General features: G+C 42.8%; 2 protein-coding genes across 3 annotated transcripts; one reads left to right on the top strand and one right to left on the bottom strand.

Annotated features, from left to right (window-relative positions):
- Positions 1-9,360: 9,360 nt before the first annotated feature.
- LOC308322055 (calcineurin B homologous protein 1-like) lies at positions 9,361-9,951 on the top strand (the record flags this gene model as incomplete). Its single annotated transcript, XM_080773244.1, has 1 exon — positions 9,361-9,951. One exon carries the CDS (start codon positions 9,361-9,363, stop codon positions 9,949-9,951), a length of 591 nt encoding a protein of 196 aa, XP_080629370.1.
- A 35,126-nt stretch (positions 9,952-45,077) lies between these two features.
- On the bottom strand, positions 45,078-50,550 carry rhogd (ras homolog gene family, member Gd). 2 transcript variants are annotated; one of them, XM_080774784.1, is made up of 3 exons: positions 50,496-50,550; positions 49,760-49,823; positions 45,078-48,624 (listed from the first exon to the last, which is right to left on the bottom strand). In XM_080774784.1, exon 3 carries the CDS (start codon positions 48,593-48,595, stop codon positions 48,020-48,022), a length of 576 nt encoding a protein of 191 aa, XP_080630910.1. In that variant the 5' UTR covers positions 48,596-48,624; positions 49,760-49,823; positions 50,496-50,550; the 3' UTR covers positions 45,078-48,019. The 2 variants fall into 2 exon arrangements, with proteins under 2 accessions (XP_080630910.1, XP_080630909.1); XM_080774783.1 differs by lacking the exon at positions 49,760-49,823 and having other exon boundaries at positions 50,496-50,549.
- Positions 50,551-60,948: the final 10,398 nt, after the last annotated feature.

A 60,948-nucleotide genomic window follows, 5' to 3' on the forward strand; every position in this document is an offset into this window, starting at 1 on the left:
TGTGCTGTGCTGCTGCCCTGGTTTGTGAACAATGCAAGTGTTTCACGTGTGATGCATGTGAGGCAGATTTCAATGTCACGGCTTAATTCCCTGCACTCCCGTGCAGGAGGAGTATATGAATGTGCATGTGGAGACACCCACGCACCCACATGCCCTAAAGCTGATCCACAAACTCACAACTTGTACAGTAGATCGGTGACATGAATCAAGCAGAACTAGTCTAACCCATACATGGGCAACTGGCGGCCCCACCTTCACTTAAAGCAACCTGCAGGTTAATATCCAAATACTGATATATTATTGATTTCAGCTGTTCCAATTCCAAACATGCAAACATGTCATGAGCCGCTTTAATTACTTCAGTCTATTATTAGTAGCTTAATGACTATAGCATTAATATTTTATTGTCTTGGTTATGTCCAATGTATTTGTATTTAGGTTCATAAAGTTAACATAAGTAAACTAAACGCATTTGAAATGAAATAAAACGTTTACTTTTCAGGATTCCAATTAAAAGAATTGCAAATAATTATTCAGGATTCTAATTCAAATATAGAAAAAATTGCATATCTACAAGCTCAAAACGCATCACACTGAGATGCATGTTGGTCTTGTATCGGCTATTTTTGTGTGACATAGAATGACGAAGTAGGGCATTGATTTACGAAAAAAGTAAATATATCTTATCTATAAGTCTCTCTCTACTATACGTGCATGAGCCCTCTTAACTATATAATACAAGTACACACATAAGTGTACACACACACACACACACACACACACCTAATGAGTCCCTATAATAAAGCACTATACAGTAAGTGTAAGGGAGCTGTGCGTCGCAGTAGCATTTGGGTCAGAACGACCCTGTGTTCGTTTAGAGCAACGCGGATAATGAGCCGGAGGCTGTCGAGATGAAGCTGTGAATGGCTCAGACAGATCTCACTGTGAACTAGAACGTCCCCGCTGCTCTCAGACAGGTTCAGTGTGACCTGTTAACAGTCCCCACTGCTTTGGCAGGTCCATTCATTAAAACGGATAGTTGGTGTCAAAGTCTTTTCGCCACTTTTCAGTCTCTAACGAGAGGATGATGTCTGTAATGGACCCATTTGGTTCACACAGGATTTGACTGTGTGGCCATGCACCGCTTATTAGGAATTTAATAATAATAATGATTTCACTCAATTGGTTCAGTGTGGACAAAGCCTCCATTTAAATATGAACAAAGCTCCTCTTCGTACGAGGAACTCGATTACGTGGAACAGCAAAAGATGCCCGCCTTGCGATCCTCAACTTTATTTTCTCCAAGAAGTCATTTAATCTAATGACAAGTCTTGTAGCTTGTTTTTTTTAATGTGATCGTTTGTTTCAATTTGACAGACTCTCTGACAGTCTCTCTGATTGCTAGCTTTAATTGTCCGTGGGAGTGAACAGATGCACTGCCAGAGAAAGGGAAAATATAAACTCCTTTCTTTAAAGCTGCAATCTGTAATTTTTATGACCCACCCCGTTTCTCTGTTGTAAAATGGTGCATTTATATATAGCGCTTTTATCCAAAATGACTCTTCAAATATCTTGGAGCAATCGTGTCCGATGAAGGATCCAAGCGGGAAGTCCTTGCCAGAATTGCGCAAACAACTGCTGCCCTGGCAAAACTCAAGCCCAGATGGAAAGACAAAAACATCAGTCTGGCATCAAAGGTGAGACTACTGCGATCACTTGTCATGTCAATCCTTCTTTATGCTTGTGAAACTTGGACCCTTAAGTTACAGCTGAGCTTCAGAGGAGAATACAGAGCACCGACTCCGGATAAGCGGTTGAAGATGGATTGATGGATGGTGTAGGCTACACAATGTTTGTGTATAGGTTGCTCTCATCGATTGGGTGAATGGCCCTTCCACACTGAACGAGACAACACCACCACTACACTCTTGACTGCTGTGCCACAGATTGGTGTCTAGGCTACATAACAATAGAGGACAATTACTGAAAACATTTTGTTTTTTTCGCCTTCAAAGCAAACAGTATATTTCCATGGCGGTGTGGGATTTGACACCCTGTGAATAAGTTACTACATCTCTCCGAATGTGAGAAACTTAATTCAATATTTGCTTTTATTTAATTTTTTTATAATTTTTATCCCACGATTTTGTAACCCATTTTTCACCCCTGTGTCAATTATCTAATGTGATCCTGGGCTCTACACACCCTCCGCCAACCTAGTCCCCATATATGGGGGACATGGGGAGAGCAGGACTTGAACTCATGCTTCCTTCATGCCCGAGTGTCCAAGTTGCTCCTTTACACCTGACAGGGGGGAGTTTCCGTGGTTGGATGTAGCGCGTGGAAGGAACACGTTATTCCAACCAGTTCCTTTCCCCTCCATCAGGCTGGCCAGGGGGAGGCAGTTTAGAGACCAGGATTACTGCATGTTTTTTGTGAGGGTACCTACCCTAGTGGACACGGGGAGAACATGCAAACTCCACACAGAAAGGCCCTCTCGCCAACCCCGCCTCGGGCATGGGCACTGATGATGTTGATATATTATTACAATGAGTGTTATTGTTTAGAGTAGAAAGGAGTGCTTTGTAGCTCTTCAAGAGCAAATCAATGTCTCTTTTTAGAGACATTGACGTAAGCCATGATGTCACAAGTTTTGCGGATCCACCGTTTTGCCTGTTTATATGGAGACCATAGGAAACGACGTTCTAAAAGATTTCCACTCTGGGAGGTGGTTTCACTTCGTTGCGTTTTCACCTCCTGTGAACACGGTTCTCGTCTAAATGACAGCAGCAAACGATACTTTATTTTGCCGTTTTCTCTGAACACCATCCTTGTGTAAATAGCACCTAAGTCTACAGGGTTTAAGTTGTCAATGTGTCAAACGTATTGTCCTATGGGTTTAGTACTGTATTTATTGCTGTATTTTATTGCCTACTGTGCACTTTTCCTCTTCTTGTCTGCCCGGTGCTGCAGTAACACCCTCAGGGGAATTAATAAAATGGTCTCCTTACTCTCCTTCCTATTATATGCAGCACAGCAAACGATGCAGACCACTGTAAACACCTAATGGAGGGATAGAAGCGGCGGTGGACAGAAGTACTCAAGTAAAAGTATCAATACTAGAATGTAGAACTACTCTGTTACAAGACAAAGTCTGGAATTCCAAATGTAGGACTACTTGAGAAAAAGTCAAAAAGTGTTGGCATATAAATGTACTTTAAGTACCAAGAGCGAAATAAGTCATTGTGCAGAAGTTTTCAAATGTATAAAAATCTTTTGAAAATAGCAGATTTACAAGCTCACAATGCAACTTCAGTGATGCTTGCTGACTGCATCACTGTCGTGCCAATAATCACGGTAAAGCACACACCCTCTTGTGTATTATTGCTTAAATTCACCATGAACACAGCTGTATTTTTGAGTGGTGCAACCACTCCTACAACCAGCAATGTCCGTGTCTACTTATGTGTCATGTCTACCTATGTGGCCATGAGCACGAGTATATGACTATTCAGCAAATGTATACAAGCTCACAACGCGTGATCTTGCGACGTGCTGTGAACTTTTGCGTGACACTGTAAAAAAAACTAAAAGAAAAAAAAGTTGAAATATGGACATAAATGCGGGTTCTGCTCGACAGCAACGACGTTAACACGCTTTGTGTGTGGCCAGGTTCCTGTCCGGCACACAGTCTTGGAGTGAACCGGTATTGAACACCAGATGTAAGGAAAGCAGCTGACAAGGCATAGTGCTGTAATGAGCTGCAAAGCGGAATCCTTTGTATGGATTTATCCACAGGTGGTGATGACTTGAGCGGAGCATCAGTGTTGGCAGGGATTTAAACAGAGACCGATGTGACTGGAGCGTCAGTGTTGGCAGGGTGCTACTTGACCGGGGCATGAGGTTTGGCAGGGATGTTACAGAGACTGACAAGTGCTTGGACAACAAACCGTGGCTAATGCTGCGTTCACACGGTCAGATGCAAAGATACAAAGATTCACATGTGGAAGAAAGTTCAACTTCTTTGTATCCTTTGAAGCTTCAGTTATTTGAAAATAGCAGATGCAAGTAACAAAACACAAGCCACACACAGCCACACTACGTGATCATTACAGTGAGCATGTGACAGTTTCCCCACAGGACCAATAGAGGAGTTACTGTTCTCACATTGTGTCACTGTGGTCAAACAGGCTTCCTCCTGCAGCATGCTACCGTATTATTATTTAGATTCCCATTAGATGGCACTGAAGCTGCATGGGCTCTCTGAGCACAGTCAGAGTGACTTGGAAATCTGGTTGCATCATACACACTACTTAATCTTAAACATGCACACACTACAAGATTTTTAAGTTAAAGGTGCATCACATACTACAGGATCTAATGTTGCCCGATAACCTTAATTTGTTGCAGTCATGGAGTTTACAGATTTACCATAGAGATGCTGTAGAGATAGAGACACAGTAGCGCATCGACATGTTTAGATCCCATATTCTGCGTAGTTGTTTAGATGCCATATTCTGAGAGGACATTGAGCCCTCATTGGCTGGCCTTTTACCAATTCGACCAATCAGAAGAGGGGGCAGGGCTAAGTCTGTATGATAATCAGTTCAATACTTACATAATAAAAGAAAAACATGATCTTGTAGATCTGCTATTTTCACTTCCCGTTTCCACTTTCACGCCATTTTACGAAACCTCACAATTTGGATAACTTTTCATCGTTAAGGTTTTTGTGAGCTGAGGGAGTTTTATTTGGAACTGACCATCCTGCTAGGAGGAGTTTGTTAAAGTGCGACCCGGGAAAATAGCATAAATTGTGTAAAAACGCCACAATAAAATAAAAATAAACGTCCTGGTTGGTTCATGCCGCCGAGATACTTTTTTAAAACTAAATAGTACAGCACAAAAAAAAGCCTATACAATTGATCTCTCAACAGAACAGCAAATAACACAAACATGGGAAAGACATCATGAAACATCTGGAAATGCCTGTGCAAATACTAGTGTTTTGAGTTTATTCTTAAAAATGTCCACAAAGACAGTTACCTGGGGAAGCCATATTGAAGAGGTGGATTTTGAAGGTTTGGAGGGTGGGGAGGGCATTCCACAGCGTTGGGGCTGCAAAAGCTCTATCGCCGGCCAGGTACGGTACTTGGTCCTGGCCTGGGGATCTCAAAGAGGTTCTCGTCAGACCTGAGGGGACGAGAGGGGACATGACATTTGAGGAGGTCAAAGAGGTACAGTAGGCCTCGTGGGTTGCGAGTAGTAATTTGAATTGTATTCTTTGTTTGAGCCAGTGAAGGTTGTGGAGGCTGTAGAAATGTGGTCTCTGGAATAGTGAATTGAATTTGGTGAGCAGGCGGGCAGCTCAGTTCTGGACATATTGAAGTTTATTGAGGACTTTGGAGGTGGTGCCATGGAGGATACTGTTGCAATAGTCCAGCCGGGATGTGATGAAAGAATGGATGGATTTGTTGAATAGAGAGGCTGTAACACCTATTGTATAAAATGCTAAGAGCATTTTTTGCTTATACTGCTTATACTGCTTTAGCACACACTTCAACATGAGCAAGCATTTGAGCATTTGTGCACATGCAAACAGAAACCATCATCATGCCATAGAAATTCTAATCAAATATCACCATTATGTCTAACATTTGCCTCGATTACAATTAATGAACGATTATTAAAAAATCTTTTTGTACGGCGATTATAAAAATGTTATTGTCTCAACACCCTCAAGCAAGATTAAGTGGACAATTGGTGTCATCTGGCATTGCTGTAAAATACAATATCCTTCTACTGCACCGGTGCCATGTGTGACTCCAGTGTTGCCCAGATCTACTGCACGCTCACACACACACACACACACACACACACACACACACACACACACACACACACACACACACACACACACACACACACACACACACACACACACACACACACACACACACACACACACACACACACAGTACCAATGGCACGCAAGCACATTATCGTATCCGTCAAAGTGACCTTGATCCTACGGATGGATTCCGGAGCCATTTGAAAAGGCTTATGGATCGGTAGAACTCTTCTCTATATCACTTCTCCAGTAGCTTCAGTTGGTTTAAAAGGAAACACGGATAATTGGATTTCCAAAGAGGGTTGGCCAAATAAAAATCTACCCTATATGCACCGAATCAATAACAAAAAAAACAAAAAATCTTCTTACTCTTGAATTGTGCTACGAGTGCGACATGTAAAAAAAAAAGCAATTAACACACTGCCGGGATTGATTTGGTCCACTTGAGCTTATCTTGTGATGGCATGGCTTGAGCATTTACATACCGGCTGGGGACAGCCAAAGTATTTTTCTTCTTTGAACACCTGACAACATATCCCAGGATTAGCAGTGAGTTTATATTCATTAGGTAATTACCGTGAATGGTGCAGGCTGAGCAAATTAGAGTGATTCATCCCAATGGCCTTCCTGACTTCAGCGTTTGTGTGCCATGTTGGATCGATACACAAGTTTCAACATTCACATTTTAGCAGCCCATAGTTGTCTCACAAGTTGGAAGTGTGTCAAAATTCCACAAAAACACAACCAAAACGGGTGTGTGATGGCAAACTTTTTTGAGAGACATATTTGACAGTTGAAAGTTTCCCAAATGAAAAAGGCAGTATATATGCACATATGCCTGGAGTCAGAATGGGATCATGAACTTTAAAACTTTAAGAGACACGGTGAACAAAACTTGAGGTTGAATGTAGTGAGGTCAAGTACGGGTCGGGTGGGATGAAGTCGGATGTGGCATGGTGCGGACGAGGTTGCATCAATGGCTCTCTGTCTTGGAGTTTGGACCAGTAGCCCCAGAGAAATAATGATCTTATGCTCCAGTGAGCTGTGCTGGCACACATCTGTTCAGTGTTCACCTCCCCTTCCCCATGTTCTTGTCCCTTTCCTCTGCGCACGCTGACATATACAAACATGTGACACTGGCCTGCATGCGCGTGTCGGGAAACTGAATCAACATTTCACCCTACTACTATCTCCTGGCAACACCTGCCAACTCTCGTGAATGAAGGACTTAGCGTTCTGGGACGTTTTGGACAGGCAACACAGAGGTTCAGCAGCACTCGACAGGAAAGATGTCAAAGGGACAGGAAGGTGTTGGTCCTTCCTGTCCAATGCTTTGACACACACAGTCAGGAGGAGGGCGATAGATATAAAAACCTAACCTACTGTAGATACCTCAATTACCTCATTTTCCGCTGCACTTCATTGGACCTGTAAAAAAGGGGAGCTCATGGAATATACTTCCACAGTATAGTGCCACGATTTTTTTCCACCCTAAAACATGATCATCAGGTATTAATATATTATAATATAAGGAGGAAGAACTTGTTCCAAAATGTGTACAGTATTTGTTAAAATCATGCTTTTATGTGGCCAATGGACACGCCTACCAATTCATTAAGTATGCCTGGTTTGCCTGGTGGGTGGTGATCCGCCTGAACTGAAGCACAGCTGTAGTTGTATGATAAAGGCAGAGGGGTTAGGGGAGGGGCTGATAGTGTGATGTCACTATATTACTGTTTATTTCATTGGCCCCGTTTGACTGTCAAGGGTTCAGCCTCTAGGAAGAAACCCTAAATACAAAGTTAATACACCATTGCACATAAAAACGACTCCAGGGTGTCTAATGAAGTACTTTCACCTTAAAGACACATGAAAAACTGGAAAAATAAAAAATATTGTGGCACTCCATCTTTAAAGTGGCATCCGGGGACCCCCTGGGCCAAGGGGTCCCCAGCTAAATTAGTCAATATAGTATAAAAATCAGTTCAACCACTTTAAAACCTATACACCAAAAACAGAGGATCAACAAGCTCACGCGTGTCGCATGTGAGGAAAGTTGGGAATCAATTTAAAACAAATTGTCTCAAGTGCTCTAAACAAACATATAAATGTCCATAGACTTGGCTGCCATATCAGGTAATTTATTTTCAATAGCCATGCATGATTGGAGGGGCTAGCGCAACTCCAAAACTAAATTAAAGATCTACACTGGTTAGCTTCAACAATCCTGTTTGATCCAGAACTCACGTAGGCAGAAGCCTGCAGGGAAAGGGCAGCAGCAGTGCACTCTGGAAAGGGAGCAGACAGCTGGGAACTGAACTGTTACTCCTAAACTTCCTCCTGCTGTCATAACATTGGTCCAGGCAGGGCTCCCATTGTACATGTGATTGAAAAAGTACACTTTTGTACACTTTTTTTTTTTGCTTTATGTTTTCAAGTGGAGATCGACAGGAAAGAGGGAGAGACATGCAGCAAAGGTCGTCAACAACGGGACTCGAACACGCAACACACTGTCAGGGCCTGGACCACTTGGCCAGCAGGCGCCCCAGTACTCACATTTTTTACTTAAGTAAAAGTATCAATACTGTAATGTAGAAGTACTCTGTTACAAGTAAATGTCTGCTGTTCAAAATTTGCTTGACTAAAAGTACAAAAGTATTATCAAAATGTAATTAAAGTACTCAAAATGCAAAATGTCCCAATTCAATTTTGAAAATAGATCTAAATATTTATACATATGACAAATAAACCTGAACCAACTATTTTCAAATGGTCGAAATGTAGAGCTGAATGGTTATATATAAATAAGTAACTAAAGTTTTCAAATAAATATTATAATAGTGTAAAAGCACAATATTTGCCTCTGAGATGTAATGGAGTAGAAGTAAAAGTAATGGGAATTGGAAATACTCAAGTAAAGTACAAATACCACAACATATACAGTACTTCAGTAACTATACTTAGTTACTATACCCGTTGTCAGAGTAGGTAGAGAATATGTCCCCAACTCCAAATTTGGATAGGATTGATGTCCCCGACTCCATATTTGGATAAGATTGATGACATCATATTGACGACATCGTGATACACCTAGAAAGATACTAGCTAGCAGTTTCTAGATGACACAAACACTCAGGTTTTTAAAACAACGAGGGGAGCAGTGCCTGTCTGCGGAAAGCAAGACACGAAACATCTGGTTGGATTAATTTCCAGCAAGGCCTTCGAAACAGCAGCTAGTGATCACCTATATCTGTACGCTGGGAAACATCACACAAAAGAGCGGTAGCTTTTCAGCTCGGGTTGGGCTAGTTCGGACACCCGTTAGCCTTCATTTATACCTATGCAATGTCGTGCACCAAAAACGGCAGTTTTTCGTTGGGATGTAATATATTCTGTGCTTAACACTCAACTACGGCATAAGTCGGGCCTTAGCCAGCTGGAGGGATTTATTTCTTCTCGATTGTGAAAGACACTTCCACTTATCTGGTTATATATATATAGTCTTCACCATGGGTTCTCAAGCATCTACGTTACTCAGAGAAGAGGAAATTGAAGAAATCAAGGAGGAGACAGGCTTTTCTCACAGTCAGATCACTCGCCTGTACAGTCGCTTCACCAGCCTGGATAAATGTCAAAATGGAACCCTCAGTCAAGAAGACCTCCAAAGGATACCAGAGTTGGCCATCAACCCCCTGGGGGACCGAATAATCAGTGCCTTCTTCGCTGAGGGAGAGGACCAGGTGAACTTCAGGGGGTTCACGCGGACCCTGGCTCACTTCAGGCCAATAGAGGACAACAACGAGAGGAGCAACGACCCCACTGCCGGTGAGCCCATCAACAGCAGAACCAACAAGCTGCTCTTCTCCTTCCGCCTGTATGACATGGACAGAGATGGCCGGATCTCTCGCGACGAGCTCTTACAGGTCTTGCGCATGATGGTCGGCGCCAACATTTTGGACGAGCAGCTTGGCAGCATCGCCGACCGAACCATCCAGGAAGCCAACTGGAACGGCGACAATTCAATTTCCTTTGATGATTTCGTCAAGTTGTTGGAGGACTTCGACGTCGAGCAGAAAATGAGCATCCGGTTCCTGCACTGAGGAATGGGCTCTATGCACACAGAATAACTCTTCCCACTTCCAGGCCCCTTCCCTACTTCCTTCACAGGTGTTACCAATGATACTAATTAAGACTCTGTTCCACTTAGTGTAAAGTGGTTCTCAAACTATTTCATTTCAAGGACCCCCATAACCTAGAGATTATACAAATGGAACCCAAAGGACCCTTACGGTCCATTTGGTTCAATTTTACACTCTCAGTTACACACCCATACAGGGCCATTTGGAACCCACTTTAGGACACTTTGAGACCCACTGACTGGTGTAGCAGTGTTTCTAGTGAGCCAACTCTTTTTGACCAGAATGGAGAGCCTTCATTAGTTAATCGGTAACACCTGTGAAGGAAGTAGGGAAAGGGCCCAAGTTCTTTCCAAATTGGCTCCTGTGCATACTGCATAGAGCCTATTGTCCACTCTGGATGAATGGTGCTTTTCCACACAGTTAGATAACAAGACCCAAACCTGCCTCAACACTACAATATATTATGTCACACCAAATGGAGTGCACACATCTTATCAGAACGGGGGTCTGGCCTAATGCAGTGGTTTTCCACCAGTGGTCCTTGGGGGGTTCCATGTGGTCCCCAGCTAATTGATGGAGAAGTGGTAACCAAATTTAACTCTTACGCTCTATTGAGTTAAATTATTGTTAAACCTCTGCAATATTTAGAATGTAGAACGTTATTTTGATCAACGTTGGCCTGTTATCTCTCCTAATTGTACCAAAGTCAATACAGCATGGAATTGTGGACAAAATCTTATCCGACGACAACAAACTGTTCTTTAGTTTTGGGTCTGAGGCTACGTGGATTCACTGACTCCACGTTATGAGTCTGGCCAAAGCCAGGCTACCGAACCCTTTATATGAAAAAGGTTGGAAACCACTGGCCTAATTGCTTTGTATTGCATTGCTCCACTGCCTTAAGTTGTGGCATTTCATTATGCTTTATTTTTACACTGTGGCTCTAAGAGGTACGTAGCTGTCTGAAAGAGGGTCTCTGTCTGTTTGTCAGTCTGTTGTCTGTGTGTCTCTAGGCGTTAGATCTCAGTCATTCTTGTTAAATATGTTGTATACTTCTTTTTTTCCAGAGTAGACTTTGATTTCAACGCGTTACTTTTAGTGTTATATTGCTTTATCTTTTACTTATCCAAGTTTTTCCTAATGAAGTTCTTTTTTTCCCCGCTCCCCTGGCCCCCATGTAAAGCGTCTTTGTGTAGGCCTACTACTTAGAAAAGTGTGATACATTTCAGATATGTATTATGATTATTACTATAGCGGTGCACGTTGTGATGTCAGAACAGGCCAGATCCATATATGGAGATATACAGTAGGGGTGATCAGGTCCAGAGACTGGGCAGAGTCTTTTGTGCTGGTTCTGAACAACCGAAAATGCAAAAGTACCCATTCCACTGTTCCACCCATCTGTATGTGTCCCTTTTATGCCCATGTATGGAGATTTCTGTATGTGTCTCTCTGTGTCCCTATAGGACTATATATGTAGTTCTGTGTCAGGCATGCCCAAATATGGAGTGGTGTGATGTCAGAACAGGCCAGCTTATGGAGTTCCGATATATTGTTTATATTGTTCCTTCTCTTCAGCTCCATATATGGACCATGGGCAGGGGCCTTTTTGGGGCAGTTATGCCCGGTTCAGCGAACCAAAACTCTCTAGGGCTTATACCAAGCTTGCCCGCCCCTCTAAGACCAGAAAGCACGCTGGCTCCGCCAGGCTACTGCAAGTGTGATTGCCTCTTAGAGGGGGGTTTATATAAGTGGAGATGCTGATGTCATGTGTCATACATCATAATAATGGAATAATGGGGAAATCCCATGGACCCCGTGGGCATGCGTGTGTGCGTGTGTGCATGGTGCACAGGGTGGGAGTGATTAAGTTATGCAATTATGCATTAATGAGACCAGGATAGGAAACCTTGCTGAGCTGGTTCATTTTACGGCATCATCAGATATTAAAATAACCGTGATTGGATCCAGTTCTAACCGGATTTGAATTGTTCTAGATTTTAATATGAAAATATTTATCCATGAGACACCGAGCAAAGCTATGGAGCAACTTCAGGATGTACTCAATGTAACCTCTTCAGAATAATGCAGATGCAGGTGTAAAATGTTTTCAAATCTAAATTTAATTAAACAATGACTTGCATAATTAGAGCAGTGATGGATGTGTTCCATGCTTGCTACCCATTTCCTCCTCGAATTTAATTCAACTGGACTGTAATGTAGTTGCTGTCAGTGTTGGAAAAAGTACTCACATTTTTTACTTAAGTAAAAGTATCAATTCTGTTATGTAGAAATACACCATTACAAGTAAATGGCCCCTGAAATTATATTTTATATTTTACAGAGTATCAAAGTCCTGACTACACTCCCTCTAAGCCCCCGAAAGGTGCTTTATAAATACAATTCACTTACTTACTCTCTCTCACCCCCGTTATACACATGTGTTTCTATATAACGATACCATGCTCGCCCTATGGGCTGTTCCCAAAGGGGAGCTGGTGGGTGTGCACTGTGCGATGATACTGGCGTCTGGCGCCACACTGAAACGGCTCTTTTTCTGTGAGTGGATTACCGTCTCCCCGCTTATGGTGGCTGCGTTCGCATCACCAGGTTTAGCATACAGAACATGGACACCAGACCTTTTTGTAATCCAAACGTCAGTGGCAGAAAGTAACCAAGTATTACAAAAATCACATTGGTGTGAAGTGAGGGCCACCTTTATGCATGCGCATATACTGTATGTGCATGCATAAAGTGAGCGAGAAAGAGCGTAGTGACAAGATTCGGGGATAACTGCCTGCTATCACCGCCATGTCGTTTGTTAATCTCAAGATACAGTCCTATATGCTTCTTGTCGAGCAAGCAACTAACTTGGGCTGTATACACTATCTTCCATCTCTCTCCTATCTCTATTGAGCAAGTACTGTAACTACTTGGAATGCGTCTGTACACCATCTTCCATTTCTCTACTATCTTTCACATCTCTGTTTAGCAATGGTACTCATGCTTCCTTCAGACGTCAGAGTTACTCATTTCCAGCTGAGGCTAGTAATGACCTGCTTTGGCTGTAGTCTGATGTCTTTGTGGGCACGGTGGTGGCCCTTTGTCTTTATAGTCTGATGTATTTGTGGGCACGGTGGTGGCCCTTTGTCTTTATAGTCTGATGTCTTTGTGGGCACGGTGGTGGCCCTTTGTCTTTACCTGCTATGGCTGTAGTCTGATGTCTTTGTGGGCACGGTGGTGGCCCTTTGTCTTTACCTGCTATGGCTGTAGTCTGATGTCTTTGTGGGCACAGTGGTGGCCCTTTGTATTTACCTGTATGGCTGTAGTCTGATGTATTTGTGGGCACGGTGGTGGCCCTTTGTCTTTACCTGCTATGGCTGTAGTTTGATGTATTTGTGGGCACGGTGGTAGCCCTTTGTCTTCCGGTGGCTGTCCGGGTCTGTCTGTCAGACCGGCTCGCAGAAAGGATAAATGTCCTGCAATATGAATACAATTGATATGTTTAATTTAGATGGTAACTGGTGGCCTGCTTTATCATATTACTGACACCGCACTTCCTTATTTATTAGTTACTTATTAGCCAACTGTATTGTACTTTAACTGTAGTTACCGTAGTCACAACAAACAACATGGCGACCGGAACTAGTTAATTTTAGGAAAGTCTCCGCCCAATTCTTGTCTTCTATACTAGCAAACTAAGTACATCAACACGAATAGCAGTTTGTGCAGACTCCAGTGTCAGATTTACAGTGCAACACCACCCACCCCAATGAGCTACGACTGACACCGACTCCACCCAGTGTAGCTGTAGCTATACACCTGCAAGTGACAGCATATGCTGTACAGTATATGCACACATTGACATTACGTCCACACACACACACACACACACACCTGAGAGACAAGCATTTAATGTATAGGAGCCCTATGCACACACAAACACTTATACAACATGGCATTGGTGGAAGAAGTATACTCATATTATTTTAGTAAAAGTAGCAATACCACAATGTAGAAATACTCTGTTAAAAGTAAAAAATACTGTATTACATTTTTGACTTGAGTAAATGTGCAAATTCAAGATGTGTCCAACTTTAGCGAAAACAGCCGATCTATAAGCTCACAGCTGTCGCGAGCTTATAGATCAGCTGTTTTCAAAACAAATAGGGCTTAAGTGTGTTAATGTGTGTTTTTAATCAAAATCTAGTAGCCAACTCAGGGCTCTCAACCTGGGGTTCGCGACCCCTCAGGGGGGGGGGGGTCGCCAAATTATTTTGGGGGGTCCCCAGATTATATTAAAAAAAAGAACAAAATGCAACTGAATGGCTGGAAAATGGAAATTAAGAGTATTGAAAATGGAAATGCTTGGGCAAAGTAAAGTAAAAGAAATACCTCAAAATTGTATTTACTGTAAGTGCAGTACTTAAAGGTCCTTTCTGTGTAGAGTGTGCATGTTCTGCCCCGTGTCCCCTAGGGTCGGTATACCCTCACAAAAAAACATGTATTAATTCTGGTCTCTATACTGCCTATGGGAGGGGAGAGGAACTGGTCGGAATAACATGTTCCTTCCACGCGCTATACGTTCTACCAGGGGAAACTCCACCCTGTCAGGTCAGCTGATAAGAAGCACCCTGCTCACTCCACACGCATTGAAGGAAACATGAGTTCAGTTCGTGGCTCTCCCCAGGATTACAGCTTAGGCATTGGCAGAATTGCAGTACTTGACAGGATGGTATGGACTATGGATGAGGGTATGGGTGAGTGTCCAGGTGTTAAATCCCTCACAGCCACAGCACTCACTCAGCCTCTTTTAGTTGCAGAAGAGTGCAGAGTCAATCGTTAAATCACAGTCTGCCGGCTCTGCAGGTAAATTAACCTCAGTAAACCCTGCCTGCCTCCTGCTTGACTCTGGAGTGGACCTGTTTATCAGTGGTGCAAAGTGACCGAGTATATTTACTTCAGTTGAGTACTGCATTTTTTTATGCATACTTCTATGATCATGATTATTAATAAATACTACTTATATTAAATTCTTCTAGGCAAATGTTGTACCACACTGCAATTTTTAAGTGATTATTATTTTATATATATATTTTTTAGTAACTACTTTGAAGATTACTCTTACTCAACTTTTGTTGATGCGGATGTTGATGCAATTACTTTTGTACCTTTACTCAAGTAAAATTTGAATACAGGACCTTTACTTCTAAACAGAGTATTTTTCATATTTTGGTATCGCCTACTTTTACTTACGTAAAAAAAAAAATCTAAGTAGTTCTTCCACCAATGGGTGTTTATACAGTGGACTGGAGACACAAACATTGAGTGAGCTCACCTTGCCAGTGTTTACAGAGCGTGAAAGCAGCTACGAGCAAGGTCCAGTGTTTAACTGGGGACTTCCTCTTGCTCATATAAACCATATAAACATGGCAGCCTGCTCTCCTCAATGCTTAATGCTTAAGTAAAAAGATCACACCTGTGTAAACTGAGTGGTGCAACCTCCCTCCCTCTCTCTCTCTCTCTCTCTCTCTCTCATTAGCAGGCAACAGTGAAACACTATCTCTCTCCGTTTCTGGCACAACAGCGCCACTTTTGCCCCTACTGGTACTCTAAACATAGTCACATAGGTTGGGACGGACATTGCTGTTCCTTGGAGTGGTTGCACCACTCAAAAATATCAATACTGTAATACTATGTGTTTGTTTGCTTCCTCATAACGATAGAACTCTGTATAGAGGGTGCTGTATGACAACGTTCCGATTCAACACAATATTTTCCAACATAACTTGGAACTCAAATAACCCGACTCATAATTGTATTTGTTTTGTTTTATTTTATTTTATTTTTTGTTATTTATATATATATATATTTATATTGTTATCTGTGCTTAAATTATTATTTTTGTTTCCTACTGTTCATATTATATGTCAAATATACATGGTTGTTTTCTGTATGTCTGTACTCAATTGTTATTTTTTATATTGTTTAATGATGACGATAACTGTGGGGGGAGGGAGAAAAAAAATATGGTATGTTCAAACTGTACTACACTGTTGAAAACTACCACCAATAAACACATATTAAAAATATATATATATCAATACTGCAATGTACTGTAGAAGTACTCTGTTACAAGTAAAAGTCCAGAATTCAAAATTTACTTAAGTAAAAGTACAAAGTGTTAGGATATTGTGCTCTGGGGCAGCAGAGGGTTTCACATATACATCATTCATATCATTCCACCTCCTGCACACATGGTTTGATTATTTGGTTTATTGTGTTGGCACCGCCTCTACGTCACAACATTGGAGGCCGGCCACTGCAAGTACGACGTCATAAAATGAACGGGAGACGGAGGAAATGTTTGGACAGCATGGTGTTTAGAGAGTGAGGCAATTGTTAGGAGGACTCGACTCAGTATTACCGACCCATACATGGACTGGACCAGAAGATAAGCAACGGATGGATAGCGCTGTCCTACGTACAGTAGGCTTATAGTCTAAAGTGGGTTGAGAGTATAGTGGAGCTTCGCGTATTGGGAAAGTTTTCTGACGGTCACTTGTTGCCATCCCGTGTCGGCGCGGTGCACAGACTAATACATAAAAAGAGAAAATACCCTACGGGAGAAAAAAAAGAAGAAAACAAACGAAAGCTATAAAAATAATACCTACGCGGGTTGTTATCCCCGCACCTGAACTACTACCGATCCAGCACCTCGCTTCGGCTGTGGGCCAACGATAGAGCTGGCCGTAGCCAGCAGGTGAGTGGACCTGTGAGTGTTGTTGATACGGGGGACGGTGCCGCTTTTGATTTCGTTTGACACAGCATACAGCATCACGACACATGCACGCTCACACGCACACACGTCCATCCACGTCTTTTAGGTCAGGGTAGCTCCTAGATAGTTGTTATTTATTGTGTTGGCACCGCCTCTACGTCACTACATTGGAGGCCGGCCACTGCAAGTAAAAGTACTCATTGTGAAGAAATGTCCCATTTCAATCTGAAAATAGAAAATCTATAGACTACAAGCTCACAATGCGTTGCACCGCGACACATTGTGAGCTTGTAGATCTGCTATTTCCAATGGCCAAAATGTATAGGGCTGAAGTGGTTGTACCTTTGTAATAATAATCAAAATCTACAAATCTATACAAAAACTAGTATGTTTTCAAAGCCATGTAGTGGAGTAGACGTACATTTGGATCTGAGATGTAGTGGAGTAGAAGTAAAAATACGGTATTGGAAATTGGAAATTCTCAAGTAAAAAACTTGAGTTTAATGTACTTTCCACCACTGACAACAAACCGCCGTGGTGCAATTGGAATGAATGCTTTTCAGAGTGCAGCGGTGACATCATCGTTGTGTTGTGTGTGAGAGCCACAACTTGTCAAGAACACCTAAATGCAGAGACAGTGACATCTGGTAGCTACCTGCATGGCTGCTCACACAACAGCATGGACCATCTCTGTTATGACAGAGTCATGTCAATTCATTCAATGTATTTTCCTCTATGGCCTTTTAAATTTTCATCTCTCTCCCTCTCCCCCCTCCCTCTCCCTCCCTCTCTCTCCCTCTCTCTCCCTCTCTCCCTGCTGAGTGTGCTTTCTCACAGGGAAATAATGTGAAGGTGTGACGGTCAACAACAAATGCAACGAAACTTAGCAATGCAAATGTAGCCCATATTGAAGTTGCCTTGCCAAGAAAGACCAAAGGTCTTTGATCAGAGCAAAATAAGTTCCCTTAGCGTAAGCAAAAGTGCAAAGTACAGAGCCGCCGAGGCACTGCAGCTAATGTAAATCTTGCAAGTTTGTGGAAATAAGGGCAGCGCCATCATCACATTGTTCCAAGTCTCACTCGTTACGAACCACTTATGCCCTCAGTGGTTCCCAAACCACTGAGGGCCCCGTCTGAATGACCCTCGGTTGCTAGGCGATCGAGTAAACAGGAAATAACCCGAAGTGGAAAGTCAGCTTGCTGTTTTAAAATCCATTTATCTCTGATTATTTTCCCAGATTTCATTTTTGATCAAAACAAGCTTTATTCACAGCTTTCAAAATGAGACGATTATTTAGTCTGGCATTGACTGAGTTAATTTACTACAGCTCAAAATACACACACCTGGTCCATTAGCATGTTCATAGTTAATATGTCTCCGTCTCTTTCTATCCTCCGTCCCTCCCCAAGATTTCATTGACTCCTACATGTGGTATTTCACAGCAATGCAACCAACGAGGCCATTTATAACACCACATGACAGCAATATGTTTTCCCTGCTCTGTTCCCATATATCACTATGACATATTTATGTGCAACATAATAGCACAATGTTTATGTTGTTTTTATATTTCTTACTCTCGTATCCTTTTATGCTTTTCATCGTTTATTTCATCACTTCATCATTTCATGCTCGTTTCTCGCCCAATTTATATCGTTTTTGTTTTCACATTTTAATTTAATATATGTGAAGAACATTGTAACTCTCTCCAGCTCTTTAGTAAATAGGAAATACATTTTCGGGTAGGTTAACCATTTCATTCAATCAGGAGAGAGACCGGTGAATTGTGCAGTCCGGGTAGGGAATGAGGCATTATCCCAGGTGAAGGAGTTTAAGTATCTCCAGGTCTTGTTCATGAGTGAGGGGAGGACAGAGAAGGAGATCAGCCAGAGAATCGGAGCGGCAGGGGCGGTATTGCAGTCGCTGTACCGCACTGTACCGAAAAAGAGAGTTGAGCCAGAAGGCAAAGCTGAAGAAGTCTACCGAGCAATCCTCGTTCCTAATCTCACCTGGTCATGAAGTGTGGATCATGACCGAAAGAATAAGGTCGCGAATACAAGCGGCCGAAATTAGTTTTCTTCGACAGGTCGCTGTCATCTCCCTTAGAGATAGGGTGAGAAGTTCAGTCACACGAGATTGAATGCAGTTTTGCTTTGTTTGCGTTTTGTTTTTGTCCTCTCTGACAGCCTCAGACTGAACGAGTGTTCAGCCTTGAGCGTTCAGCCTTGACCATTCTGGCAACATTTCTTGGCTTCTTTTTTTTAAAACCAATTTAGACCCGACACTAGATTCTACAAAATGTCTTCCAAATCCACTTTCGGAAAACCTATGTTTCTATGTCAGTGGTGCTCAACCTTTTTTATGTCAAGCTGTATTTGGCTGAGGACCCCATCTGAAAATATGTAGGTCCAGGGACCTCCCAGAAGCAAATATTTGCGTTAAAAATGTTCGCTGTGAAATAATATATTCAAAGATATGACACATTTTATATAGCAGAGATCTAAGCTCGTAGTGTGGCACTGTGGCACGTAGTGTGTCGCTGCGCTATGAGCTTGTAGATCTGCTATTTTTCAATAGCTAAAGTAGAACAATGCTTAAAACACCAAAAGGTGGAAGTAGGAATCGGCCATGTTCGAGCCAACCTTTTCTATATGCTAGGAGCCTCGCGCATTTTTTTTTATTGAGCTCCAAACATCGTCCCTCACCTCATATCACCTCATCTGAGCCTCAATTCAAAGAAAAACGCCACTAAAGATTGCCGCCATTCACGGGGTCACATGGGCCTGCAAACGAACACCCACATATAAAATAGGTTATTTATACTACACTATAAAGACAATAGAACATAAATATATGGGAGTATAGCAAGTGCTGGGTTTTATAGAACATAAATATAAGTATATGGCTTGAAATGTGTTAATTTTGTCTGCAGGCTTTTATGAAAAGCATTATGGTGGCTTTGGAAAATAATAAGTACATTGGATCCGTTGGGAGTCGGGACACGTTTTTTAATTTCCTGAAACGATTTTGGAAAGGCTAGCAATATCACCTCTATGCTTTTCTTCTCTATGCAGTGTTGGCATTGCTCCAAAACACAACAACAACTAGAAAAGTGCTCCTCGGAGGACAGTCTTCGCCAGGTCAGGTAGGTTAACAGGCCTGTGTGAAAGATTCGGGGCAGAGGTTCAGCTCTGGCATCCAGGGAGTGTTTGTGAACAGTTTCGCTGCCATCAAGCCAATGGTGCCGGAGATTAGCTGTTCACAGACGGAAGGGCACACGGACGGACGGACAGACATGGTGCAAAACATAGTTTCGGCCACGCCTTTCGGTGTGACGGAAACAAAAATAAGTAACAGTTAGTGGCCTGTGGCGAATGACTATGATCTGTCATCTGAAGACTGGTGATTAAAAATACATTAGTAAAAGAAGCAAACGTGCTGACTTCAATCTCTCCCCGTTTAGTCCCCATATGGGCTCCACTGATTAATGCCTGACACAAGCCATTGTGTATTCGTTCAGTTTGTGCACAGGTAGCTCAGCAGTTACACAAAACAATGGGGGGGGGGGATTACAAGAGAAGGAAATAAAAGCAATTGCAGCAACAGCTAATCACCAAAGACTAATTAGCCTTTGAAATTTATGCAAAAAGTGCCCTGACTCCGGGTCCGCTGAGATTTCGTGCCATCTGTTCAATTTCAAGGTAGCTCAGGCAATGACAGCAGCGCTGTTTACCTCTGTTAAATGACTTTAACGGTGCCGGAGATTAGCTGTACACAGACGGACGGACGGACGGACGGACACACACAGACGGAGTGAAAAAGATTACTTGTAATACCTGAGGAGCCATGTGCATCATTTACTGACCATATGTTTTCTAACCATATGTTATGATATCCATGGCATGAATAATGAGTGAATAATTACATAACATTCAGAGCGGACTGCAGCTCAGAGCATGCATGCTGGGCCTGGGTCTTAGGCTCAGTCGCCTGGTTACAGAAGCCCCTTTGGGACAAAAGTGCAGTGCAACATCTTTGGTCATTATGAAAGTGAATGTGTGTGTGAATTAATTTTATTTATTTATATTATTTTTCCCCAGCGATGAAAAAAATCAATTTTGTCTAAAACCCAGCGCGCCAGAGCTGCACTGCACTCTGGATGTTATGTCATTTTTCACCTGTACCACTCGTTATTCGAGTGGTACAGGTCTAAAATCAGTTTAGACACTCGTTTACATTCATACTTATACTTAAAAAATAGCTGATCTATCTACAACAAGCTCACAATGTGTCGTATTGTCTACACTGTGGTACTGGTACTGCTACTTCTAGCCAAGTAAATAATCGAGAGCACTTCTCCCATGTCCGCCTGCCATCCCAGTGTGCTGCATCGACGGTCACTCATCCGTTTGGCCGCAGGCCCTTTCATTTGTCTTTTCTCTCCTTGTGCCAAAAAACGTTCTGCTCGTGTCAGAGGCAGCGAGAGGATGAGGTTTATACTGTTTTACCTTGCATAAGAAAACACATCAGAGTACTTCTCATCCACCACTGGTGAATTGTTTCTATGCCCTTAACCTTTGCACGCATGCAGTCTCAAATGTAATCCCTGCATGGCCCCAGTAGTCAGCACAGTCACGCTGCTGCCCACCAGACATCGTCCGTGTGGGCGTATGCGTCAGATCTACGATGGATGGGAGACAGCCCACTGTGGCCATCCGCAGCATCCACCCACCTACAGTATATGACTTTATTACCTCCCATCTGTTTCCTGTGAGCTATAGGCCCAGCTGTGGCACGCACGCACTCACAACAGAAAAGCATCACAACATTCTCACACGCTGGGATGCACTGTCGCTGCCGTGTGTTCACGCGGGACACATTCATCACTTACTCCTCTCTCTCTCCCTTTCTCTCTCTCTCTCCGTTCTCCTTCGTTCATCACTTACTCCTCTCACTCTCTCCCTTTCTCTCTCTCTCCGTTCTCCTTCGTTCGGTTTTTCTTTATGAGTCACACGTTCGACACATTTGCAAACTCCCACATCAGACATCAAGCCTTTTCTGTCCCCTGGCTATGTTTCCAGTGGCGGATGGTAACTTAGTACATTTACTCAAGTACTGTACTAGTGTACTTAAGTACTACTTTCAGGGTGTACCCTTGATACTTGCGTAACAAAAGTAAAGTTCCACCACTGCTATTTCTGTTACTCTCCTATCCCGACTTCTCTCGTTCTCTCCCTGTCCTTCTGTCTGTCATGTGTTGCTGTTGTTACTCTGTAAACTTCAGTCTGGAGTTTGTTAAAAGCAAGCCCTGTGCTGTGACCCCCACCGTCCCCCCATTCCCCCCCAGGGTAAATCTCATCTTCCCCTATAGATATCTGAAACATTGTACAACTTCCTGTTACATGTCACATGCACGTTAATGCACAGGGACACCACACACACACACACACACACACACACACACACACACACACACACACACACACACACACACACACACACACACACACACACACACACACACACACACACACACACACACACACACACACACACACACACACACACACACACACACACACACACACACACACACACACACACACACACACACACACACACACACTCCAAATCCATTCCAGTTCTCTCTCTCTCTCTGATCAATAATTCAGGTCTCACCCAGAGGCAGCTCACTTGGCTCAGGTCTTTGAACATAAGGGCAGGCCTCAGCCAGGGCCTTGCCTTGGCATTCATTAGAGGCGTCCCGGAGCGCCCCAACCCTAAACAAACACCTCCCCAGCAGCGCTGCAGTCAAATAATAAGCTCCCCCAGCACTCACAGCGAGGGGTCGGCCGTGCAGCCTCTGGCGTAATCGTCGTTGTCCAGCAGAAACCGTGTATGTCCAAAACTGTTTAACTGTGTTCAAACTCACACACTTTCACATCGTCACAGTCTTAAAATAATGGCCTAAGTCATTGATTGTATTACGTTTTCAGAAAACGTAATACAATTCAGGAACAAAAAAAGATAAACTAACTATATGATATTTCTTAAGCATTTCACCCAAAATGTTCATAACAATATGACTATTGACTATTGACATAAAAATAACACTGTCTTTCAGTTACAGTATGTAACATAGGAGGATGAAATAACTTGTACATCCAATGCGTTATTAATGAGTCACACAATCTTTTTAGAACCTTTCATAGGTTCATAACCACTGTCACTTTCCATTAACTTTGCCAGCCTTGAATTGTTTAATCCAATGATCAGCTCTGCAGATCTAATATGCTAAACCCGCTATTTGATTAATGTGTTTAATTCGCCGTTTTAAAATAATTAAAAAGAAGAGCTGATTTGTCGCGGACCTGGTGACGAGGCCGTCGCGTTATGATGACGAAACCGGAAATCAAACTTCCGGGACCAGTGGTGGTCAGGCCAAGGAAATGAGATCAATGCAAGTGAACGGGGGGCTTGTTTGGACTACAACACGCTGTGGAGGCTGTTCTTGTCTCGCATTGTCATGGCGCCTGGTTTATCTCATCAACAACAAACTATCGGACTATATTTCGCCGGATTTTCGTGGATCAAAGCGGTAAATACTTCGGCGTATGCTCCAAAGGTAATAAGACAATCTAGGCAGCGTAGAATATTGGATAGATAGGTTATGCAGTAGACCTGTTAAAAACAATATGTAGTAAAGTTCGATTCCCGCTGGGGATGCTGTGGGAACTGGGGGCGTGTTCTCTCCTCCGCGTTATCAGTGACCATACCCGAGGCGGGGTTGGCGAAAGGGCCAAAAAAACAAATGCTGAAATAAGGAGATACAAGGTTTCTAAGCTGACAGCAACGGTATTATCCACACACCGCTGGGGGTGGGAGAGAGAGGGTGAGAGTCATTGTGTTGACCCTGCCTTCCTCCTTTGCACAAAGCTGAACTCTTGACCCTTACGTCTCCGAGCTATCCCTGCCCCCCCCCCCCACTGACACCACTTAGCCTTTCAATTATTTTTACATCGTGGAATGGCTACTTTTACTCAGTGGTGGGAAAAGTATACTCATCATTATGCAGAATGTCCCGTATAACAATCTTTTGAAAATAGCAGATCTACAAGCTCACAATGTGTCGCATTGAGACACATTGTAAACTGTGTATAGGGTTTAAGTGGTTAATGTATGTTTTGAAATAAGCTAAATCTAGCAAGTAACTAGTAACTCAAGTTTTCAAATAAATGTAGTGGAGTAAAGTACAAATTCGGATCCCAGATGTAGTGGAGTAGAAGTAAAACTATTGGAAATACTCAAGTAAAGTAGAAACACCTAAAACATTTACTAGTACTTAGTTACTTTCCACTACTGCTGTACAGAGATGCAGAGTTCACGTACACGTCAGTAAACAGGATTTACAATTTAGGCATTTAGCAGATGCTCCCTTTTCCAAAGCAACTTATAAGGGTGAAAACAGAATAAGCAGAGCAAGCATGAACCCTACTCAAACTGGGTAACAATTAGTCATATAAGTAGGGTGCATAAGTAAATGCACTCCTTCCACCACTGCTGCCTCAACAATGACCTACCACCCACGCGCCCCATCACCGCCGTCCAACCGTCCGTCCATCCCTCTGTCTGTCCTGGCAGCTCATTAGAAGACTGATGGCTCACTCAGGCTGGTTGAGGCCGACGCCTCCATCTTTATCACCAGCCATCCATCTCTGACACTAAACGGAGGGAATGGGGTGACGAGAGGGATGGTAAGAAGGAGAAAATAGACAAATATGGTGAGAGGAGCGACGGCTTTAAAACACCACTGAAACAACCCGATGGCGTCGGGATCAAATGTGCCTGGGGGATTTATTTTCTCTGACAAACAAACTGTACTACATAGTGTAAAGGAGCTAACTAGTCGAGTATTTCAGGCTGATCAGACACAGCACCAAAGAGAAGGGTCAATTACAACAGCATGCCATTTACAATGTAGGTATTTAGCAGCCGCTCTTAACTAGACTCTAGTCTAGAGCGACTCACAATAAACAAACAAGGTAAATAATCACATAAATAATAGAACGCAGAGAAAACAGTGTAGTGACTCAGGATACCGGTTAAGCCATGAACCTAGTAAAATAAAAAACGAACCTAAGAAAGAAAAACAAGATATGCCTGCATGGTAGCCATATTAGTGTTGATTTAGATTTTAGTCTTTTGAATAAAATTCTATTTATTTTAGTCAGTTTTGGTCGACTAATAAGATTTTATGATATTTATCAAAAAGAAATCTAGTAATTTGTTGACGAAATTGTCAATAAACTGTCACATTTTTTGTCTTCATATCTTAGTTTTTAGTTTTCCTCGGTAAAAACTCCATAGCTTTCTCTTCATACCAGAGAGCTTTGCTGCGATTAAAAAGAATCCTGCTGCGCATTTTCAGAAAGTGCACTTCGTTTGGCAGGTGTGAAGGCTCATTCGAATCGTAATGCGTATCGAAGAACCACATTATACTCCGAGCAAAAACGGGGGTTTCGCTTCGCTTCCAATCGCACTTGATTACGATTCGGTGCAGGTGTGAATGCAATCCGCAGTAAATAAAGTAAATGAAGCAAACAATGTGGCGGGTGAGGAGCTGAACACAGTTGGAGACGGAGAAGGCATATTTTACGCAGCGCAAAGATGTCCTGTTACCGTGGATAGACGTGGTCGAATGAGGAGACTGAAGCCCTGATCGAAATGAGGACGAGTACATTAATCAATTGCTTAAGAAAACACAAACACTGCAGTGCAGTGTAATAGTATTATAGCCTACAGAATATTCTGTCTGTCTGTGCGTGCCGTAAACATGGAGTGCTGTCACTGTGTGGGGACTAGTAGGGAGTAGGAACTTTCATCTCGATAAACTTGTAAACATTTTGCGCTGCTGTCTGTTATATCAGTGCGGCTCAGCGCTGTGCCTCCATGCCCAAAAGAACAGTGCGTGGCTGCGTGCGTAGTATAGTGAGAGAGCGAGAGAGGGGGGGTCCAGTCCCAGATGGCACGACACATGCACGTTATGAGTATAATTTTATCACCATAGATCATTATTATTATTATTATCATTTCACTGTGTAGGCTAGTTTATGAATGGAACACATTGATAAAGGTCCCCCCTGCTGCGTTTCCAATTGCTGCGGATCATGACAGTGTGAAGGCAAACAGCAGCAAATTAAATATGCAAGAATCCCATTTCTCTGCCCATACGCATCCGAGTCTACCGAAGTATTAGGTGAGAATGTGACCCTAAGCTCCAGTCAACGAAATCAACACTAAGCCATATAGCTCCAAGCGCAAGTTCAATAAGGAAGATCTCTCTCTCACTTTTATCTTCATGCTTTACAATTACAAACATGCTATCATTCACAGCTTGAAGTGTTCGCTCTTCTAGCCAATCTGCTGTCAGCCTCCGCCTTTAAATATGACTCTTTTTATCTTTTCTTTTCTTTTTCTTAAAGATTAGTTTTTGGGGGTGTTTTTAAGCTCTGCTCCATAGCTATAATGCGTTGCATTAAAGCTATGTTACTCTCAACTTCCGCCACTCGCATGAATGCAGACCAGCCTCTCCTCTTTAGCGTAAAGAGGTTAAAGTGATTGTCATCCATGATAGGGTCCTTTGAGACCCACTGTCGTTAGTGGCTGGGAGAGACTTCCCAGCATTCCTTGGGGCACATCCTGGTCACTAATCAGTTAAGTATGTGCAAGGGAATATGTTTTACTGTTTGTTGTAATTAAGGTGTATTTATCGGGTCACCACGATAGAGAGATAATTACATGCCCCTCTCCTCGAGTTGGTTGGTCATTTGGTGTTCTCGGGTCACATGGGGTTCAACGTGAGCCGAGTTCACATGCTCACGCATACGCACACGCACAGGCATGCTCATCAAACTACGAGCTTGTAGTTTCGTTTATCTCGGAAGTGTTTTAATTAATAGCAAATGTTGGAATTTGTCAGAAACAAGGACACGGACCGGGTATAAGACACAAAACTATTCATATTAATTAATAATATTATTTCAAGGCTTCATATAGGGTGAGCAATTGATCGAAAGAAAGGTCATTTGGGGCAAGTTAAAAAAAGCAACTGCTGACAACGACCCTTGTGTGTAATGTTTAAATGTATCATCATGTAAATTAAAGCTAATTAAAATTTGCCTTCAAATTTCTACTTGTCACCAGTGGTGTCAGGGGATGGAAATGTTGCCTATACTGTTCCCATTTAACCTTGTTATTTTGTGCATATTTTACCCGACTAAATCTGAACATTTTTTGCAGATTAATCTGAGTGCATCTCTCAGTCAGTGCATCTCAATCTGTGCCTGTCCAAGTACATGTTATACTGTAGTTATGTTTTCTTGTCTGAAATAATACATTTATGAATCACTTTGAACCTGGCTTTGGGCATGTCATTATAGGCAACTATATATATGGCAACTTAAATCTATGAGGGGCGCTAGGCCCCTCTCCAATGCATGGCTTTTGAAATTACGTCATATATACAGTAGTGGTGAATCTGCAATGAATGAAAGTGACGCTGATACATTATGTAAAGGCTTCTAAAAGTCAAAATGATGCTTAATTTCCACATTTTTGAGGGTCGCTAGATTACGTTTTAGGCCAGAAAAGTCTATGGGATTTGTAATGTTTGTTTAGAGCACTTATGATGTAAATCGTTTTCCAGCCAAGTCTATGGACTTTAATGTTTGTTTAGGGCACTAAATGTCGACACAAGACGTCATGTGGCCGATATGAATACAGGGAATACACGTCACACGAGTATGTGATTTCTTTCTTAAATGACTGATTGAGACCGTATTCTATGCAATATGTAAATCCAAGATGGATTTGTGCATAATACAGATTCCGTTTATCGCCACAGCTGCCAAGCTGCCAGCGGCAGAGCCTTGAGGCACCTCAGCCGTGTTAAGATGAAGGAGCTCGTCTCAGCTCCTTGCATAATATAACAGGCCTGCTTTGAAGAGGAGAGAGCGGGTGAAGAATGACGTCTCTGCTGTCAATTGAGGTTCAACGGGGCATGAATTGGATGCCTATCTATCTACAGTCACAACTAGCAGCCCTTCCCTTCTCAGGGATTAAAATGAATGGAGATGCTATGGGAGTTTGGTCTAGGTTCACAATTAAAATATAGAAGCAAGTCCAAAAATAATTTAAACTGCCTATCATCGGGCCTGTCTTCAATTGGGTGCATGGCAGGTTTTGTGCCTTCAAGGCTAGACACTGCATGGGTTCCAGGGGTGGAGTTAGCTATGCCTGAGGTTTGTCAACCAGTTATTTTCCTCCAATCAGTTAAAGTCATTTGAACAACTCAAGTTTAATCTGCCCAGAACTGATTTTTATAGATACCTCCAACTAAGACACTATTTACAAAGACATGATGACTGGGACAAAATTCAAACCCCTTCGAGTTTAGAATATCTTTTTATGGACATACAAAAGCATTTACCAAAGTAATTTCTATCTTATATCAAACTCTGCTAGAAATGGTTCCCAATAACTCTCTTTATATAAAAGCCAAGTGGGAGACAGAAATACAACAAGAGATTTCACAAGAAGAATGGCTAGACGCCTGCACTGAAGTAACTAACAAACTCTAACTCTTGGAGAGAATATCAATGGAAAATTGTAAGCAGATTTTTTAAGACTCCATTATTGACTGGTAAAGCAGGCACTACTCCTACAACTGAGTGCTGGAGGGAATGTGGTGAACAGATCGGTAACCATACTCATATCTTTTGGACGTGTCCTGAGTTACAGCAATGGAATACTGTTTTTAATGAAATTAATAGTGTTTGACACTCAGATACCGCAAGATTTCAAGACAGCTATTCTAGGAGTGGTACCAACTAGGTTTGAAGGTAGGAAAAAGGTATACCTGCTCCAGATACAGCGGCCAAAAAGACTATCACAATAAATTGGCTAGGAAAACACCCTCAAACCCACGAACAATGGCTGAATAAAGTAAAAGAAATTAGAGACATGGAAGAAATTACTTATTTGGGGAGGCTACAAAATGAGCAATTTATTAAGAAATGGACACACTTCGCACGCATCGAGATGTGAAGATGTGAATTTTGTATTGAGAACCTAATGATGCTATGCTGTGCTTGTGTATAAAGTGTATTGTTTGACAATAAAAACAATAAGATAGTAGATCGACAAGCTCACAACCATAGACATATAAAGGTAGACGCCCCTTTCGCCTCTGGAGCGTATGTGCTCAAGGGAGGGCAAAAAATTCCAGAGATTCCTTGCGAAGCCCCGTGGAAGCATGAGCGTACGTCACAGAGCGCAAGTTCGGGTCTGATAAGTCCCGGAAAAGATGTGCTGTGATTGGCCAGTAGTCACCTGAGTGGCAGTGTGACGTAGCGTGCCTTCCACTCTTCCGGCGTACTTCCTCTCCCAGTGTACATTCTTCCGCCCTCCCGTCGACACACATCGCTCCAACGAACTGCATCTATTTTTTAATATCTATGCTCACGCCGCGCTGTGAGCTTGTAGATCGGTCTATTTTCACTACTACTTGAATTTATGTAATTTCTTTCATTTGCTTTTGAAAGAAAATTTGCTTTTCCGGGGAATGTTTTTGAAATTCTAAAATAAAGTGACATTTGTGGGTCTCGGAGTGTTTAGGAACCAGTGGTCTAGGACTCTCTCAAAATCGGGATACCAATGAGGGTCGCTAGATTACGTTTTAGGCCAGCAAAGTCTATGGGATTTGTAATGTTTTTTTAGAGCACTTATGATGTAAATCGTTTTCCAAACTAGTAAATGGACTTTAATGTTAGTTTAGGGCACTAAATGTCGACGTAAGATGTCATGTGGCCGATATGAACAGGGAATACACGTCACACGAGTGTGATTTCTTTCTTAAATGACTTCGATTGAGACCGTATTCTATGCAATAGAATCGGGATACCAAATAAAAGTACCTGGTCAGCCTCTACCCCAATACCTGTGGTTTCCAGAATACCAAGCAGCAGGCGCTCTCTCTCAGGCTGAAAAACAACATGTGCATTGACGTCACGATATTCTTTTCACCAATTTCAGTGAGTGCTTTTCCACATGAAGGAATAAAGATCTACTCATCCCTGACCCCGAACAGGCAATGTCACCTCTGTCAATAATGGCTTTCATGAGTCAATAACCCCCGAAGCAACACAATTCTTTTCAAATCCAAGGGAAACGCCGGAGGAATTGGATATTAATTGTATTCCACTGGAGTTGATTGCCTGCATGTTTGCCCAAGTGCCCTGTGCCTACGCACAGGGTGTGTGTGTGTGCCTGTGTGTGCGCAGGGGGGAACTGCATGGGCTGGTGAATCACAAATCTATTTTGGTATCGGAAAGAAGACAGAAGCTGAGCCTATAATTACAGAATGTCAGTGATGGGAACTCCCATGGAGGAGAGATGGACACAGCACGCAGGTACAGGAGAGTCTCTCTCTCTCACTCTCACACTCACTCACACACTCACACACACACACTCACACACACACACACACACACTCACACAGTCTGTATCAATAATGCAAAAAAGTCCAGAATTCAGTTTACTTGGGTAAAAGTACAAAAGTATCGTTATCGAAATTTTCAAATGTATTATGTAGAAATTGTGTAATAATCTTTTGAAAATAGCACATCTACCCTTGCTCTGTGACTGTGTGATAATCTGCAAATAAAAATCAAGTAAAAAAAGAATAGCAGATCCACAAGCTCACAATGTGTGCTGCTATTTTCAACATAGGGCTGAAGTGGTTAACGTTACGTATATTTTGTAATAATAATACAAATCTATAAAGTAACTATAGTAACTAAACTCTTCAAATAAATGTAGTGGAGTAAAAGTACAATATTTGGATCCGAGATTTAGTGGAGTAGAAAAGTATTGGAAATTGGAAATACTCAAGTAAAGTACAGATAGCTCACAATTGCACTTAAGTTCAGTACCAATAGTTACTTTACACCACATTGTGAGAAACAATGTTGAAGGTTCAAGAGTTATAGGCCAAAACGTGACGTGAGCTTTTACAGCACCACCATGAGGCCGATTTGAACAATTTCGGATGGATCTACGAGGAAATTACCCCTTCATAATTATACATTTGCTCTCTCTACACACAACTTTGTGTGTGTGTGTGTGTGTGTGTGTGTGTGTGTGTGTGTCACTGCATCAATGTCACCAAATTCCTCGTGACATACCTGGCAATGTCTGCGACATGTTTTCATCATCCTCCAGTGCAGTCTATTCACCTGCTATGGGGTATCCTTGCCCTCATTTGGCTCAGCTCGGGGCTGTGGACACAGAGAATACAAAAACAGCATGCTTTATTATTCAGTGAAAATGTTTTACGGGTGTGTTTTGCTGAGTCAAGGTGTGTGTGTGTGTGTGTGTGTGTGTGTGTGTGTGTGTGTGTGTGTGTGTGTGTGTGTGTGTGTGTGTGTGTGTGTGTGTGTGTGTGTGTGTGACTGTGTGTGTGGTTGTCTGCTCACTTTTCGGCTGTAAAAACTCAACACCCCCAAGAGAAAAGAACCCTGGGTACATTACAGAAATGTTATGCAAGAGACACTTTAAAATGCATCCACTGATTCCGGTGCACTCGTGCTTATTCAGTGTGTTAGACAGCGCCGCCACATGTTTTAGTGTCAGGATATTCATGTGCAGTCAGCCATGAATATCAGGCGCGTTTACTGTCCGACCGTGACCGGGAGGCGCGTGTCTGTGTGCAGACAGGTCGCAAATTAAAGGTGAAAAACCGGAATAAATGAGTGGAGAAACACTTCCATACAGGCATACTGCAAGCAATTATCATTGTGTCATGCTCTGTGGGCATTTATATAACACTGCTGCTGAACGGGGCCAGGTGACCTCGATTTCTATCAAAACAAAAGAACTGGTCATTAATACAACTCACACTGGACTGAACCGAACCCACTCTCCATTCATTTAAAGGCAATAGAGCGTCGCAGTCCCGCCCCCTCGAGAGACCCGAATAATAAATCCCCGTTCATTTTCCTCATAGACTTTTCAGAAAGTATTTATTTAAAGACGTTTACGCCGTGGACGAAGCCAACTCTTGTCGTGACAAATCATGACAACAAACACAACTGAACAAATAATTTGAAAGAAGGAGAAAACCTTCTACCAAAAACCCTAACCCACGACAAGAGTTGGCTCTGTACGACGCTTATAAGGTCTTTAAATAAATACGTTTTGAAATGTCTATGGGAAAAATGCATTGGAAACTATTTCCTGGGCCTGGCGTCGTCATGAAAGGGGGCGGGACTGCAACGCTCTATAGAATAGGTTGATAATTGTACATATCTTGGACAATAGTTTTGATACACACATTCCCCCTCACCCCCTGTTATGACTCTACAAAAGCATTATTGAACCCATTCTGTTGCACTGTTCCACATGTTTTTCAATATATTGACAATGTCTAACAAGAACAAACTATTCAGTAGGCTATTATTACGCATATTGATTGGCCTGCCCTTCCCACACCCACACTTTCTGATATGAATGAGAAAGCCATATCACACGCATAGGAGCACTCACAACAGTAAATTACACTCATCATGCCCTCAACCATGCCATCAGGACGGAGAATCGGAGATACAAAACTTTGAGATGGGGAAAAAGGTTGGTCCACTCAGCCATTGCAGCGCCAAACAAACTGCCTTGCTGATATGTTGTTTGTGTACTCTGGGGAATTGTTTTTGTTGATCAGACTTGTGAAATGGAATATCGCTTTGGGGCGAATGAAGACTGGTTATGATTATGATTTTGGATCAAGAGAAGATATTGCAATAGGATTTCATTGAATGTTTATTGTAATATGAAAAATGCAGCCTTTTTTTCTTTAACTTTTTGTCCTTTTTCTTTTCTTTTTCTTTCCCGTATTGTCTTGTTAGTTGAGTTTTTTTGTGTCTGTTCTTCCTTCAATAAAGATTAAGTGAAAAAAAAAGAAAAGAATAAGGTGGTTGTCATCACACACCACAAAGTAGTCAGCTAAATCCCTATCCTTATCCAGAAGGGCTAAGATGGCAGTATCATCCGACTCTGAAGACACCCCATTTTTCAAGACTCATTTGTGGAAAAAGAACATTGAATGTCAAATAGTCTAGTCCCCGATTATAATACGACCCTGCTTTTTAGGATATTGACATTGGAAAAAAAAACATACCGGTAGTGGGGTGCAGTACTTAGTTTAGACAGTTTTTGGTTTAGACTAGTCATTGGTTAGACCAGTCATTAGTCCTACATCTACAACCTATCTCAAACCCTCAACCTAAACCTAACCTCCCACAGGGCAGCACACCTAAACCTAACCTTAACCCATGTCTAACCAATGACTAGTCAAAACTATTATGCACCCCCTGGTAGTGTTATATTCAGGCCAATAGGGTATATGTTTTCTGTTTTCTACAATGTTGCAGTTGGATAAAGGGGGTACTTGGAAAATGATAGCGCAAAAATAAACACTGACCTAACCATGTCTCCCAAATCTTGCATTGGCAGTGAAGAATATGTCAGCAATTATAAGACAGTGGGTCCTATAATCAAGGACCCCCTTTAACTCTGAGGGTGTACACTGTACAGTCACATACAGTCCATATTTGATTCCAATTGTAAACTCTGACTGTTATAGACCCAATAAGGCAGGGCTATTCAACTGGCGGCCCCTAGTGGCCCTTGGAATAATAAAAAAATATATATATATTTTTTTTCTTTTCTTTTTTAAAGAGAGAAAGTTACAGGTACCTATGTGTGCGATATATAAAGTGCTAGATTATCATAATGACAGTAATCCTGTGTGTGTGTGTGTGTGTGTGTGTGTGTGTGTGTGTGTGTGTGTGTGTGTGTGTGTGTGTGTGTGTGTGTGTGATATTCAGCTAGTGCTCGTTGACGCTCGTTCTGTCAAATAGGTCTATTCTAAGGTATAGCATATACTTGTATAGACATATCACCCTGTGCTCATACTGTGCACGAATGTATTAGCCCACATAAATCTTTGTGTTTGAACACAAAATGCATTTGTAGAATCTAAAAAAATGTGCACTGTGCGGCCCTCCACACACAATCATTCTACAGTTGTAGCCCCCGGCCTAATCAATACCCCTGCAATAAGGGTTTGGAACTCCAACCCCCTCAAGGAAGCCTGAGGGTCAAAATTTGATCAAAATAACAATTCTTCTACATTCTCTAATTGTGTAGACTATAGGCCTAAATTAAGCAATGCAGACAACAATTTAACACTTGAGAGCATAAAAACCAAATGCATTTGGAATTGGTTTCATTTTAAGCTCCTGAGAGTTAAAGCAATAAGGGTCCAGGTGGTTACCAACTCTCCATCATTTAGCTGGGGAGCACATGCAACCTCTTACCTCTCAAGAACCACATGGTCCCTGGAGGCGGACCACTGGTTGAGAACCACAAATCATTTGAACAGTGTGTACTTACTTCATGGCTGCCTGTGTGAATACATTCTTCTAACTGAGCTCCCTCCTGGCCTCCTCAAGGTGTTTCTCCAAGACAAGGCCATTATTAGGTTACAGTGCCACAGCAACGCGGCTATTTTAGCCTAGCCCTGATTCCATAGCCTTACTGCTCTTGCTGCCGTCGGCATTAGAGCTATGGAACAGAGCTAATTTTAGCCTATCGTTCTGCAGTGGTGGACGTGGCTGTCAATATTGAATCTTCCTGTTGTTGTGGCAACGCAACGGTGAAACATTCTCGAACAAAACTCCAGGGAACCGGGAGTCGCGACCTTACAGTTTTAGTTTAGTCAAAAATCGAATTAATTTTACAACTGGTGGTTCGTCAACCCAGATAAAGCCCCACACTTGACGCAATGGCGCGCGTTTCATGCGCAGTTTGGTATTCCACATTCTTCTTGTTCCTCCCTAGTGTTGTTATATCTTGGTAATTGAATATTATGAATATTCTTCGTTTAAAACGTAATTCTGTGGGACAGGGAGTGTTCTAACTCTCTGAGATCTGACCTGGCATATCCTGATCTGTTTGATTTGACGCAGGTGACAGAGGTTCTCTCTGATTGGACAGAGCGAGGTAATTCAATATGTCAGCCTAATAAAAACGTTCAACCTTATTTTGGGCATTAAAAGCATAATATAGAACTTTCTTATTTATTTTTTATATAAAGTATATTTATTGGGGGGGTTTTTTTTCTTAAAGACAAACAGACATTATACAACAAGAACATAATAACAAATAAAAGAAAACAAAACAAAAACAAAAACAGCTCAGGCACAACACTATTATAAATAAAAAGATTGAATATACAAAGACATGACAAGGACAATGAACCATAATGACAAGTGGCTTTTGGATTTTGATAGACTCCCAATCAGGAAATATAAATAGAACCTTTTGGTTAATTAATTCTTATTTGTATCTGTAGGCTGGAAAAAACTGAAACATTAGTTACGGTATTTAAACCAATTTTGTAGAATCATAAGCCATTTGGTCCAGTGGGTTAGTAATAATAAGGATATTCATCTTCACAGGTCTGATCAAAACACCCACAACAAAAACACATCAGAAAAACAACACCAAGACAATAGATAAGTGACAGTGACAGAACATCCAGATCAGACATGTGAAAAGCATTTTTTTTATGGTGGTGCTGAAATGCTGTACATGTGCCCTTTCATAATTGGTGGAGAGGGATTCATTGGGTGGTTATAGGCCTACTGTATACTGTGCACAGGGTAAATTGTTCAACGCAGTCTCGATCTGATGAGAAGCTGCTTGCTTTGCTTGCTACCTGGTATCCACTTATAGGTGCACTGAAATGTTTTCTGTGCACTCTGTTTACATTCATCTTGTGATTTGATGACTTGGGTTCGTACTTTGTAAGTCACATGGATAAATGCATCTGCTAAATTCTTAAACTATAAATTGTAATTGTTTGTGTGTGTGTGCGAGAGCGAGAGAGAGAGAGAGAGAGAGAGAGAGAGAGAGACAGAGACAGAGACAGAGACAGAGAGAGTGATAAAGTGATAAAGGCAGTTTGACCTTATGGCTGGAATTACAGTATGTGAGAGTGTCAATGGAGCACACGTGGAGAAGAGCAGGCAGGGGTCAACCCCACTAGGAGTGAGGAGGGCTTTATTAGCGATTAGCGCTGAGCCCCAGAGGGAGCCATGCAGTCTCAATTACTGCACACAGCATGTTAACCCAGCCACTGGGAAGTGACTGTGCCCATTTACCAGTATGCTGCCACTTTACAAGTAAAATAATAATAAATGGTGCATAGCGCCTTTATCCAAGGCGCTTTACATAGATTGTGCTTTACATTCACCCATTCACACACACACACACACACACACACACACACACACACACACACACACACACACACACACACACACACACACACCGATGGCGGAGGAAACCATGCAAAGGCACCAACCTGCTCATGGGTTTACCTTCTGGGTTTCTATGTCAGTCGTTCTTCGATTTTTCAAAAATAGCAGACCTACAAGCTTGTAGTGCGACACTCGGTGGGGCGCTATGAGCTTGTAGATCTGCTATTTTTCAATAGCTAAAGCATAACATAGTGCTAATACCAAAAGGGGTTCCCGGCCAAAATGGGTTAATGGAAATACCTGCAGGTGGTTTCAGAGCTACCTGGCTGGGAGATCTCAATGTGTCAAAGCTGGGAGAGCCCAGGGTTCTTACCCATCTTAAAAGGTGTCCCACAAGGATCGATCCTGGGTCCTGTTCTATTTACCCTGTATATTAATAACATTGCTTCGACTCTAGATGGCTGCCAAGCCCCTTTCTATTCAGATGACACCATTATTTACTGCATTGCTGATTCTATCCGGCTTGCAACAGATAATTTGCAGCATTCATTGAATGCACTTCAAGATGCACTGAGAGTTAAAGCTTGTACTAAATTCTGGAACAACTATATTCATGGTATTCTACAGGGTCAAGGGAATTGATTTATAATACCTTACATATCACTACCTCAAATGGATCAAACATAGAGAGGGTTGCTTCCAAGTACCTTGGAATATGGCTTGATGACAAATTTACATTTAAATACCATATAGACAATCTTGTCTGTAAACTAAGGAAACAAAATGGCTTTTTCTACCGGAACAGAGCTAGTTCAATTCCATGTAGGAAAAGAGTTATTGAAGCAGTCTTTCTTTCTGTGTTGGACTATACATCTATAGAAAAGCTGCTGCTTCTGTCCTCAAGCCCTTGGATGCAGTTTATCACTCTGCTCTGTAATTTATATCTGGCGAAATAAACATTCATATCTCTTATATTCATATTTTTAAAGCAATTGATGGGACTTTACCGTTGTATATTAAAGCTCTGCTGGATTGGAATCCTGTAACATATTGGACACGCTCCAGTCACTGGCTCACACTAAAGGTTCCAAATGTAAACAAAGAACTGGGGAAAACAGCCTTTTGTTTTAGTGCGCCAACCATGTGGAATGACTTACAGCTTAAATTAAAGATCTGCTCTCCAATTAAAATCTTTGATTGCTGGCCATAGAGAAAGCTGTCAGATATTACTGTAAAGCAACCCATGTTTATGCACAGAAGAACACACACTTGTGACTTTCTATGCACGCACGCACACGCACGCACGCACACACACACACACACACACACACACACACACACACACACACACACACACACACACACACACACACACACACACACACACACACACACACACACACACACACACTCTCTCTCTCTCTCTCTCTCTCTCTCTCTCTCTCTCTCAACCTCTCAAATGCACAGCTGTCAAACTAATTATAAACATCCTATTCCACATAGAAAATGCAGATTGATGAGCTTCAAAAATAACATCAAAACTAACAGAAAGTTGGTTTTAGAAAATGTTACTTTTTGCTGACTGAGAAGTTCACATCAAGCCTCCGTGCAATGAAACAGGCAATATGCTATTACTGTACTCACTATACTCACTGCATGTGGAGTGTCTCCTGGGCACACTAAAAGAACAGCATTACTTCATAATCCCCCGTCATAATATAATGAAAGTCATTACACAAAACAAAAGCCATGACAACAGACAAATTCATGGAAGGCAGCCAGTAAATGCAGATATCCCTCTGTGGCATCGTGGACGTGAGAGAAAAGCTATAAAAACGGAGATATTAATCTTACTTAGACAGAAGCCGCTATACCCATGGGTGGAGGGGAGGGGCATCTTTATGTTCTCCGAAGCTGCCCTTACAGGTCTGGAGCTAAATATGACATCAGTCACTGTACTGGCGATCCTCGTGGAACCAATATACCTTATATACCACAACTCAGAGAAACATAATGAGGCCATCACTACACACTCCTTTCCACCGGGGGAAAACAACTTTGCACAATATATCATCATGTTTCATCCTGTACATTTTTGTGTGGTGATGAAACACTAACAATAATATCCATGAGGCTAATAGGTTTATGAATCATAGGCCCTATAGCACAGTTATATCTAGAAGAGGCTCAGTCACACGCCCCCCCCCCCCCCCCCCCCCCCCCCCCCCAACCAATCACCACCCCAGTAATCTGCAATATCGGAGGAACTGACACACACAAACACATACAGTACACATGCATATGCAGTACCCAATCGTCTTTCCCCACATGGAACTTATTAACTTGAGACAATTGGATTAATACTCATGGACTGAAACGACACACACACACACACACACACACACACACACACACACACACACACCACTGCATGCATCACCTGAAGGTGTTTTGGAAACGTGTCATCTCCCATGACAACAAATGGTCTGATCGAAGTTGACACATTGCATACTGAACTGCATACCGAACACTATGGGAAACACAGGCCTTCCACAAACCATGGTATGCTCTTGGACAAAAATGGACGGCAGTAATGTCAAGTGTACAGTGAGTCATAATCAATAAAGTAAACAGGCCATATAACCCTGGTATGGTCCTTTATGTGCAGAGATACACAATGTGCAAAACCAGCAGCGAGCCATTGAAGCTTAATGTGAAATATATGAGCACTGACTGCTCCAGCTGTGTGTCTGACGGGCGGCACAGTAGGCTATAAAAGGCTGAGCCTTTGAGCTGCATGCATTGAGTTTGAAGAGTCGCTTGGGTCAAGCTGATTCAGAACTAGGCGGCCTATATTGCAGAGTGACCTTTCATTCACTGACCAAATTGACGGGTTTGTGAAAAGACTCTGCAATCACGCTGGCAGGTCCACCAGATAGATAGCTGGCACAGTGCTGCGGGCTGGATAACAAAACAAAATAGGCAGAGGGAGAATGAAGGCTGTCTCTGAAGAGACAGGGCTGGCGGAGAGGCGGTGTTGTTTGGTTTTGCCTCCCCGGAGTTTGGTTTCACACCCTACCTTGTCTGTTTAGCCATCTGACAGCTTATACAGAGGCTATCATAACATTGGTGCTATAGCTGCAGGATGGACTGTGTTGGAGCTAGCTTATATTTTTTATGTATTTATTTAACATAGGGGACAAAAGTACTATAAACTGTCAAACACCATAAAAGGCAATTCAAATAATTTTTATCTCAACTCTGATCTAAAAAATGCTGATTTTCAGAAGGGTTCCTGTATTGCAGCAAGGGAAATAGAAAAGAAGAAAGAAGACAGACAGTATAAGTAATAGATACTTGAGATATGAGAATTTGGGGGAAAGAAATAAGAGATTGTAAATTTGTCTAGCTTAGCCCCCTGAGGCAGCCCAATACGTTACAGGACCACCTAGTGTTTGCAAACTCCCCCAGCAGGAAATTATTATACAGCCGTTTCAAGCCACAGCGATATGAATTATTGTGTCAATTTAGCAAAAGATCATTCCAGATTACTGTTCCTCTGTAAAATAAAGACATACATAATATTTTTTTTATCTGGGGAAGGGAGATTCGCTGTTTGTTGTTGAGAACCTGCATGTGTGCATACAGGTGCGCATGTTTACCATGGGTTGTCATTGCTCATTTGCCCCCCAGTGAATTAGAGCAAAGGTCAAACTAAGCTCTTCAGCAGCTTACCCATAAATTAAACCACAGTTCATCCTTCAAAGACCACTCTCCACCAGGTGTGGAGGGGGGGTGTTAATGGCTTTATTAACTAAATGCATTGCATTTATTGCAATTATTATTGAGAGAGAGATGGGGAGTGAGTGACAAACAGCAAAGGCCGTCAGGATCGGGACTCGAACCTGTGTTGCACTGTCAGGCTACATTGGAGCCTGGGTGCCGATTTGACACAAAAAAAGTACAAAAAGTACATTTGCCTCTGAGATGTAGTGTAGAGTAGAAGTAAATGGGGCGTACAACCTGTACAGAAGAGTAACATCACGATTCACAATCACAACACAACACAACACAATAACAAATTTAATATTAATCAAAGTATAAAGACGTATACACCCTATATAAAATCATACAATCACCCCTTCTGGTGCAGAACACAAAGAAACCGTCAATAAATAATCAAGTATACAGACACCTTATACAATATTTCAACACTTTTCATCCCCTGAAGGATGAAGATGCCGAGACCTCAAACTCTAGCAGTCATTCATGCCCTGCAGGCATGCAGCGAGAATAACAGGAAGAAAGCTGTGGTTTGGGCAAAGCAAATCATGTGGAGAATGAAATTGTAGGATAGGAAGGAGCACACAGGGGATGATGGAGGGCTGAGCAGTGAGCACACACCTTTCAGAGGACAGGAAACAGAGTGTACTGTTGCTGAGGTACTAGAGAGAGAGAGAGAGAGAGAGAGAGAGAGAGAGAGAGAGAGTATTGTACTTGAGTATCATTTTGAGATACTTTATATTTTACTAGGCTATTTCCATTTTTCGATATTTCCGATCCCACTACATCTCAGAGGTAAATTAGTACTTTTTAGTCCACTAAACGTATTTGAGTAGTTACTATAGTTACGTCATAGAGTTACATTATTATTACAAAATAAAATTGGATAAATGTTGGAAATGTTTACTTTGCTACTTCATGTTGGCATATTGTTCGGAATGGGGCGGAAGTTCCAGACCCACAGGAACGCACCCAGGGTGCCGGCCCGATTCCCGCGAGCCGCCCCACGTCCGGAACGGTTGAGAAATGACAGAGTTACCATGGGGGGGTCCCTCTACTGTACCCTCTACTATACTGTCACTCTACTGTACTGTCACTGTACTGACCCACAGGAACGCACCCAGGGTGCCGGCCCGATTCCGAAATTACAGAGTTACCGTGTGGGGGTCCCTCTACTGTACTGTACTGTACTGTACTGTACTGTACTGTACTGTACTGTACTGTACTGTACTGTACTGTACTGTACTGTACTGTACTGTACTGGCACACCCGAAATCACTATATATACATTTAATATGTGCGTGTGTGTTTGTGTGTGTGTGTTAGGTTGCGCACAAGTGGTGAAAAACAACCATGCTGTTTTCGTGCTCAGACGCACCCAGCCACCCACACACATAGCTCCGTAAGAGAGTGGTTGCACTCAAAAAAGAAAGGTAATTAAGTGAATGAGAGAGAGCGGAAATGACAGATGAGGAGGAAACAGGGCAGAGAGACTCGACTCTCGTTCAATTCAAGGTGGAATGAGGCACGGCTTGGGTCTAAATGAGATGTTTATTGTCTCATAATGTGTACATTAGCATTCTGCGCAGCTCTGGGAGCGGGCTGGAGCCTCAATTGAAAACCATGTAAGAGCCAAGCCATGAAGAATGCCATGAAGCAGGACAGGTGGAGACGTGTGAGTGTACTCAACATGAAAAGAGCTAGAAATTGAAGAGCAGAGCAGCAAAAAAAAATCTAATGAAGACAGCAGGAGTTTGATTAATGCTGGTTTGTGGGGTACAGGTGGTGCTGCTGCTGGTATAAGGACTCTGTGAACATAATGTTCTCGAGTGTCCTCCCAACACCCTTGTTCCTTGTACCTGCTGCCTCTCTGATTCTAGGAACACTTGGAGAATGAAACAGGGCTAATTAGATGTACGTGATTAGATGTGTGTGTGTGTGTGTGTGTGTGTGTGTGTGTGTGTGTGTGTGTGCGTGTGTGCGTGTGTGTGTGTGTGTGTGTGTGTGTGCGTGCGTGCGTGCGTGCGTGCGTGCGTGCGTGTGTGTGTGTGTGTGTGTGCCTGTGTGCGTGCGCGTGTGTGTGTACTTGTACTTTTGATGTACAATCCCCTTGAAACCACAAGAGGTTTGCTCTCACACTGTCAGCCACTGATGTCTGAATCACCTGCACTGTGAGTCTGTGACTGGTGAGAGGAGGCGCAGGCCAGATGGCACCGGGTGCCAGTTAACACCGGCTGCGCTGTTCAAATGCTCTCTTCTCTCTCTCCTTGTTGGTGTCATCCATAATAATAATAATAATATCTGGGACTTCATGACACTCAAAGACGCTTTACATGTGTTGGGGCCGGGGGGGGGGGGCACAAGAAAAGGACAACTTTATTAGAAGAGTAAAACCAATAAAACAGTGCATATGACAAGTTTAAAAACACATCAGCTTGGAAATGCGATTGCGAACAGGTGAGTTTTCAGTGCAGATTTGAAGGTAGGAAGTGAGGGGGCTTCTCGGATATGTTTGGGGAGAGCGTTCCAGAGGGTAGGGGCGGCCACAGAGAAGGCCCTGTCGCCCCAGGTTTTGCGTTTGATCCTTTTAGGGACCTCATTTATCCCAGTGCAATCAATAAAATACAATCTCCATCTCAACTATAGCACTGCATCTAGATAAATAATAATAAAAACAAGGTTACAGTTACAAAGGACTTCATAGACCAACCGTTATCTGAGGAAATAAATGACACCCACTGTCCTGAACAAAGACTCCTATCCCAAGTAAACACTGTTGACAGGAAGAGGAAAGGACCAGGAAGCTTCACAACAGAGGGGACATCCACATGCAAAACAAACAAAGGTACACAATTATTACAGCAGTTGTCTACTCTACACTAGTAGCACAGTAATATTTGCATGAATAAAACACAATAATGAGGGACCACGGTGTCCTAAAGGTTCACAAGGCAGATAGATAGATAGATAGATAGATAGATAGATAGATAGATAGATAGATAGATAGATAGATAGATAGATAGATAGATAGATAGATAGATAGATAGATAGATAGATAGATAGATAGATAGATAGGAGTAGAGGGAAACAACTAAGATTAATAAGATAAGATAAGATCAAAAACTACCATCAATAATATAAATATACTAATAATACTGTACACTTATATATGGATAATATATAAGCCAGGTATATAGATAACTATGTACAGTCAATCAACAGTAACAGCATATAATAGCAGTAATATACCATCTGCTGACAGTAAAACATTTCCGGCACTTAACCTATAAAGCAGGCAACTGTCCAGTTGTCATAAAATGTGGAGCAGAGTGACAGAGAGTACGTGGTAGACATGTAATGAAGTACAGTATTTTTTTCATTTTATGTCTTGATACTTTCACTTGTACTGTAAACGTACTGGGATTGAGTAGTACTTTGTCCACCACATGGTGATAGAGAGAGGTCAGTTGAGGATCCACAGCCAAGAGTGGAAGGTTTGGGTAAATCTCATAAGCCACCTAGCGTTAGTTAAAGTGTTCTGGACAACGATCCTCGCTGATCCGTCCTCATCTCATTTGGACATCACGTCTGTAATTGTTTGGGCTGAGTGATAAGTCAATGTTCTGGTTTATTTATTGTCTATCAATGGAACATTGCCGGGATGATATAACAATAATGGGATGTAACACTCACAGTGACAATACATGTCTACATGTTGTTGAAACCCAGGTTGCAACAACATTTCAAGAATATCTGAAATTAATGTTTTGACAAAACACTCAACTGTACCATGCAATTCATTTGAGATCTAGACCTTTATTTATCCTGTGAGGGAAATGCAGTTGTCACAGCAGCAATATGAGTGAACAACATAGATCTGGTTTACAGTGATTTTTAAAACATAACATAAGCCATATCATGATATTGATTATTATTGTGACATTGGTTGCTTTCCTGGGTCACTGCCACGTCTGAATGGGCCCCACAGGCAATTCACGGACTTCCACACAGGTAATTTACTGACATAAATGTCAAGTGCTGTATACCATTCTCTGGCACTTTTTGGAAGCGCTGTGTGAGCTCATAAAACATTTAGGGGACCGGGGACGGCCTCTCTGTCTTGGAGATGAAACGGCCTCTAAAATGTTGCTGCAGACAGTGTTGTAATGGTTTATGGTGGAGTTGCACACATCCGTCATGTGCCAGAGCCACCGCCCATAAAGGTCAGGCAAATCTTTCAGAGTTAGCAGCACATTGAGCTGCTACACCCATGCCATTGATCTGGGGGTGTGGGTGTTCTGGACGAGGATGAATGATGGCCCTGAATGCAAGGATGGGGTTCAGACCATTAACTCTGAATGTACAGACAAGACAAACATTGTGTAGTATACAGTAGATAGGCCCCAGTGGTGGAAGCCAACTAAGTACATTTACTGAAGTACTGTAATTCTAAGTATTTGTACTTTTGTATTTTTACTTGCTCCACTACATCTCAGATCCAAATATTGTACTTTAACTCCACTACAATTATTCAAAAACTTCAGTTACTAGTTACTTTACTAGATTTATTATTGAAAAACATACATTAAGCACTTCAGCGCTATATATATATCTCGGCCATTTGAAAATAGCCGATCTACAAGTGTAGACAATAGGACATTCTGTATAATGAGTAATTTTACTTAGTGCATGTTGATGCCAATACTTACTCAAGTGGGCCTACATTTTTATTACAGGCCTTTTACTTGTAACAGAGTATTTCTGCATGGCAGTATTGATACTTCTAATTAAGCAAAACATGCTTAAAACAAGTACTTTTCCCACCACTGCTCATTCTATTCTAATGCAGTTGAACGAGAGGTCCATCTAGTGTTCATTAATGGTAATGGCCTCTACAAGGTTGGACAATGGACATTGTATGGGGATTTCCTAATCTAAACTAGAATTTGAAAAAGAGGATGTCAACATGGCTTGCGTGCGTGCATCATCGTCCAGCCCTGCAGAAGTGTAGTCATTATTGGCACAGCGCACTTTTAAATACTTCCTCAAACTAAAGCATGAATTATTTCTAGATGGGGAAGTAAAAACACCACCACCACCCAACGAACAACAAAAAGAAGAAAAAAAACACTTAATCTGGTTTGACCACCATTTTTTTTTATTTGGCATAATTTAAAATCATCTCACTGTTAGTTCATTTATACAAATATGCTTTTTGTTATATATAAAACAATTACAAATAGATTTCTACAAATCAAGTTCCCAGTGTAAAAGTGTAGTACCACGCACACGGTAGCATACAAGACAGCTCCGGGACACAAAGAGAGCCCCACAGGTGTGTTCCACTTCCACTGCGTCTCTGAGTGACATTCAGAAACACCTAAGCTCACCACAGTTGACAGTTTGACACATTACACGTACACTTTAGCCCTACTTTCACGCTCCGTCGTGAGCCGTTAATAGCAGACCCAACATGCCTTGGCACCATTGATTTGATTCTAAGAGGCCAGGGTGGTCTTCTCGCTCAACAGCATAGCTCCTCACCACCAGGCCAAAAGAGGCATGGCATTTTTAACCACAGCATGCCCATTCTTTGGGGGGGGGGGGGGGGGGGGGGGGGAACATTCACCGAAAATAACCGCTCTACGTGCTCACATGAGTTTGTAAATCGGCTATTTTGGGGGAAGCGATATGGTGTAGACGGAATAACGTGATGCAACTACAGTTGTACTTGTAACTCAGGTTTGTGTTACTAATAATAGGGTTTAAGTGGTTAAGACCGATAGGAATGGTGTGGAGATACAAAATAAAGTATGTACGCCACATATTGATGCGACGAGCTGTGGGCTAGCAGATCAACCATTCACGGCATACGGCAGAGCATAAATTAAGCATTACATTCACCCCCTCCACACATTAAGTCATATGGATCTGTTAAGACGTCACACTTCCTCCCCACAGACCTCAGACCAAACGGAATCATTGTTGTTACACAAAACCTGGCACCCGTGTCACGCTTCATTTTTTGCTATACTTTACACAGACAAGCCACATTCAAAAGTTTACTTATAACAGTATGCCCTGTTCATTTGAGTACATGGAAATAACGGACAAAAAAAACACGGTATAGTAAAAAGGTCTACTGTTATTGACAGCTGTGGGCATCATCAAGCAACCAATTTTTTCATAAAATGGAATATAAAACCTTCTCAGACTGGCGAACAAGGCACTTTTCAGTTAAGAGTTCTTGCCACACTATGTGCGAGTTATGGTGTGTGCCTGTAAGCCTTATTGCTTCTGCACAACGCAGGGATGTAAACCACATTTTAGTTCAGAAGAACTGTGGGCTGCGTCGTTGACGAGCACCCCATTTCACACACCAGGCAAATCAATTCAGACCTGAGTTGAGCCATTGGTTTAGCACCTGCGTGTCACGAGACAAGTCTGGGAATGGGTGTTTTTTTCTTCTTCTTTTCGACAGGAAGTATTGCATAAACTTTCTGAAATACACACGAAACTGAAACCAGAGTTGGCTTACCCTGTATCAAACAGACAGGCAGTCTGGCGGCACTCGCAGCACTACAAGAGCCTTTGGGTTTGATAGAGGGGCTCTGCTACAGTCTTTGGTTTAGATAAAGGCACCTGACCATTTTGTAAAAGGCCCTTTAGATGCAGTTAAGGAACTAAACCTGCATTAATACCAGGCTATGGCAGTCATGGCACTAAGGATTCTCTGAGATTAAATGATCAGTAAACCAACACAAAGTAGGCTATAGCCTATCAACAATCAATTATACCAGTCAAACCTATTTATGGCGTTGCAAGTATGGTCATTTGAATTTCAATCCTGTATAGAGTAATAATCTGTTGAGAGAAATGTAAGGGGACAAACGTAATTGACGTATTCATCCTGGTTTATCAAATCCAAGTATATTAGCTAGACAACACAATATATCTTACGGATCAATTGGACATAGGTTATAACAAAAATATTCAACTTTGGCCATGATCACACTCATGGGTTAAAAACAATAGTGGGGGGGAAAAACAACCATCAGAGTAAATTCAACCTACTTAGCCAAAACCAGTCACTGGATGATCCTACCCTGTCAGTAAGCTATGCTTAGGAGTGGTTTAAACAGCACTCAGTGTGAGCCTGCAAGCGTTAAGACAAAGCCAGAGCAGAGCGGCACCGCAACCAAAGGCTTCCTGACAATGACATTTTTACAAATGAAGTAACTGGCAAGCGGTTCATTCGTCAGGCCATTATAGACACCCGCTCCTCCATTACAGGAGAAGGGCAAACGGTTGGCTGGTTTTAATGATCCAGGGCTTATCTCTCTCTCAGGGCCTATTGGCTCCACTGTGCGCGGCGGAAGGAGAGACCGGCAGCTCTCACACGCCACACCGGGCACAGGAGAGACTGCAGCTCTCGAGGAGTTTAACCTCTAATCTGTGCACTGACTGGAATTTACCTCCGAGACGTCACACCTTGGCTGTGGCCAGATGGCTTAGAATTAAACGTTGCGTTCACCCTCTCTACATGCCGTTTACCTCTGAAAGGGCATACGATGGCATGATTCGGGGGGGTCAGGTGGGAAGTTATTTAGGGAAACTGTTGAGATGCACCCGAGGTGAGAGTTTGAGGTAGTCATTATTGCTCTACCTGAACAAAAGGCAGATCTCTTCTCTCCAGTCAAACAGGGCAGCCTGGTTGGTTTGCTTGCTTATTATTATGGCTTGTGACAAGCACAGTCAGCAATGAGATTTTATAAGGCAAAGCAATAGAAACTATTAATCTAGAAGATGAAACATTTGTTGGGGAGAAGGGAGAAAAAAAGTGTAAATATCAAAAGTTAAAAAGAAAAAGAGACCTAGAAAGAGAGAGAAGATCCACTCTGTGGCCTCCGTTTTGGCATCATAAGTCACTTTGGTGTTGATGGAATGAAATCCCCCCCCCAGGAGATGAATGAAGGAAGAGAGGAGCTGAATCAAGAGTCTACACTGGTAGAGGTGGAGGCAGCTAGACGTCCCCTCTCTCCCCTCCCCCTCCGCAAGTCAGAGTCCGGTGGGAACCGTTCGTTCATTACAACAGCACACACTTTTCTCTCTTCTTTATCTTGACGGGGTACAACACAGCCCGCACGGCCTCGGCGAACACCTCCCGGACGCCCTCCTGCATGAGGGCGGAGCACTCCATGTACTTGACGGCGCCAATCTGCTTGGCCAGCGCGTTGCCCTGCTGCTGGCTGGTGGGCGCCAGGCTCTGCTCCTTCAGCTTCTTCACCGTCTCGGCGTCGCCGCGCAGGTCCCGCTTGGTGCCCACCAACAGGATGGGCACGCTGGGGCAGTGGTGGGACACCTCCGGGTGCCACTTGTGCCGCACGTTGGCGTGGGACGAGGGGCTGCCGATGGAGAAGCAGATGATGAACACGTTGGTCTGCGGGTAGGAGAGCGTGCGCAGGCGGTCGTACTCCTCCTGGCCGGCCGTGTCCCACAGGTTGAGGCTGACCGTGCGGCCGTCCACGCTCATCTGCGCGCTGTAGTTGTCGAACACGGTGGGGATGTACTCCTCCGGGAAGGCGTTGGTGGTGTAGGAGATGAGCAGGCAGGTCTTGCCCACGGCGCCGTCGCCCACCACCACACACTTTATGGTCTGCATCCTGCCTTCGACCGCTGGGTCTGCAGCACCTACAGGAAAACACAAAGGACAATGAGCTAATGACAGGGCTGGCAACAATCACCATTACACATACACATTTAACGATTAATTGTCAACTAATTGTGATTAACAATTGTGTTTTTTGCATCGAACATTGGAACGTTACAATGTGTATTTCTGTTTGTCTTTTAGGCTTCGTAATCACAAATTGCACAGGGCAGATATGACAAATAACTTAAATGTACAAAGAAATCACTGACACATTAGCTTGTAGATCTGATATTTTTGAAAAATGTTTGAAACAAAAACTATTTACAATTATGCAAAAATTATTGTGATTATCTCAAATAATTGCGATGAGGGGACCATGTAAGAATTGGCCAATGACAGGACTACTGTTGTGTTTACTATAATAAATTGTGGCGGACGCAGGCCAAAACCTTATATGTCCTAAACTGGCCAATACCGATAGCCGATGTCAACATTGCTGTTATGGTCATTAAACGAGAGATTTACCAATGTCCTTTCTGAAAAAGGCATATCATTTTGATTCATTTATAAACACTGAATTTGAAAAAACTAGGGATGCACCATATTGAAATTTTGGCCCATATCTCAACATCAACAGCTTAATTGTAGTATTGTTATTATAAAATGTTCCAAGTTGTTGACCCTTTTGAAAGCTTCTCCAGAAAACACTCAGTGAATGAACTGAAAAAGCCTTATGTAATGATGAAGGCTGCATATTCAAACACAATTATTATAAAATATCAGCCAAATCCAATATATTATTATTGGTTCAATGTCAATATTGCATTTTAAAATCGGCCGACAGATATGATGACCGAATTGCCCATCCCTACCCTTCAGGAAATGGAATAAAGAACCTGTGTGCCGATCTGGATCCAGTGTAGTTATTTAGTCACAAGCTATTCAATACTTTTCATTACATCGTTATAAAACCCAGACACACTGAACCAGCTACTTTCACTTTTCAGAATTCTACTACAATAGCGAAAGAATGGCAAAACTGCAAGCTCGCTACTTTTACGAGACACTGCCTAAAACCATTACCATGAATATCTGAGCTGCTTGTACATGTTTATACCGGTATGTTCACTCAACATCAGTAGACAACATATCAGGGATTTTTGAATATCGGACCTGTTTTATATCCTTATTGTCCTTGTTCTCTCTCCGTCTCTAGTCTTCTTACATTTCCTGAAAACTACAAATGATGGAAGTACAAAACAATAATTCCACCCACTTCTTTAAAACCTGTATGATGAGACAATAAAGTTGATTCAGACAGAACTACAACGTAACAAACACCGTCCGTAGCCATCGTTTCCACATTTCCTATTACGGCAGATCACTTCATGAACATGATAAAAAGATACTCTTTTAGGCACAACATTTTTTTTATCAGTTCAAAACGCTTTTGGTTGTTCTGTTTTAGCAGCTGAGAGCTAACTATCGTCGTTAGCTGATCGACGAGCATCTATAGATTGTGATTTAATCTCTCCCGAGAGACTTTGCTTCTTCTTGGTCGATAAATGGTCGAAGCATATCGATGGATTCCAAAACTGAGAAAACCAACTACTGGTGTCAACAATTTTATCATGTTATTCTACTTAATGATAGTCCCAAGCCACTAGGCGTTCCCCTCACAGTGGCTAATAGTGCTAGCGTCAAGCTAAGGAACTAGCGCAGTTTAGGTGGCTAACGAGCTAACTAGTTAGCAAACAAGTTGAAAGTTACTTTGTAAACACACATTTCAGAAATTTCTGTTCTTGGGCATGTAATCACCTCGCAGTTCACCTTATTAACTGTATGTTACATTATCCCGAATACGTAGTTTGCAATAAAAAGCAGACTTTTGAAGCACTTTATAACTTACCGCCACTTAGCTTTGGAGCTCTTTACGCTTCGTACAGTCAATCACATAGGCAGCCGCATCCGGGGAGTTGTCCATTACGTAACCCAGACGCACAGCACCACGGGAGTTGTGGTTTTCTTTTCATGGTAGTGGCATCTGCCACTAGATGGCACTGGTGAGCCGTGTTAGTTTTCTATTATAGTGAAACTTATAATTGTTTTGAAATCTATCTGTCACTCAGGTAAAAGTAAAAATTTACTTGAGTAAAAGTACAAAAGTATTGTCATCAACATGAAAAAAATAAAAAAAAGTAAAACAGAATTTTCCATCAGGGTATGGTATCTAGATTACAATACATTGTATCCATCATTCAGATAAATAGTAAATTGCTATCCAACTGTCTACTTACTGAGGGCCTCTAACCAGAGGTCACCCAATGTCAGATTTGGTGTGAGGTAACAGATTGTACAAGGGAATTTGTAAGTGAAAGGTATACTTTCCACAAACTCTATGAAAGGGGTCCATGTCATAATATATCTATCTTTAGAGTCAGTGGCGTTTTTAAAACAACATCGAACTAAAGACAAACATTAAATTCTCTTTATTGTTAATGGCATTTAATGTTTGTGTTTTAAGTTGATGTAAATGTTCCCTTCATTGTCAATGGCGTTTTTAAAACAAACATTAAACTCTCTTCATTGTCAATGGCGTTTTTCTTATGATTTTCTTTTTTATCCCACGATTTTGTAACCCATTTTGTAACCTATTATTATTATCTAATGTGATCCCTGGCTCTACACACCCTCCACCAACCTGGGGAGAGCAACGGAGTTGAACAAATGCATGAGTGTCCAAGTTGCTCCTTTACACCTGACAGGGGGGAGATTCCCTGGTTGGACATAGCGTGGAAGGAACACATTATTCCAACCAGTTCCTTTCCCCTCCATCAGGCTGGCCAGGGGGGAGGCAGTTTAGAAACTGCATGTTTTTTTGTGAGGGTACCTACCCTAGGCCTAGGGGACACGGGGAGAACATACAAACTCCACCCTTTCGCCAACCCTGCCTCGGGTATGGGCACTGATGACACGGAGAAGAGAACATGCCGCCAGCACCCACAGCGTCCCCAGCTGGAATGGAACCCAGGACCTTCTAGCTGTGATAGAACGCTTTGTTGTCTACGTGCTATAGTTATTTTTCAGCAAATACTTCTTAGTATTAGTAGTTCTCTTAGCTTAGCACCTTATTTACTCGACCAATTAGGCTTGGCCTATCCTGTATTTTGTTGAGTTGGATTCATGCTGGTTACTCCAATCTTGCACTTTGTAAACCTCTGTGACTATAAGAGCATCTAGTCAATGCCTAAATTACAATTGTAAATTGTATTGTGAGGTAGGCCTATTGCAGTCTTATCAAACTCTGCTGCCACCAACATCCCTTCTCACTTGGCCCATATAACCCAAGCTCAGGCAGGCAAACAGATCTTGATTCATTTCCCTACTTCTCCTCTATAGGTTCTCCACCTGATTGACAAGTTTAAACACATTCAAGAGCATGTGGCCTCTGGTGTGATACTCATTAACTTCCCATTCTAGCCTGAAGATGGTGAAAAGGGGGCCACTGCTTAGTGCAACCCCCCAATTTTTCCCATAGACCCTATGGGAAAACAGTTGACATCATTGCCCATGTTGAGTTTGCTCTGTGTGCTCAAAGCAAAGTCCACTGCCATCCGTCCCTCTCTGGCCCTGCTCCGCTGCCTCTCCGCGCTGCTTGGCGGTCGCTAGTGCAACCAATGATGTCATGGCCTGCGTGTCTATGGCGATTGCATCTGACATGCTTTATCTTTGTGCAAGCTTCAATCACTGGCCATGGCTGTCAGGCTGAGCCCATCCTGGGCTCAAGAGGGCTCGGTCTCAAGCTTTCCACAACAAACCCTGCTTTCACAAAAAGTAAATCTATTTTTGGAAACACGTGAGCGTTTGAGGGTCAAGCTGGGCTGTGTCCCCAATAAAGTCTCGGCATAACAAGAGAGATGACTGATGTTGAGTGTTTGTCATTTAATTGCAGTGCCAGCATTATGAAATTAGTATAGTTTATTTATGATACGGTCCAGATTAAGCTCTGAACTCAAATTATCGGTAGAATTTTGGCAACACGTGATTGTGTTGCATTGGTTTGAAACAAAAAGTGATTATTTGGCCTGGTTTGGTAACATTGAAAGTCACTCGTCCCTCCAAACAATCTATGAGCAGCAGTCTATTATCAGACAGGCACAGAAGTCTAACCCAACTCCATTCTCCACCCAGAGTTCCAGATCTTACATTATAGTTCAACAGAGCAGACTTGAAACATTATAAAGATTCATTTCTGCCTCTGTCCATTAAGATACTAACTGTGAATGAAGGATGGTCATGGGCATGGGGTTGTGCAGTTTGTCACTATTTGCAATTTGAAAGCTAAATGTAGGCCTATGTGTAATGACGTCGACTTTTATCTTCAGGTGGAGTCCAGAACAAACCTTCGGGCGATATTAACATGTATCTCAATCCTGATTTTGATGATAGTCAATGTGCAATGAGCTAGCTCTTTTGCAGCATATAGAGACAAATGCAGTTCAGGCCTTTACAGAGAATGTGTAATTTACATCAGCAAACTAACCCCAAATCAGATATTCACAGACATCATCAGATTCAGCACAATCATCTCACAACCCATTTATTTAAGATAATATTTCAAGCCAGATTCCATTTATGAACCATAATGGAACCCCATGGAAACTAAACAAGAATAATTTAAATGTGACATGACGGATATACTGTAGTCCTCTTTGCTTGAACTGTTAAGCATTTCAGAAATAAAAAAACATAAAACTTAAACTTTGCTGGCACTGTGAGGCCAATATACGGGGCGTTTTTATATAAAACATATTGGATTCAAAACAGTGCAGCATATCATTTGTAACATGAAGGCTGAATTTGAACGCCATTTGAACTCTATCGTTCCTAACCATAGGAAAGAGCCATGACGAGGTGCACCATATTAGAATTTCCCTTGATTTTTTAAGCACAGCTGGTCTATTTTCTTCTGTGTTAGGCATGCCCAAATAAGGCAAATATGGAGTGTTGTGAGGTCAGAACAGGCAGCTCCATATGGACCCTGGGCAGGGGCCCTGTCCAGAGCCCGGGCAGAGGCTTTTTTGGGGCAGTTCTGGACAACCATGGGTCCGACCGACTCGACACCGGACACTGCACCCCGTGTGGTGGTGTGGAACACGTGTGTCGAATTTGAAGTCGGTGGGGTTAATGGATCTTGAGTTACGTGGATTACAGATTTACAGACGTACACACAGAGACTTGGTGCGTTTATGATTGATTAGAAAAAGGGTCCTTTGGTTCCATTTCTAGTAGGCTACACTCTCAAAGTTACAGAGTTACCTTGACAGATCTTGTTAATACAGATAGACACAGATATTTACATTTCATAGCACAAATTCTGCAGATATAATAACGCAGTATGGTAATTATGACTATGTCATCAATTCTTGTTTTATTATCTTAAACTGGAAGGTTTCCTTCAAAAGCATTGAATCTTTCTTCACACAAGAGCATCTATATTTACATCCTGTTTACTCTGTGGCAGTCATTTGAAGCAGCATCGTCTGCCATACAGTACATATAATTACTACCTGCAGTACAGTACGTATACTTATTACCTGCATATACAGTATAGCTACTTACTTTGCTTGTTGACACACCGTGTGATTCACACCAACTGAGTCAGTTCCAGGTGTGTGAGTTTATACTGTAAAACAACAACACCCTGACTCAGTTTATTATAATTCTCCTATCACACTTAGGCTCGGTTTTACTCTCTGTTGAATGGCAGCGGACGGCATCGCGTGGTGTTTGCCTGCCCTATAACGACATGCCCAAATGAGGTTAGTTGTCATTCAGAGTGTTTTTAGTGGACTGATGTGTGTGCAGAATAGCTGCGGTGTGGAAAACAGTTAGAGTTGTCAAACTGCCCTGGCAGGCATGCAGGGCATGCAGGGCAGGCAGGCAGGCAGGCAGACAGATGTAATATTGGACCTCTATAACCACCAGCCAGGTCTTAATCATCAGGTGCTAGCTATTTGATTCACAAGGTGCCGGCCTCTTATTTAAGATATTTGTCAGGTGCCGACTGATACACGTGTTTTTATAGCCACACATTTTGTGGTTAGGAGTTGTTTGCCTGAACGAAACAGCTATGTGGAAAAATGCACCCCTGTAAACCATGCATTTGTGTTTGAAGCCGCCTCATCTTCTTCCAGTGGTGCACATGAAAGAATATTCGACACAGATGGGGAAGAATGCAAATTGCCAAAGCACAGGGCCTATATACCGGCACGTTAAAATATGTTTTATTACACAGCTTATGATGTCTTCTCATATAAACGGTGTTACATCACCACACAGCATGTGGTTAGAATGATGGGATGATGGTATATTAACCACATTAACACTGGTGTCCATATTTTGGGAGTGATGTTATAGGCAAGGCAACAATATACTCAACAATAGCCTATAGGCCTGCTACTACAAGTATAGGCTACAATGTGTCACAAATAATGCAACACTTTGCGAGCTTGTAGTTCAGCGATGCAGGTGTCAGGCTCAAGCGGTTAACCCTGGCTGGATGTGTGGAGGCTTAGGTCAGTAGGGTGCGGGTCATGAGCAGCGCATGCCAACACTTTCACGCGCACGGTGCCCGAGGTGTCAGGACCTGTCCAGTGTACCCGCTTTAAAATCTCCCCATTCATCCCCTGTCATCCCCCTGACTCCCTGACCCCTCTCTCCTCCCGTTACGCCCCTTCGCTCTGCTATCAGTCCTTCATGTGACGAGAGCCCGATGACACGCTGCTCATGACAGCAGCTGTCAGTCCTTGCTATGAATTACGCTGGCTGACTGACAACTTCTTCTGCCGCTGCTGCTACTCCTCGGGCCTTTCTTTTGTTTTAATCAGCCCTCTGGGAATCTCCAACAGCTCGTATACGCCCCACCTCTGTCCCGTCCACCCTCCTCCTCCTCCTCCCCATCCTCCAGCCCACACCCACTCTGTCCCCCCACAAAACCAGCTCCTGTACCTGGGTGAACACACCTCCCCTTCCACTGCTGTTGCAAAGAGGCAGACATGCAGTCTTTCACAGCAGCCCCCGACCTTTACATACTGTATACACCAACAATTTAGATTTCAGAATCATTTAGCAGCCCTTGTCCAGAGTGACTTACACGTGTGAGATTAAGCATGAACCCTAGTGACTAGGTCGAGGTCTAGTCAACAACAAGTAAATAGTCACATAAGTAGAATGCAAAGAGAACAATGTATGTACCTCAAAGAAACTAGACTACCAGGTAAACATGATCAAACCTAACCTATAGCATCTGTCCAAACAACACGTTATCTGCAAAACATGTAGATAGAGCTCTGAAGACAGAGCTTACCTCAGCTGTCACATATAGTGTTAGTAATCTTCCACAAACAAGCTTGAAATGATTGTAATGTAGACAGCCAACAATGGCCTTATAAACAGCTTTCCCCTTCATTGCTAAGCTGTGTAGTTTATTGCACAAGCGCAGGATGTTTTGTATTGTTCCACTGAAAGTGCTTTTTAATCATGAATGTGTGACTTTTTGCAGGGCTTTAGAGAAAATCTCCTTCATATGAAGTCCCTTCAGATGGAAAAACCCCACTGATCCGGGCTTTGCCAGATCTAATTTAGATCCACCTGAGGGGGGCAGAGAGTGGCGTGCAATCCGAGAGACTAGATGTCTGGGATTAGAGGATACTCCCCCCTGGGCTGATGGTGTCCTGGACCAAGATGCTCCCCCATATGTGTTTGTGTATGTGCGTGCATGTGAGTGTGTGTGCACTTGTGCGTGCAGTCGGTCCTGCATGTGTGTGTGCATTTTAAAAATGAGCACGCAGAGATAGAAGATGAAAGAAAAACAATTAGATATTCCTGAAATTGACTTTCAGCTGATTCCTGGAATTCAAAATGTAAATTGACTTGTTCTATCTATCTACCAAGGGGGCTCCTGCACTATAGAGAATGCAGGGTTCAATCCCAATACATCTTCTCTTCCTTTGAATAAAGTAGTAGGCCACTGTTTGTCATGATGAAACATGGTGGAAGCTTGAATCCTCTAAACGAGACACGCTTAAGTCGTCTTAAGCTAACCTTTCAGTTACTTCTGTGTGTGGTGATGATGAATTTGCGTTATCACTCAAGCACTCCCACTCCCAGTACCCATGCACATCATCCCAACAATAAATCTAAATCTCTCTAATTCTTCTTATTCTTTGGTGTGGCTATTTTGTTTACATTTGAACCTGAAAGAGTTAATGGGCTGGTGCGGACTGGAGCCTATATGACACCCCCACAATGCATTTTCTCTCTCTCTCTCTCTCTCTCTCTCTCTCTCTCTCTCTCTCTCTCTCTCTCTATGTATCAATGCAGTGACTGGCCACGCCAGTGATTACAGCATGATTGACCCACGGCCAGCCTTGAGCAAATATGCTGTTTCTCACTCTCGCACAGAAGTTATCCACTTTGTGTGTGTGCCCTTTTCCCCCCAGAAAAATGGATCACCATACCCCCTCCCTCTTGTTGCATAACGGGCCATACCTTGTGAGTCAGGATTGTTGGAGGGAGGGAACACTCCGTCCAGAAAGAAGGTCATCACAGAAATCAGTCTCTCCCTCCGCCCCTGGGTAGGGTGACCAGATCCAAACTGTTCATTTGAGGGACAGAAGTATCGCTTGCGTGGGACAAGTGGGACAATTTGGTCATATTTGACCAATATGGCTGACTTGGTACTGTACTATAGCCTATAGGGGGATATTTCTCATGTTATTTTAACACATCTCGTGGGAAAAGAGACAATGATAAGAGCAACTATTGGGGGACTAACTATTAGGACTATTTGAACACTGACGCCTGTTAGTCACAATGTGGGACAGGGTCTCTCTCCATTTGTGGGACGCCTGAAAAGTCTTGGAAATGAGGGATTGTCCCTGCACACAAAGGGGGATATCTGGCCACCCTACCCCTGGGGCACAATACAGCACTGTTCACCCTAAAACCAGCGGTCACCCCGGGGTCCTCGCCACCCCGACCAGCCTTCCGTGCGCCGGGCAGCTCAGCTCCACGCACCTGTTCTCATTACGAGGCTGATAGTTCAACCATCAAGTCTGAGTCATTATTATGCTCTTTCTGTCAGTGTGAGAACTTTCCCCCCCCTTAATGCTACAGGTCCAGTGTTATGTAACTGTGCACTATACGCCATAATAAAGGATTAGCCCAACTTTGAGATGATAAGCCTCATAATAATAACAAGCTCCAGCTTGGAACCTCACGACGTTCTCTGGTTCAAAGGTGTTTGTGTGTTTAATCCCATCCAGCATCAGAACATGTGCAGCACCGCACACAGTCACACACACACACACACACACACACACACACACACACACACACACACACACACACACACACACACACACACACACACACACACACACACACACACACACACGCATTTATGTCCACACACAGGGAAAGCATAAGGGAACACAAATATTTCAGGTGCAGTGTGCACCATGCACCTATAGTTTAACGTCATGCCCAGGACCGGCTTTTTTGTGTGGAAAGCAAAGCAAAGTAAAGCAATTAATTAAGCAGCCAAACGTTCTGTCAGGTGTATTTATCAGCACCCCTTTCACATGTCATTTACCAGTTCATATTAAAATTACATGTCCATTTGTTCATATGGCAGTTCGAACAGTTTACCTCTAATCTCAACTTCCCACCCTGTTCCCTTCCTCTGCAGGTATCCTGTTTACATGGCAAGCTCAGTTATAGAAATATTGTGGAAACCGGGAACCCATGTTTGAATGCTGGAATGACACACTTATCCTGCAACAAGTGTTTGTGCGGAACAGGGAAGTGTTCCTTGATCAAAGGTTTATGTCATTTTCAGTCTACTGTAAATACAGAGCGAGTGTATCAGCCTTTTTCCCATGTGGGTTTGCCATCGTTTGCCATTATAATTGAGATATAACGGCCTATTCATAATTGTTCTTGAAGTCTGAGGCCTCTCAAATCTCATCTTAAACCCCTAAAAATCAGACAAAGGCTCACCACACTTCAACATGCTTGTTGCTGTTCTCACTTAGATTTTGTAATTTCGGTCCATTGTGCCATAATCCATACAAGTAGGTCTCATATGGGGACTTATGGATAGTTAAGTAAGTCGGACAGGAAACAGGGATGGCCATAGGGTTCGGGACTCGAACCAGCGACGTGATGTTGGGCTACAATGGAGCCTCATAGGTGGCCGGACGGTTACGCCAGAGCCAGTGGTCCGGGCCCAGACATGTTTTGAGAGGCCCCAGACTTAAATAACAAACATGAATAGGCTGACACGTATAGTCGCATAGCGCAAACAAAATGGTTTGAAGAATGAAATCCTAGCAAAGTAAATAGTGAAATAGGATGAAAGTAACCACATGTGAGGGTTAAAGGATTTATAGTCTTTAAAGCCTCTATTCTTAGAAAAACGGACCTGAGTTGCAACTGTAGGCCTACTTGAACCGTTTTGTTTATTTTTATTTTTACAATTCTACATCATATTGAGGCATTGTGAGCTTGTAGATCTGCTATTTTTGGTATGTTCCCCCCAGAATATATACTGTATCCACACTTTTCCTGGGCTGTGTGTGCTCCAGTTCCTGTCGATTTGATCCAATGAAAGCCAATGAAACTGGTCAGATGACCAATGATATCCAATGAAATCAACAGGAACTGGAGCACACACAGCCCAGGAAAAGTGTGGATAGATGCTGGGGTTCAAGTGGTTAGAGGCTGGTCTGGTCCTTCAGGGGTGGGGTGGTTAGAGGCTGGTCTGGTCCTTCAGGGGGGGGGGGGGTTAGAGGCTGGTCTGGTCCTTCAGGGGTGGGGTGGTTAGAGGCTGGTCTGGTCCTTGGGGTGGGGTGGCTCCTTAGAGCGGTCAGCATGGAGTTTAGTTCAGTGCTTTGACTCACGGGTCACGGGTTGTTTTAGTCGATGGGTGTCTGCATGTTACACGTGCAACGGTGCAAGGGTGTGCACATGGCTTTTTGTTTAGCCAATGTGGTGTGTGTGTGTGTGCGTGCGTGTGTGTGCGGAAACGGGCAGCAGCTATGGAACAGGGAAGGAGTCGGGAGGAAAGGGCGTGTTAACAGCCTGTCGAAGACCACATCCACCCGCATGCGCCGCTATAGCTAGCCGCTGGGCACAATAAAACATGCACACACACTGCACTGCACAGGTTCCCACTCACACAACCAAATGCATGTGCAAACACACACGCACACACACACACACACGTGCATGTGCACACGCGCAAACGCACCCGCACACGCACCCGCACACGCACACACACACACACACACACACACACACACACACACACACACAGGGTGTGCACGCTTGCAGGCACACATTTGCAGTGTGGGTTAGTTGACCCATGAACAGAAATACAGTGGAGTCCATTATTGCAGAGAGAGAGACATTGACGTCGGGTCACGTCACAACAACAAGGGTTATAAAACCACAATCCTGGGAAGGAGATCTGTGCGCATGCAGTAAAACGTTGGGCTGAACACCTCCCAGGGAGTGATTGAGAAACGAGCAGAGGGTTACACTGTTTGGCACTGAGCGGGGTGGTCTCGGTCATAGACATATATAAAGGCTAGATGGCTCTGACGTAGTTCACCCATCTTGCTGAGGGGCTACAGTACAGTATGTTTAGGGAAGTTGTATTTATACAACGCAGTTTCGGGAGAAGAGACCTCCTTCCGCTTGACCTTAACCACTCCTCCTCCCTCATTATCAACAACTCCTCCCTCCTTATCAAACTCACCTGCCTTTCATTATCCCCCGGCCAATCCCCAGTGCAATCACCACAGTATAAATACACCTGCGATCTCTCAATCAAGTTGTTTGTTCTGCTCCACGACAGACCAAACATGGGTTGTGAGTACTGCACTTGTAGATCGGCTATTTTCACTATACGGGTGAGCCCTCGATGTGTTCACGCGAGGCTGCGCCATATTAAGTGTCATCTGAAACCAAGCAGCCTTGAGTGGAAGTGGTTTATAAAGCCCTCAAGTCTGTGCCGATCTTGACTCGATTGCCTTGTGCAGCCCTGCTCTCTGTCCGCATGGAAACCGCAACCTACAAATGTAAATGGCCACCACAAATAAATTATAAATAAACTCCTCCTAAACAATCTTCATCTGATGCAGAATAGACAACGCTCCAACTGATGTTCACAAGGGCCCTTTATTTACCCCACCGTGAAAAAACTATAAATGAAACCACACAAACAAAACAACTTTTAACACAATGATTTATAAACACCATGGATGTATATGACATGTCATTTTTGACAGTCA

Source organism: Protomyctophum bolini (assembly GCF_963924005.1).
Source record: "Protomyctophum bolini genome assembly, chromosome: 10".
NCBI classification, from domain to species: Eukaryota; Metazoa; Chordata; class Actinopteri; order Myctophiformes; family Myctophidae; genus Protomyctophum; species Protomyctophum bolini.

Bases quoted from the DNA above. Each gene is read 5' to 3' on its own strand.
- rhogd (XM_080774784.1), bottom strand. From the start codon at position 48,595: ATGCAGACCATAAAGTGTGTGGTGGTGGGCGACGGCGCCGTGGGCAAG.